General features: G+C 42.3%; 1 long non-coding RNA gene across 1 annotated transcript; it reads right to left on the bottom strand.

The window, feature by feature from the left end:
• Positions 1 to 22198: 22198 nt before the first annotated feature.
• On the bottom strand, positions 22199 to 35227 carry LOC108529249 (uncharacterized). Its single transcript, XR_001885450.1, has 3 exons — positions 34717 to 35227; positions 28234 to 29835; positions 22199 to 23067 (listed from the first exon to the last, which is right to left on the bottom strand). It is a non-coding gene; the product is annotated as an uncharacterized LOC108529249 (long non-coding RNA).
• Between the last annotated feature and the right edge of the window lie 25703 nt (positions 35228 to 60930).

Raw genomic sequence — 60930 nt, 5'->3', positions numbered from 1 at the left:
AAGCCCCCCTCAAAAAAAAAAAAAAAAAGAGAGAGGACAGCAGCATTGAAGGCACCAAAGAGGTATTAGCATGTGTCACATTCTGGACACTAAGGCAGTTTGATGTGGATAGATTTTTATATCTACGGAAGATGAGGGGAAAGATGAGACGACAGAGGCAGGCAGGGCCCAGATGGAGCCAGTCCTTCCATGATGGACTGAGAAGTCTACATGTATCTGTAGATGATAGGGCCATTAAATGATGGTGAGCAGAGAAGCAACACCGACAACTCTGCCTTGAGGAAAGTACATCCCTGGTGCCATTGTAGTATCTGAATGGGAATGAGGCAAAACCAGGGGGTGGAATGGATATATAGTTACTATGATACTCCAGGTGAGACAGCAAAGCTTGAAGGTGACAGATCACCAAGAGTCCTTCTGATGCCTCAAATACAACAGGCAGACATGAACGAGTGGCCTGATGCCAGAGCCTGCTTTCCTTCTTCATGGGATGGTGCTGTGGTCCTCAGAACTGACAGGTGAGGTGGGCAGGTAAGGAACACCTGGCAACATGGAAAGAGAATGATCTTATCTGGGCTGCAAATGACCCTTAAGAAAACCATGGAATCGGGTCTGCATTCATGGCACCTGCCACATAGTTCCACTGTTGTCAGCCCTGGTGTGACCGGAGGCCTCCGCAGTCCTCCCCTAGAGATGGACACTTTTGTGGCTCAGGCACCTGGCTCCACATCCTGCAACAGCACCAGCCAGGGCAAAAGCCCCCAGGGCCACCTTCACAAAGGCAATATTTTGAGCACTGGCCAATTTAAATATATAATTCAACTAAAAAAGTGACAACAAAATGTAGTAAAATTTTCTTTCAATGTGATTTTCCCAAGGTTTAGAACATCCTTACTTATCAACCCTACCACCTAAGTCAGGAAGTAAAACAACATAAACATCGTTGTTTTCCTGACTGCTTAAATAATGAGCAGTGGGATTTTCCCCCATCAGAATATTCTGCCTCTCCTATTCAACACTCAGAGCTTTAGTTCACTGATGTGACATAAATTAAGGCAGGTTTCATCAGTCAGTAAGTTCACAAATATTTATGGCATGCCTCCTGAGTCAAGATGCTTTCAGTGGCAGAAAATGAAGACCCAATTAAAAGTGGCTCAAACAATTATGGAAATGTATTATCTCACATAAGAAGTTTGCAGATGGAGTGGTTCCAAAATCGGTTCAGCAGCAGTTGCTCAGTGATGTTGTCAAGGCCCCAGAGTCTCACTCGCTCCTACTCTGCCATCATTGTGGTGTTAACTTGTGCTTTTGAGCTGGCTCTCCTCATGATGCCAAGGTGGCTGCCACAGATACAGCTATCACATTGCTCTTTTCTAGGAGCAAAGACAAGTAAGTGTTACAAAAGCACAGAATATGCCCGCTCTTAAACTAATCACTGGCAACAAGAATGGAAAAACTCAGGATTAATTTAGATGGATTTCAATACACACGCTGGGCACGGGGGGGCCCAGCTATGTGAAGTACGTGGTTAAAAGATGCCAGACAAAATCAGGGTTGTGCTGGCAAAGAAACAAGAGCAGCGGCTGATAGGCAACCAATATTGTCTACCAGCCACTATTCTGAGAACCAAGGACATGTCAGAACACAAGCCCCACAAGGTTCTCCTTTCAAGGAGCTTACCTTCTAGGACAGGCATGGGAATGTGCGTGGATAATGTAGGAGAGCAGAACTTGTAAGGCAATTGGACTGGAAAAGCAAAGCAACATGACCTACACATCTTTCTGTGGGTGGGTTTTAGTATCACCAGGTGTATATTTAAGTACATTAAGTGGGAGTAGAATTGACTTGGCAATTGTGGGAGGTTAACACTTTAGATGTGGGAATGAAATAGAAAGGATGTGAACCAATCAATTCCTATGGAATTTCTGAATTTTTACTGCATGCAAAGCGTTGTGCAGGACTTGGAAAAGCTATCAAATAGAGGCCTTGGCCCTGGGAGCAGCAGTATAGCTGGGTGATGATGCATGTGTGATAGACATGAAGTACAATGGGCCTTCAGAAGAGGATGAGAGGAGAGGTGACTAGGTTGTCCTGGAATGAATCTTGCCGACTTTATATTTTGAAAATAATTTAAAAGGAAAGAATATAAAGGTAGTATTTTTTAATTTTTTAAAATTGTTTAAATCTGAGGAGTAGCTAAGAAAGAAGACAACAAAATTACAACTGGAGGAACTAAGAATAAAAGAGCAACATTAAAATAATCCCAAGCTCCCCAAATAAATATGCCTTAGAAAATAATAATGGTAATAATCCCAACGCATTTATAGTCAATCGATTTTTTTTTTTTTCCACGAGACGGAGTTTCACTCTTGTTGCCCGAACTGGAGTGAGCGCAATGGTGCGATCTCAGCTCACCGCAACTTCTGCCTCCTGATTCAAGCGATTCTCCTGCCTCAGTTTCCCCGAGTAGCTGGGATTACAGGTGCATACCACCATGCCTGGCTGATTTTTTTGTACTTTTAGTAGAGACTGGGTTTCACCACGTTAGCCAGGCTGGTCTCAAACTCCTGACCTCAAGTGATCTACCCGCCTCGGCCTCCCAAAGTGCTGGGATTACAGGCACAGCCACCATGCCTGGCCAGTCAATTGATTTTTTGACAAAGATTCCAAGAACACACAAACAGAAGAATGAAATTTGACCCTCAACTTACACCATATGCAGAAATCAACTCACAATAGATTAAACACTTAAATGTAAGACCTGAAACTGTCAAACTCCTTGATGAAAACATCTAGTTCTATGACACTAACCTGAAAAATGATGTTTTAAATGTGGTATCAAAAGCAGAGGCTACAAAAGCAAAAAGAGACAAATGGGTTACAAGAAACTAAAAGCTTCTGCACAGGAAAGAAAACAATCAACAGGGTAAAAAGACAGCTTATGGGATGGAAAAATATATTTGCAAATCATACGTCTGACAATGGGTTAATATCCAAAATATTAAATGTATAAGCAACTTAATAGCAAGACAACAACCCAATTGAAAAATGGGCAAAGAACCTAAATAGACATTTCTCAAAAGAAGACATGCAGGTGGCCAATAGGTATATGAAAAAATGTTCAACATCACTAATCATCAGGCAAATGCAAAATAAAACCACAATGAGATATCACTCACGCTTGTTAGAATGGCTATTATCAAAAGACAAAAGATAAGGGTTGGTCAGGATGTGCAGAAGAGGGAACACTTGTGTGCCATTGGTGGAAAGGTAAACGATTGTAGACATTTTGGAAAAACAGCTTAGAGAATACTCAAAAAATTAAAAATAGAACTACTATATGAAATCAGCCTAAGTGTCCATCAACAGATAAATGAATAAGGAAAATGTGAGATAGATGAAAGATAGAATAGCTAGATAATAAATAGATAGATAGATAGACAGATAGATACATACATATAATGGAATACTATTCAGCCTTTAAAAGGAAGAAAATTCTGTCATTTACAATAACATACATGAACCTTGAGAACACTGTGCTAAGTGAAGTAAGACAGGCACAGAAAGACAACAGTGCTTTGATTTTACTTATATGTGGAATTCAAAATAGTCAAGTCCCATAGGAACAGAGGATAAAAGGGTGGTTACCAGAGGCTAGGGAGTTGGGGGTAAAGAGATGTTGGTCAAAAGAAACAAAATTTCTGTTAGTGGGAATAAGCCAAGAGATCTATTGTATATCACCGTGACTATAATTAATAGCAATATATTGTATACTCGGAAATTGCAAAGAGAGTAAATTTTAAGTGTTCCCACTACAATGAAAACACAAGTATGTGAGGTAATGCATATGCTGAATACCTTGATTTAGCCTTTCCACAAGGTATGCATATATTATATCAAAACATCATGTCATACACCATAAATATATACAATTTCTATCTAAAAACTAAATAAAATAGTCCCAATGCATATTATTAATGAATGCAGCTAGGAAAATTAACTGTATAAAAATGTTTTGTGGGCCATATGCAGTGGCTCACGCCTGTAATGTCCGCATTTTGGGAGGCCGAGTCAGGTGGATCACCTGAGGTCAGGAGTTTGAGACCAACCGGGCCAACATGGTGAAAACCTGCCTCTACTAAAAATACAAAAATTAGCCGGGCGTGGTGGTGCACTCCTGTAGTCCCAGCTACTTGGGAGGCTAAGGTAAGAGAATCGCTTGAATCTGTGAGGTGGAGGTTGCAGTGAGCTGAGATCATGCCGTTGCACTCCAGCCTGAAAATGTTTTATGTATATCAAGCAACATTCATTTGAGAGGTAACTACTGGATAAGCAATACTGATGTAATACTATTAATAATAGCTTACATTGCATACCACTTACCATGTAGCAGGGGCTATTCTAAGGACTTTACATATTAGCCCATATAATCATTACTTCAATCCCAAGAATGGGGGTGCTTTTATCCTTATTTAATGGTGAGGAAAATTCAGGATTAGAAAGATTAAGTAATTAGCTCAAGGTCACACAAGTAACCCAGGCAGTTGGGCTCTGAGGTCTCCAGTTTTAACCACCATATTAGACAGAATGAAAACAAGGCACAAAACAGCATGATTATTAAAGGAGGTAGAAAGCTCACCCGGCGGTTTCCTTCTCAAGATGGAGAGAGGTCGAAGTGAATTTGGAATACGATTCTTGTATCTCTGGCCATCTATGTAAAAGCTGTTTTGGAAATGAGGTGCTCACAGAGGTGCTCCACTGCTGTCAGGGACTCGGGGAGGAAAATCCCTCTGAGTTATCCCACAGATTTAGCTAGACTAAGAAGAGAAACAGCCCACTCAAGGCAGTCGCCACTGGGAGTTTCTGAATAAGGGTAAAAAGAACACCCACTTCTTAATAGAACATCAAGCCTGAAAGGATGTTACCTCCAACTCCCTCCTACAGAGAATCACAGAATGAAAAGCTAAATGATAACAGGGCCCTGCAGTGTAGACAGCTTCAAGAGCAACGTAACTCAGACAGCGGGATGGGGCGGAGGCTGCGCAGTGGCTGACAACAGAGGCTCATCCACCCCTCTCGTTGGGCTCACTCTCTGCTGGGTTGCCACAGGCCTATTTCTTTGGCAACACTGTTGCCTATTTCCTGCTGTGATCATCTTGTCCTACATATCATGAAATGACTCCACTGAGCTCTTTCATAGAGGCTCTGCAGATATTCTGTGAATGGGAATTGGGACACATTGGCCATCACACAGATGCTAAAAACACAAAAAAGAATGGATGCTTTCTCCAGCTGCACATAGGTCCTTTATCCTAATCCACTTATAGATACCCTTGCATAGTGAAAAGAATCCTGGATTAGGCTTCAGTAGGCCTGGTGCACAAACTCTCAAGGTGATTTCAGACCAATTACATAAATTACATAGCCTTTTTATGCCTCAGTTTCATCAGCTGTAAAATGGCAGTAAAATGCCCTAACTCCTGCAAAGGGCCATAAAGGTATTATGAGAACCAAATGAAATAACATGCATGAAAGCCATTTGGAAGGGACAGATGACTGTACAAGGGCAAGGGGTTATTATTTCTCTACACCTGTTACTACAGTGCCGCTGTAAGAAAACCCACATGCCTGCACAGGGGCCCAGCTTTGCAAACTAAGGATTGGAACAGTGAATTAGTCAGCTCTGGTTGCCACATGAGGTACCACAGATCTCACAGACTGGGTGGCTGAAAGAACAGGAATTTAATTTCTCACAGTTCTGAGGCTCGAAGTACAAGGTCAAGGTGCTATTAAGATTGGTTTCTGGTGAGGCCTCTCATCCTGGTTGGCAAATAGCCACCTTCTCACGGTGTCCTCACATGGCCTTTCCTCTGTGCTCATGCATCCCTCGTGTCTCTGCCTCTTTTTTACTTTTTTTTTGAGACAAGATCCCACTCTGTCACCCAGGCTGAAGTTCAGTGCAGGCTCAGTCACAGCTCACTGCAGCCTCGACCACCTGGACTCAAGCAATCCTCCTGCCTCAGCCTCCTGAGTAGCTGGGACTGCAGTTGCATGCCACCACGCCCTGCTAATTATTTTTTATTTTTTGTAGAAATGGGATCTCACTATGCTGCCCAGGCTGATGTCGAACTCCTGGGCTCAGGTGATTCTCCTATCTTGCCCTCCCAAAGTGCTGGGATTGGAAATGTGAGCTACCAGACCCAGCCTCTGCCTCTTCTTATAAGAACAGCAGTCCCATGGAATTAGAGCCCCCTCCACATAACCCCATTTAACTTTAATTACCTTTTTAAAGGCTCTGTCTCTAAATACAGTCACATTGGGTGTCAGGGCTTCAGCAGATGAAGTTTAGGGGGACACAACTTGGTCCCTACATGACAAACACCCAGAGGGACGAGCCGTTCTGCTGCATCTTCTTTGCACAATCAGATGGTCTCTGCCCTATAGGGTCTTCTGTTGTCTATAACAAAGTGTCCTAGCCGAGTGCCAGGCTGAGATTTTGTTTTTAATTTTACTTTTTATTTTTATTTGTCTTAGAGACAGGGTCTCAATCTTGTCCCAGATTGGAGTACAATGGCACCCTCATAGCTCACTGCAGCCTCAAATTCCTGGGCTCAAGAAATCCTCCCAGTCAGCCTCCCACGTAGCTGGGACTACTAATGTGCGCCATCAAGGCCTGGCTAAATTTTTTATTTTTCATAGAGACAGAGTCTCACTGTGTTGCCCAAGATAATCCTGAACTCCTGGGCTCAAGCAATCCTCCTGCCTCAGCCTCCCAAAGTGCTGGGATTACAGGCATGAGCCACCATGCTGGGCTGGGATTCTATTTTGACTGTTTCTGGAACTATAGAACTGACTGTCACTTCAGGTATCCATTTACATAAATCAACATGCAGGAGGGTGCTGTGCTTTAAAAAAATTTTTTTTTAAATTTCTGTAGGTTTTGGGGGAACAGGTGGTATTTGGTTACATGAGTAGGTTCTTTAGTGGTGATCTGTGAGATTTTGGTGCACCCATCACCCAAGCAGTATACACTCAACCCAATTTGTAGTCTTTTATCCCTCATCCCTTTCCCACCATTTCCACCTGAGTCCTCAAAGTCCACTGAGGCCTTTGCGTCCTCATAGCTTAACTCCCACTTATGAGTGAGAACATACAATGTTTGGTTTTCCATTCCTGAGTTACTTCACATAGAATAATAGTTTCCAATTCCATTCAGGTTGCTGCAAATACTATTAATTCATTCCTTTTTATGACTGAATAGTATTCCATCATATATATATGTGTATATGTGTGTGTATATATATATATGTATATATGTGTGTGTATATATACACACACTGTCATATACTGTATCATATATCATATGATATATGATATATATATATGGAGAGAGAGAGAGATGGAAAGAGAGGGCTTTTCTGGTTATCGTTGTTTCTTATTTGATTTGTACAGAACTGAGAACATGGTAGGATGTTATCTGCCCCAGGATAAACTTCATGTTTGGCTTGGAGCCTTGTGCAGGGAATGGTTAAAGGAGCAAGCTACAGGTGGGCTTAGAGCCCGTTACTCCTGGTACTTCCTGGATCAGAAGTGTGGGCACCCTTAAAGATCAGCATCTCCAGCATGGGAAACTTTTAAGCATGAAGGCTTCTTCCAGTGGGTTCATGACCACAGGATACAAACAAAGAAGAGATGAACAGAGTAGGTATAGAGAAGTAACTGTTTGGATAGGTGAATGCCCCAGATTTCAAGAGATAAATGGGAGAGGAGGAGGAGGGACAGAGATCGTCTTTACAATGGCATGAGCAAGAATACTTAAATATCAATATTTCTATGACTTGTCCCCACAAGCTGGTGAGGCATGGGGCATTCGGGTTGTTAAATGCTCATAATGTTAGATCTTAGGAAACAGACAGAAGAGGGGAAGGAAAAGAAGCAGAGAGGAGAAATTTCTGAAGGTGACTGGGGCTTATCTCCCCGGTCTAGGTAAAGATGAATCTTGCCCATATTGACAGACAGATTTGCGGTGGACTTTACTGGCCCCGTATATCCTGGGACCAGACACCTTAATCAACCGGCACTAGGGAATCTGCCAGTTCAAGGATTGTAGCCCAATAAAGGATCCAGGATTTCAGGGCTCTCATCTCCCCTTAAACAAGGTCAACAGAGTCAGAACGCCTGTTCTGATCTTGGCCTTTTAAATCTGACCAGAGAAGTATATACTTTCTCTACCTGCTATACCAAGGGTGTACAGCACAAGCTGCCATGCCTATGGCCCAAATAGACACCACAGTGTAGAGATACCCTTGAACTTTGCTAATGCCTTAATGAGGGTAATGGTTTCCTTGGTTAACTCACCTGTTCATGCAAACACCACCTGAACAAAGCCCATAGGCTCAGCGCAGAGGCTGAGTGGCAATAGCTGAGTAATCTAGGTGTCTGCGACGGAGCCTCAGGAACACAACTGTCATAGGCTCAGCATCTCCCTGGGCATGGCTCTGTCACCAAAGGAGACAGCCGGAATGTGCAATGACTTAATTAGAATCCCGCACTCCAGCCAACAGGGGCAGGTGGGCGACACGTTTGGAAACTGGCCTCGGGAAATGCCAAGGAGAATAGCATCCATCTCCAGTCAGCTAGAAGATCTCAGGCAGGCAGGGAGGCTGGACCCTGAAGGAAGCTCATAATTTCAGAAGAAAAGAATCTTCATTAAGATCTCATGCTCACAATCTCTGAATGAGCTGAGTTTTATTTCAAGAACACATTTTCCCCCAGCCCTGAAATAAGTGTGAACCGAACTGTGAAAAACAGACCTTGACCATATTGTTGTCACTACCAATTCACAGCAACAGTCTTCAGTTGTGAATTATCACCCTCTATTTCTCTTTTGCATTGAAGGGTTTGGAGATTACAAAAAAAAAAAAAAAAAAAAAAAAAATTTTTCCCCCAAGATGACTCAAAAAATTTCCATTTAAAAAATCTTGATCATTCTCATCGCCGCCTGCGGATCTGCGGTGTGTCACATTCTCCCATCAGCAGTGCTCACTGGTACATGTCTAATGAGAGGAGGCCCTCCCCTGGGCTTCTGGAGAGGTCTCTACAACATAGCCGTGCCCTACATAATGAGAGAGAACTACCTGGGGAATTCCAGTCCTTAGCAAACCTCAAGTACAAACCAAGCTTGTTCTTTTCCATCATGTTCTAAGTCAATCTGAATGCATTACAAACCACAGAGTTGCAAATTGTATTTGATTATTTATAACCATAAAATAAATGGAATAATGTAGGTCTTGTGAATTTTTTTCAATGACGGATAAGGCAAGGAACAGAAAATTCCCCAGTGGGGCTAAATGATTAATGCATGATGAATTCATAACATCCTTGCATTTGACAATCTTTCTTGAAGGAGTTGAAACCAGTTTCCAAGGTACAATACGTACAGTTTTCCAAAACTTTTAAGTTTTTCTAGCCCTGAGCTCTCACATAAACCACAGTAGTTAGAGAAAGATATACATTTTGAAGAAGAAGACATATTTCTTTACTCTGCACAACTCATCTTCTCATAGCAAAGGTCACAAAATAGCATCCTCTCACCTGCTTCTAATTTGGTATAAAGGCAAAAAAAATAATATGCCTGGGTATTTACTTCGAAAATCATGCTATAAGAATATTTTGAGATGAAAGCGAGTCTTATGAGTTACTATCTGTCATTGGCTTCCCATGATTAAAGGTAGGGTACCTATGCAACTGGACAGACCACATCAAAGACTTCATTAGGCCTGCAGGTACAGTGTCATGTGGTGCTCTGAAGTTAATATACTTTCATTTGATTAAAGTCCAGACTCCTGCCAAAATAGCAATATGGAGACGGCAATGCTGTTCTCTGTTCCCTCCCCTTGGATAGCTCTCTTTTTTGTGAAGCTTCTGATAACTGGACAACAAACTCTTTGTGGTGGTGGTGGTGGTGTCATTGTTATGGCCAGCTTGTGTTAACTATATGCTCCCCACTGTGCCCAAACTTTCATACATTTTATCTCATTTACTCATCACATTGAGACTGTGAGATGGATTTTAATGAGAAAAAAGTAGGTGCATGTACCACTGAAAGGAAGGGACACAGCCAGGGGGTGGAGCATGGACTGTGGAGCCCAGGCTAGAAAGAAAGGCTAGGCTGCCTTTTTTTTCTTTTTTCTTTTCTTTTTTTTTTTTTTTTTAGACGGAGTCTTGCTCTTGTTGCCCAGCCTAGAGTGCGATGGCACAATCTCAGCTCACTGCAACCTCTGCCTCCCAGGTTCAGGAGATTATCCTGCCTCAGCCTCCTGAGTAGCTGGGATTACAGGCGCCCACCACCACACTTGGCTAATTTTTGTTATTTTAGTAGAGACGGGATTTCACCATGTTGCCAGGCTGGTCTTGAACTCCTGACCTCAGGTGATCCGCCTGCCTCAGTCTCCCAAAGTGCTGGGATTACTGGCATAAGCCACTGCGCCCAGCCTAAACTGTCTTTCTGTGCCAACTTCCTACTGTCCACTTCAGCAAGCGGGGAAGAAACCCAGATCAGATTTGCCAGTAAGGTCATTCAAGTCCATGGCCTCAAAGGCCCTCTCTTCAGCACAGAGATATGCAAAATATATGTTGATCTGAGAAATGGTAGTTGCTATAATTTAGAGCGAAATCTAAGGAGAAAAAAAATAGCTGGCTTGTTTCTTTCTGTTCCTAAACCTCAACATCCTGACAAAGCAGTCTAAAGGAGTTCAAGCCCTGCCCTACCCTGCTAAAGCATTCATAATCTTATCCTATTCCCCTAAGGGTTACGACAACCTAGATCTTACATTCTAGCAGAGGGGAAGGGGGAAACAGTACATACGAGAAGCCTCCTCCCCTACAGTGCAAGAACCCTTTTCAAGAACACCTGCACTTCCATGGGCGGACATGGAAGCTGTAAGTAATTGCCTATAAAGCAAACATTAAGGCTGTGAGCCCTGCCAACACTTCCCTCTCACATGTGCATATGGGTTACACATAGGATGCACAAAGCTATTCCATCGAGAGAAATCTGTTCCATCAGCCATACGCGCAGAGCCCTGCACATCTTCTCCCCTGAGCAGGGTAAATGACAGTAGTGACCCTCACCTCCAGACGAGAATGTGTTAGAAATCTAGGACCTCTATTATACCTAGAATTAGGAACAGAATACCCAATGGGCCTACACGAGCAGCTGTGCATTCTGAACTCAGACAGCAAATTGACATGAAGTTGCCGCTGAAACAAGTACTTTTGCCACAGTACTGTGAGTACAATACCCTTTCTAAGTAGCAGCAAAACTCTGTGGTTTCACAATCAGATCAGCACCATTCGTACCCCATCTGTATGCTCCTGTTTTATGGCATTCTCTGACATTATCCAAAGTAAACTGTCCACATTTTAATGTATTTTCATATGCTTTATTTTCCAGAGTTGGGACAAGAAGAAGTAACTTTTGCCTAATCCAAAATTCAGTTGGCAGGTATCCAAACACCCAAGTACTTTCCTCTGGCGACATTTTGTGTGGTAGGAAGACAGAAAGGTATACAAAAAGCAGCCAGGAGGCTGCAGGGATGCTGATGTCTCTGAAATTTAGACTTTTTTTCTCCTTTATTGCTAACTTTCAGAAGTAATTAGGGCACTCATTTCTAAGCTAATGCCTTCTAATGGTCACTTAATTCTGGACAAACTGCAGAGTAGAATGCTTTTGAAACTAGAATTAATTGTTTAAAAGACATTATTGGGATTAGTCTGGTAAATGTAGAAAGAAAAAAAGACCTTTTACTGAGACATTAAAAATAATGAAGTTCCCTCCAGTCCCAAACCTAATACATTTTGTGGGTTTCTTTTTTTCTTTTCTGTTTTTACTTTTTTCTTCCTGGAAGTAATGGGCCAGGGAATGAAGCAATACCAGAGACCTCTCCACCTGCTTATGGGCGTTCAGTGATGTTTCCTACCATCATGTCAGATCAGTCCTACTAAGAAAGAGAAGACACATAGCTAAGAGTGGCATGCTGCAATTATTTTCTCTTTTATTTCAAAACATCCATCTAATCACTGCTGTGCTGAGAGTTCTTGAGAAATGTGTACAATGTACAAAGGGCAGGAAATGACAGTCCCCTGAGGCTCACAGTCTGTTGAAGGACAAAGGCATATAAAGAGCAAGGAACTCCAAGGCATATGTTAGAATAGAAGCATGGCTAAGATTCTATAAGAGTCAATAAAGTGAGGGAATTTTGAATGGAAAAAAAAACTACGAAGGCTTAAAATCTTTAAGTGCATTTAGGCCCCCAGTAGTTCAGTAAAGAAAGGAAGGGACTATGCCAGGCACAGGGACAGCGAGAGCAACACCACAAACCTAGAAAAGTCAGCATGGAGCACAGGGTGTGGAATGAGAGAGGGGCAGCATCACGGAATACAAGATTAGACTGTGGCCGTGCCAAAGAAAGTTTCAAATGCTACATAAAGAGTTGGGACATGGGACATGGGACATGCAACATTGGTATATAGACAATGGTGAATGGTTTTGAGTAGGAAACTACCATGAATTGATGAGTTGAAGTTCGTGTGTTGAGTTTCTTTCTTTGCCCTGGGAGTGATAAAGCAGGTATAATTGAAGCGTGATGAGGAAAAGGGAGGAAGAACCACTGGGAGAAAAAGACAGAAAGGCAGAGCTAGGATCACCACTCACACACGTTTCTGCTTTGCCATCTTGGTTGGAGCAAGCCTGTTCATTCTCCTTTATCTCTTTTCTTGTGTCCTCTTTACTGTTAAGTGTTGACTTTCTCGTCTCTTTAACATCATTGCAATATTTAAACATCACTTCAAAATTGAGTCACCAGACCTGACTTCCAATGTGAGCTTTCATCCCAAACTTCTGCATGCCTGCTTGACATGTGAAGAGGGATATTCTGTTGATCCTCAAACTCGACAGCCAAATTGAATTGATCTTCAACTAGATCCCTGATTTTCTTCCATCTTCTCATCATTTAACACCACTTCAATCCCCCAAATCACCCAGAGTACAATTACAAAGTTATTTTAGACTGTGCCTTCTTTCAACTCATCAACATACAACATGTTGTCTAATCCTATTACAAAACCTCTTTTATTATCTATACATCTTCTGGCTCAATTCATCTCCTCTAGCATAGATTGATTTCAAGTCTACCTGCTTTATTTACCCCCTAGACTCTCAGAATAGTTTCTTACTTGGTTTCCTTCTCTCCAGTCTCTTCCCTCACTAATCTCTCTCTCGCTACACAGCCTGAAACACAGATCAGATGGTGTAAGGCTCTTCCTCACAAGCTTCGGATGTCTTCCCACAATGAAGTCAACCACCTGAGTGAGTAGCATCCAAGTCTTGAATGATTGGCCAAAGCCTCCAACCAATCTCTCCATGCTTTCTGTACCCCCATTCCCCAAACACATTGTTCAACTCAATGTCTTGCCTACACCTATGTCTTTCTCTCCAAGTCTGCCTATTGAAATTCTATGTGTTTTTCAAGCCCTAGCTCAGATATTGCCTCTTCCACAAAGCCTTTCTCTCTTCCCCGGTCCCAGATCAATCAATCACTACTTTCTCTTTGCATATACACAATTATCCAATAGTATTATTTCTGTCTGCTATTTACCATTTTATACGTGTTTTCTCTCCTCAATTATAAATTCTTTGAGTGCGGGAGACATGTCACATTCATCAATATATTCCGTGCTAACTGGCATAGCATTTTGCAAGTAATAGGCTCAAAAGAATAAATGCCAATTTGTTTATTTTTAAATTTGTTCCCAGGCCTTAAAATTTCTAGGATTGTAGGTTTCCTGATGGAGATTCAGATCACCTATCAAAAGGGAAAGTGTTTGCTAAGTAATTTAAGCCTTAAATTTCCAATAGTTAATCAAATATATATGAGGTCCTAACTATTCATTTCATTAATAGTTTATTTAGTTACTCACTAAAAATATTCACTAAACATTTACTTTGCTCCTAGTACTGTTCTAGATGCTACAGATCAGGTGATGAATAAGACTAGTATGGTTCAACTTCCTCTAGTTTGCATTCTAATGAGAAAATTGATTTTTTTAAGTAATACATTACAACAAGTTTATATAGAAATACAAGGTGGAGGCTGGGCATGGTGGCTCATGCCTGTAATCCCAGCACTTTGGGAAGCCGAGGCAGGTGGATCACCTGAGGTCAGGAGTTCGAGACCAGCCTGGCCAACATGGTGAAAACGCATCTCTACTAAAAATACAAAACTTTGCTGAGCATGGTGGTACACACCTGTAATCCTAGCTACTTGGGAGGCTGAGGCACGAGAATCACCTAAACCCAGGAGGCAGAGGTTGCAGTAAGCTGAGATCACACCATCTTACTCCACCCTGGGTGACAAGAGCCAAACTCCATCTCAAAAAAAAAAAAAAAAAAAAAAAAAAAAAAAAAAAAAAAAAAAAAAAAAGGTGGACAAGGAAGATATATCAGAGTAATAGGACAGAGAGTTACTTGGGTGGCCAGGGAAAGGCTCTATAAGGAGATGACATTTCAACTGATTCATAGGCTATTCCATCATTCTGTAAAGCCAGGTGCTTTTGGGTAATGCGGATATTGCGTGATAGAACTAGTGACTCCCTAGTGATGGGCAACATAGGTCACATGGTCACCTGCTGTTTGTGATCAAGCATTCAATCTGTACCAGATCCCAGGGATATCAGTCTTCTCCTCTTCCTCCTCCTCTTCTTCTTTCTCTTCCTCATCCCCTTCTTCTTCTTTGTCTCTAAGTGAGTTCCTGGGTCACAAGCAGTGGTGTACGGTAGGCTATGATGATGCGTCCCGTCCCTCTTCAAGATGGAAAGCCTGCCACCAGATTATTACTGTCTGCTCACATCCGCCCCAGGGATATAATGCCATATCACAATTTCAAGACTGCTCACTGCTGCTGATTAGGCTCTTGAGATGGCAGCATCCAGATAAACTTTACTGACTAAAAGTCCAAGTTGTTGAAGCTTTCCTCAGTCTCCATCTTTACCGTCATGCTTCCTTTGGTCAAGAGCTCATGAAGGACCCTGAAATATTTGGACAATGAGGTTAACTAATAACAACAATGATACTCTTCTCAACAACCTAACAACTGAGGCATATTTCTGTCATTTCCATGAGCATTTTGGTGAGCATTCATATCAGGAGCAAATATCTCACTCTGGACCCGTTCCAGTAAATCCATCTACACATTTCCCTTCAAATTTCATTGTCAACAGTCCTCTAATATTTTTCCTTCCACATCTCCAACTATAGAGCCACACCACGAACCACTGCACATGCCCTGAAATAGATTCTTATCTCAGGCTCTCTCTTCTTCCTGGCAGTGCAGTTACGAGATCTTCTACCCAAAGTTATTTGTACTGGAAAGATATTCTTTTTCCACTCCCCTCAGGACCACCTGTGATAAATGCAGCTGTAATAACACAGCAGTCCATTTCCAGGGGGATCAGCACACTCATACTAAGCAGAGCATCTGTAAACCAGGCTTTAAAATTGTTCCTCTGTAGCCATCTTTTCACAGGGACCTCCAGTGAGGTATTAAGGCAGATTAAAGAGGGGGTTGCAGTGAGACAGGAATAGCCATACTGCGAATGTGAGCTGTGTGCTTGTGGAACTGACTTGTGCTTTCACAACCTGCTTGGTCTCTGTCTCATAAACCATATTTTTATATGATGAAGACACGCTGGGCATATCAGATTTTATGGCAATGGCAATCCGACAATCCTTATTCATGTTGGGCAACATGAGTCACACGGTCTCCTACTGTTTGTGATCAGGCATTCAATCTATACCAGATCCCAGCATTCAAAAAACAAAACAAAACAAAACAAAACAACAACAACAACAAAAACAACTGTTTCTTAAAAGGAGCATGAGTCCTTCAGGCCATTATTAAGTAAAATAAGGATAAATATTTGTTAAAGAAGGTAAGATTTCCCTCCAAAATTCTCGTGATTTCCCTTTTGATGGTACCAGAATTTCATGCAGTATTCCCATTTTCCAAGACACTTAAAGCACCAGAATTCTGCTCAGCCAGAGGACTAAGTAATAAAATGGCTTGTGACCCAGATTCCATTGGCCAACCTCCTGCTCTAGTCCCTGCTCAAGCCTTTCAGTTCACCTTGTAAGTGGGTTAGACTGGAACACACAAATGTTTCATGTACAGTAGACCCGCACTTATTCATGGTTTTGCTTTCTGTGGTTTCAGTTACCCACAGTCAACTATGGTCAGAAAATATTAAATGAAAAATTCCAGAAATAAGTAATTCGTGAGTTGTAGATTGTGTGCCATTCTAAGAAGCATGATGACATCTTGGGCTGTCCTGCTCCACCCAACCCAGGACACGAATCCTCCCTTCTCTCAGCATCTCCATGCTGTCTACACTACCCACCCGTGAGTCACTTAGAAGCCGTCTCGATTATCATATCAATTGTCATGGTATCGCAGTGCTGTGTTCAAGTAATCCTTATTTTACTTCATAATGGCCCAAAGCACAATGCTGGAAATTCAGATATGCCAAAGAGAAGCTATAAAGTGCTTCCCTTAAGTGAAAAAATGAAAGTTCTTGACTTGAGGAGGAAAGAAAGAAAATCGCACGCTGAGGTTGCTAAGATCTATAGTAAGAACAAGTCTTCTAGCTGTGGAATTGTGAAAGAAGGAAATAGAAATTTGTACTAGTTTTGCTGTCACACCTCGAACTGCAAAAGTTACAGTCACAGTGCATAAAAAGTGCTTAGTTAAGATGGAAAAGGTGTAAAATTTGTGGGTGGAAGACATGAACAGAAAGGCGTTCCACCTGATGGCAATCTGGTTCGGTACTATCCAGGGCTTCAGGGATCCACTGAGGGTCTTGGAATATATTTTTTATGGACAAGGGGAGACTGCTAAAATACCTCCAAAATCTGGAGAGACCACCTCTTAGTGGTATGGAATGCAAAGGTATCCTGTTTTGTCAGGTGCAATCCCCATAATGTTACTAAGGTAGTTGTGCCCTATACTTTCATGGAATTTATGGTAGAGCCTCTGGCTTGTACGTGTCTTCTTGATGCATCTAGATCTGCTACTTTCACTGCAGCAAAACACTGCAAACTTACTGAACCAGCATGATGCTGTGTGGGGTGGAGAGAAGATCAATGTCACTGGCTCATATTGTGGCCCACAGTTAGAGGTAAAGTAATAACTTCTGACAAATCTGTAATCCTTTCCAGGTGAAAACAAATGAATTCTAGTGTTCTTTGTTTAATGAGACTAAGAAAAAGTATTTTTTTACTTCATACTGTATACCAGGTGCCAGGGATGCACTAATTTGCTTTAGTAAGGAAATCACATCTGAAACAGCAACTAAAATGAAAGTCACTATTTGATTAATCAAACAGTAATATATTACGCTCCAAGACCCATCAACAAGTCGCAGTGGAACATGAAACTAGAATGTTATAAAAATCACTATGCCTGTGCATTTTCAAGTCTCTAATTATGCAAGGTCGCTTTTGTAGTATTATTTTGGTAAAGTAAAGAGGTAAAGAGGGAAATATCCAGAGACATTCACTTGGTCTTGGTCTTGCCTTCACAGATCTGGGAGCTGGTGTGCATGGATTCTGTCCATTGTCAATGTTACCTATGTTTAGACTGGGGAAAACACAATGGGATAGGTCTAAGATTCCACTGGGTATAACAAGGCAGACTTGGGTCAAAACTCAATTTACACTCTCACCTGACTTACTGCTTTTTATCATCTTTTGATAGCTTCTTATTTTCCTTCAGCATCTCTAATTGTCAGAGTATGGAATCTATCAGGGTTTTGGTTGGTGTTCATCCCCCCCTTTTCTTTTCTTTTCTTTTTTTTTTTTTTGACACAGATCTCATTCTGTCGCCCAGGCTGGAGTGCAGGGGTGCAATCTTGGCTTACTGCAACCTCTGCCTCCTGGGCTCAAGCAATTCTCATGCCTCAGCCTCCTAAGTAGCTGGGACTATAGGCGCATGCCACCACACCTGGCTAATTTTTGTATTTTTAGTAGAGACAGGGTTTCACCATGTTGGCCAGCCTGGTCTCAAACTCCTGACCTCAGGTGATCTGCCCACCTCAGCCTCCCAAAGTGCTGGGATTACAGGCATGAGCCACCGTGCCTGGCTCCCTCTTCTCTTTTCTATGTATACTTTCTTGTTAGGTTATCTTACCCAATCCATGACTCTCAGTAACATATATATATACACACACACACACATATACAAAACATATATAAATGTATATATCTCACATATACACACATGTATGTGTGTATGTGTATATACCTACATACCTACATGCACATACACACCTGAACTTCTCCTTGAGGTCATATATTCTCCTAGCTACTAATTATCTCCATTTGGATGTTAATAAGCATCTTAAACTAATAAAAGAGAGCAGTTCATTTTTGTTCTCCACTCAGCAAACCTGTTCTTTCCCAAGCAAGACTTCTACCATCTGCCTAGTATCTCAGACTAGAAATCTTGATTTTATCCTTTATTCCACTCCTGTGTTCACATTTAATTCATCCATAAGTTCTATAAATTCTACTACAAAGTGTACCCCAAATTTGATTACATTCCACAATCACCACTCCTGTGACACTTGCCTATACCACCATCATCTCTTCTTTGACTAGCATCATAGGCTCATAAACAGTTTTCAGTTTTCACCAATTTTTGCATTATTCTACCCAGAATCAAAGGTAATTTTTCTAAACATAAATCAAATCATGTCACTCTTGTGCATAAAATTCTCAAATGGTTTTTACTTCAACCAGAATGAAATCCAAACTCTTTATTGTAGCCTATAAGATCCTCCTGGCTCCTGTATGATTCCGATATCAATTATTTCTGTTTCCACCATCTTCAATATACTGCAACCTACACTAGCCTCATCTTTCTCCCTGAAGGCTAAGACGCATTTGTTTCATCTCAGGGTCCTGTTTTCTTTGTTTGGAACTCTCTTCCATGACTGTCTTTTCTTCATAATTTGGGCCACTGGATTCAGGACTCAACAGCTGCCTTTAAGTCACTCTTCACTATGTTCCTTCTTTTGTCCGTTTTAGAGCATCTATTTGTCCTGAAAATAGTTTGTTTGTTTATTTATTAACTCTCTACCCTACTATAAGCTTCACAAGTACTCCATCTTGCTCACCAGTATATTTTCTGCATTTAGAACAACGCCTATCAGACAGTAGTTGGTCAATAAATATTCATCAGCTGAATTATTGACCCTCTACAATTCTTCCTTTTGCTTGGTGGACTGCAGTATTACCTGAAGCACCAGAAGTTAATGTTAGCTCAACCCAAGGTCTAATGACCAGTAGAATAGTTGGGTATTTCCATTGCTTCAGTGGATGGTTGCTCTAATTTAAAGTCTTGTATTTCCTTGAGGAAAGTGAGAAGGATGTTTTATTGTCCCTACTTGTGATTGTATTGCAGGGTCTTCAAGGATTCTGCCTTTTCCCTTTACTTAAAGGTTTCCAGAACAAGCACAATTCTGGGAATAGGATGAGGAGCTTTTACATCTCTCAATGTGGTTCAACAGGCCTCTTTCCATGAATCCTGAAGTTCTGTTTTCTTTTCTTTTTTTTTTTCTTTTTTTTTTTGAGGTGGAGTCTCACTCTGTTGCCCAGACTGGAGTGCAGTGGCCAGATCTTAGCTCACTGCAAGCTCCACCTCCCGGGTTTACGCCATTCTCCTGCCTCAGCCTCCCGAGTAGCTGGGACTACAGGCGCCCGCCACCATGCCCGGCTAATTTTTTGTATTTTTTAGTAGAGACGGGGTTTCACCGTGTTAGCCAGGACGGTCTCAATCTCCTGACCTCGTGATTCGCCCGTCTTGGCCTCCCAAAGTGCTGGGATTACAGGCTTGAGCCACCGCGCCCGGCCAAAGTTCTGTTTTCTACTTAACAGAAAGAGAATTTCTAATACAAAAGAGGACTTAAAGGAATCTCTGTCTTTCTCCTCTCCCACCTCAGTCTTAAGATCCATCCTCAATTAACGATGTTGCACATCCCAGGCAGGACCTATAGCCTATCATGCTCACCCTCCCCTCTTCGCCTCTGACCATTATCCATTGCTGGTTGGTCTCTTCCACTCTAGAATCCTTCTGCCACACTGAAATGAGGGATCATATTTTCACTTCAGGGCTTACAGAAGAGGGGCACTAGTATGTTTTTCAAAGATGATAGTACCATTTCAACAGCGTGTTGCTCAAGTCCTTAATGAATGAAGACCTTCTAGATACTCACAGAGGAGAAGAAAAGAATAAGACAAATTACAAGAATAAATTTACTCCAGCATTTCTAACTCTGAAGAATTGAACTCCCCACTTTTTATTTTACCAATGTATATCCCTCTCAACTTCATTTAACATAGTCCCCTGTGGAATCTAATTGAGAAAGCAATTAAGTCACCACCAATGCTTAAATTAAGCTCACTACAGAAAGCACAGTCTTACCTCTCACTAAGCTCATACAGTGGTGAGTGCTCACCCAAGTAGAAAGGGAGATTCAGATTCTAGGCAGGTACAAAATGACAAATATAAACTATGCAATTTTTGGATTTTATGTGAATTGCAATGAAAAGCTAATGGTATATTTTAAACAGCGGTGAGGGAGAAAATATATACTATGTGGAAGATGGATTATTGAGGGAAAAGGGTAAAAACAGGAAGCTAGTTGTGGGGGAAATGGCAGCTGTTGAGGTGAGAAAGGATGGTGGCTTGTCTAGGTGAGAAAGGATGGTGGCTTGGTCTAAGAAGATAGCCAATAAGGTAGTGGAAAGAGGTAAGACTATTAATGTATTTTGGTCATAGAGCTGCCTAGACTTGTTCCTTGAAGAGAGGTAGGTAATAAAGAGAGAAAGATCAAGAATGATGCCTCAATTTTTGGCATAGTGCCAGGAATCAAGGCGGCAAACACTTGTGCATTATGGGAAGTGAAAAGAGCATTCCAACTTTGCCTTGAAGCTTCCAATCACCTCGTATCATGTCTCTCAACAGACACATGTACACAGCTAACAAAGCATGGTCAATTCCAAGTAGTGACTGAGGTCATCACAGATACAAGAGAAGAGTTATGGCTACGATCTGTTAGAGTGGGAAAAGGCTTCACAGAAGAGCTGGAACCAGGAGCGGAAAGAGCAGGACTTCAACTAGGAAGGAAGGCGAGTATGTATCCAGCCTCAGGGAGGAGGCGACCTACACAGGGACAGTGCACTCAGCTGTGTACTGCACAACTCCACAGGGTGCCATTCCCATGAGCTGTGTGTGAGTTCAGGCCTGGAAAAAGCCAGGCACAGTGTTGGGATGGTAAATAAACCAGAGTCGTCAAATCAAAAACAGAGTTAAAGAAGATTGGCAGCATTAGAAAGATCAATAATTCCGGAATACAACCATTACAGCATTCATTTTTAGGCATATTTGAATGATCCTTACCCCACAGAATCCAACAAGCATGGGAAAGAGCAGGCGTTCTATGTTTCCCAACTGCCCTGTTAACTAATTATCAAATATTAGCTCATCCAAGCTCCAGTGGCAGAGGAGCCATAACATTTTTTATGAGAAGCTTTTCTTTCATCCGTTAAGGTGAGACAGATGAATCCTCTAGTTCTTGTTCCAAGAAAGCACTTTAACTGCTGAGACTAGACTTGGTTTCATCAATAAATGAGCTGTTAAAATTGATTTCTCCTCATTGACAGGCACTTCATTCACAAATATACTCTGCCACATGGAGACCATCTTAGCCCACAATCTGGATTGTTCCAAACGGAGCTCTTTCATTGCAAGCATGCCTTTCAGAACGCTTATTGGTGTTGTCACTGTGTAAAATCCTATTTTTCCACATATTCACAGTACCTCCAACTTGAATGTCAGTCAGGATTTCAGGGCTTTTTCATCTTCAGAAACAATACTTTTGTATATAGAAAGCATTTTATTCCTGCCACGCCCCCCCAGTGAGCTATTTGGAGAGGATAAATACTACTTAAGGAAAGCTGGCTTGCAATTGCCTTCTCTGAGTCTCACAGTAAAATTATTCCACGTGGTACATGGTCAAGGGAACATTTACTATATCACTGCCATTTTCAGAGAAATTAAAACAACAACAACAACAACAAAACTCAACCAGAATACTGTTGGTCATATTTTTGGAAATCAGGAAATTGTACAAAAACATTGCTTTAGAAAAATATGTTGTGTGGTGAATTATATCTTCCTTGTTTGACAGACAAGCTATAACAAAAAATTAACAAGCTAGCATGGGGCTGGGAGACCTCTAGAGTGGGAGATGCCTTGTGGACAGTGCTCCTATGTCTCCATTTTTTCCTATTTATTTTGTTTCATTCAGAGATTCAGAGAGGGAATATGTAACAATGCACAAATTCAGTGGCGAGCACATTTAAAAAGATATCTGGGATCAATGCATTTTGAAATAAATATATTTGTGAATAGTGTTCTGAAACTCCCTGACAAGAATGACTTAAATTACTCAGTCAAGATCGTTAAAGCTTTTCCATGAGGGCAGGACCCCAGACTCTGCAAACTCTCTCCTGCCATAGCAAACAGTTCGAGCTGATGGTTCCCCTGACAGTCAGAGGTGGTCACTCCCTTTGCTCTACTTCCACACGTAGAAAGCGTTCCCTATTTGTCTGTGGCAAGTTCCATATGTTTCTTGTGGCATCTGCTAGCATTTCCACTTAAAATAAAAAAGATTGTTTTAATTTCCAGCCATATCTGTTCCCATTTGGGGATGTAAGCCATTTTGCAATGCTTTGTCCTTGAAGATTGTGATTTGTTTTGGTTCTCTGTGCAATATCTTGTGTTTTTCTTTAATGCCTTTTTTGAAGAAATATTTGAAAACAATCAGGGGAGGAGGAGCAGCTGCAGCTCAAACACTGCGGTAGATGTTAGACAATGCAAGGCGCTTTTATTCTTCACCTTTTGCTTTCTGTCAACCTTTGCAATAAGGAAGGAAGGGCAGCTTTTGTTCCTTAGACAATCAGAAGAAAAGAAAAAATGGATTATTCCTTGCAGATTATGGGTGGTCAGCAATTATGTAGAAATGGGACAAACATTCAGACGGGCCAAACTATTCTATCAGCGCAGCTGCACAATGACAACCATGTGCTCTGGCCTGAGGGGTTAACTATTACATTGAAACTGATTAGCATAGTTTATCTTCCTGGAAAACAACTCCATTTAGACTGATCAAGACCAGCATTAGGTGAATACCAATAGGTTAAGATTTTGCTTTACATCCCTCCAACTGCTTTTAGAACAATATCCTGGTTAAAACAATTAACGATTCAATCAGACCTAAATTCACATAGTAACTTTATGCAAGTGTCTTAATAGAATGAGTTCTAGGTGGCTGTAAGGAATCAGAAAAAGTTACAAGGCAGGAAACTGTCCATGGAAGGTTTCCATCTCCCTGCTGCACCATGGTAGAGACACAGAGTCCTTGGTACATTAGACTAATGGTTCTCAATGGATGCGGGAAATTAACAGTTATCTAGACAGCTTTTTCAGATAACTACCAGGCCCTTGTACTTGCTGTCTTCAATGCCAATATGTCTTTTTGTATGATGAAGCTAATATGTATGTGTGTGTCCAGACCAGCTTTATTTTTTTCTCCAGAATTACAGAATACATGGGTGGGCCCCCCCAAGAAGCAGCTTCTTTTCTCATCGATTGATTAACTGACTCATCCATTCATTCCATGATATACCTTCAGACATTGTTTTAGGTTTTGGGATATAGTGGTAAGCAAGATAGACAAAGGCACTAAATAAATGACATGTATGTAGGTTTATCTTGAACCTAAGCTAGGACATCAAGAAGAATGGCAACAATCTCTAAAATAATCAGTGTCATATGGAAATGGTAAAATGATGATCATGTTTGTCATTAATAATAACACCTTATGCTTGGGTAGCAATTTAATGTTTATAAGATTTCAATTGTTTTGAACTATGATCATGGTGTAGGCCGCCTGCCTACATTATGTGCGCGAGCATATAATGACTCACATGGCTAGTTCTTATATGTGTTTATGTGTGATATTCCTGTGGAAATTACCAATCTCATGAAGGCAGGTACTGTGCCCTTCATTTTTTCATCTCTCCTAGTGATGTTCTCAGTTCAAAGCAGGTACTAAAATACTGCCCCTGGATATTGTTTGGATATTTGTTCCCTCCAAATCACATGTTGAAATTTGACCCCTAGTGTTGGAAGTGGGGCCTGGTGGGAGGTGTTTGTGTCATGGGGGTGGGTCACTCATGAATGGCTTGTTGCCATCTCTGCTTTATGAGTTCCCATAAGAATGTTAAAAGGGCCTGGCACCTCCTCCTTTTCTTTTCTCCTCTCTTGCTGTGTGACACCTGCTCCCCCTTCACCTTCCACCATGATTAGAATATCCCTGAGGCCCTCACCAGTAGCAGATGCTGGCACCATGCTTCTTGTACAGCCTGCAGAACTGTGAGCCAAACAAACCTCTTTTCTTTATAAGTTACCCAGCCTGAGATACTCTTTTACAGCAAGCTTATCTCACCCACAGCCACAGGCGGCCCAGAATGGCTTTGAATATGGCCCAACACAAATTTGTAAATTTTCTTAAAACATTATGAGACTTTTTTGTGATTTTGTTTTAAGCTCATCAGCTGTCATTAATTTTAGTGTATTTTATGTATGGCCAAAGACAATTGTTCTTCCAGTGTAGCCCAGGGAAACCAAAAGATTGAATACCCCTGTTTTATATCAACACAAAACAGACTAAGACAGTCCCCATTTATATAGGCCTTGATAGTTTTCAAATACTTTTACAGACTATTTTATTTTATATCTTGTTTGTGGATTTTAATTTTTTTCTTCTTTTTTATTTTGTCTTTTCACTTTTTTGTTTATGAATTTTAAAGATGAGAAATGAGAAGCCCAAAGAAGATACATTATTTATTTACTTAAGATCACATAATTAGCTAGGAACAAAGCCCTATCTCTTTTTTATTTTGTTTATTTATTTTTGGTCTAATGTTTATTTTCATTGTTGTACATGTATATCAGATTTTTCAGGCATATGATATGTCAGATATATATAAAATATCTACTTATATACTGTGAGGAATAAACTCATTTTGGGGAATTAGGCATGAAAACAGAGAAAATGAGTTGGCTTGATGCATATATCAAGCTGCTTCTCATTGGGCAACCAAGATGGTTGACAATTACGGGAGAAGTGGCAGAGATCTGACTGCACAAGAGCTGCAAACACAATGCACTCAGGGCATCCTTAGAATAAGTCATAGGCACATGGAATTTAAATGACGAGCAAGTTCTACCATCAAAGAATGCATTTCAGGGTGTGGCAGCAAATGGTGCTGTGGAAAATAACAGAGCCCAGGTGAAGAAGCTACCCCAACCTGCAATCCAGCCATGCTCCTTATGCCTTCTCTGGCTTTTCCAAAAATGAAATGTCAATACCACTCTAGGGTTTTCATCTTAATTCATGCTAGAAGCCCTCAAGGCTTGTCATAGAATATGTCAGTGTATCTGCAGAACATGTAGTCTGGGTCTGATCATCAAGCAAGAGGTGTAAAAACAGTTTAAGCTTCTACCAACTCAAGAACTCGCGATGGAAGATAGAACACAAACTGATTATGTTTCTACCATTTCTGAACAACCCAAAGTTCCAACTAGACTCAGCCTTATTTGTTGGCAAATGCACACATAGGAAATTACTCTGGGATTCATGTCTTGCTTTTCTACAATTTGACAGCAAGCATCAAACAGCAGCAACATCAGCCATGGGACATAACTTTTAAGCCAATTTCAGCTATGCCCTATAAAGTTTTCTTTTTCTTTCAAATCCACAAGGTCACAAAGACCTTTTCAACTTCAATCGCATAGCTTAAATGTACAAATTAAAATTCCATTTCCTACATCCCTTCCATTCATAAGAAGCAATGAACGTAGAGTATCTAATATACTCTATGATCCTGGCAAGGGTATTACTCTTCATATGCCTCAATGGGCTATGCCAAAATATCTCTTTCATTTATTAAAGCCATTTGTGATTGCCACTGACTTTGAGCTGAATGGCATCCCAAGGCCAAATTTGTTTATTCATCCACTTGTTTTTAAAAATGAAAATCACTAGAGGAACCATTGATTGATTAACCTGTAGCAGTTCCTTACATTAAGCATCTTTGTCTGTGTGTTGAAATAAACTATACAGTAAGCCTCTGTAGAATACACAAAGCTGTGCCAACAGTCACAGGGACATGATTCTATGGTTTCAGCCTTCTGTTCAGATACCCAGGGTTTGACTGCCTATGGCCATGCAGCCTCAGAAATCATTCGATACTATCAAGCTGGGCTGCCTTGGAAGGAATAGGAACCCACCTGCCCATCCTCCCTGAGCTGCTTGTCTTTTTGCAGGCTAGGACACAGAGGAGGCATCTAGAGTGAGATGGAGGCCCAGGGAAGGAGATTCATGGTTTTACTGTGCTGGAGGCAAGAAAATGTATACTGATTTTTCTATTTTGCAGGTCCTTTCTCTCTCTCTCTGTCTCTCTCTCTCTCTCTCTCTCTCACACACACACACACACACACACACACATACACACATTTGGCAGGCCCTTTCAGTATTTGTGGTATATGTAGACTTTATATTACTAGGTCGTTTAATTTCATTCTTGTACTATGGCATTCTCAAATTTCATAATTAATCAGTCCAAGTAGTTTGAGAAACAATTATTCATATAGATGTATCTGTTATTATTTTTTTTTTTTTTTTTTTATTTTATTTTAGGACAGGGTCTCTCTTCACTGCCTGGGCTGGTGTGCCATGGCACAATCTCGGCTCACTACAACCTCTGCCTCCCAAGTTCAAGTGATTTTCGTGCCTCAGCCTCCAACGTAGCTGGGACTACAGGAACGTGCCACTACTCACAACTAATTTTTGTATTTTTAGTAGAGACAGGGTTTCACCATGTTGGCCAGGCTGGTCTCCAACTCCTGACCTCAGGTGATCCATCCACCTCAGCCTCCCAAAGTGCTGGGATTACAGATGTGAGCCACTGCACCTGGCCCCTTTTACATATATTACCGTACTTATTTCCCATAACAACTGTGTAAAACATGTATTATTATTATTCTACTTTGCTGATGAAGAAACCAAGTCTCAGAAAGTAACTTGGCCAAAGTCATAAAGCTAGTAAGTATAAAGCTGAAAAGACTGAAACCCAAGTCTAGCTTACTCCAGTCTCTTTCTACTCTAACAAATTTCATTCAAATGCGATAGAATTCCTGAGTCATAGAAAACATTTATATACATAGTACAAGAGCAACATCACACCTCTAAGACAGCACCTGCAAGCACAATGTAAAACATCAATAAAGTGGAGACGTGTGTGGTCTTCCAATGTTGTCTTGGATAGTTAGAGGGAAAAAAAATCATGTCATTTTATATTTCCTTAAGCTCCAAATGTCAGGAGATAATAAAAAACACTGTATTTGAGAGATGTGGTCACTCAGAGTCCTCTACTTTACAGTGAGTCCCCAAAAACTTGCCTAAAGTGAAGGCCACTTGATAAGCAGAAATTGCCCAGCTTCTGAGAACCTTCAAAATGGGTCTAATGATAACTTTTGAAAGTATTTTAAATCAAAAATCCTTAAAATATTATTCATATAGGTTGGGTGCATGGGCTCACAATTGTAATCCTAGCACTTTGGGAAGCCAAGGCAGAAGCATTGCTTAAGGCCAGGAGATCAAGATCTGCCTGGGCAACATGTGAGACCCTGTCTCCACAAAAAAAAAAAAAAAAAAAAAAAAATTGTTTAAAATTAACTGGGCATGGTGACATGTGCCTGTGGTCATAGCTACTTGGAAGGCAGGGGCAGGAGGATTGTTTGAGCTCGGGAGTTGAGGTTGCAGTGAGTGAGCTATGAATGTGCCACTATATTCCAGCCTGGGTGATAGAGTGAGACCTTGTCTCTAAAAATGAAAATTAAAAAATATTCAATATATAGGAAATCTACTAGATTTTATGTCTTAAGAAAAGTGATCACGTCTAATTTACCTTTAAATTTTCAGTGTATCTTGGTGTATAGTGGGTGTTTATTAAGTTGAGAGAAGGAATATTAGCCAAGAGAAACTTACCTTTGGAAAATTAATGTGGTATCAGCTGGCTTGACTGGTTCAGCCTCTACTGGAGGCCCACCAGCTAGGTAAATTGAGCACAAAATCACATAGCCCCACTCCACCATGGAAGAGGTTAACATTGTATCCTGGAAAGAGACATGTTTTTTTAAATGCACACTACATACCAAATACTCAGATTTCAAAAAAGTGTAACTGAGTTCATTATACTTGAGGTATCTTCTTGACTCACAATGATTCCTCCTTCTCAGGGAAATGATCAGGAAATGCCGAGATCTTTTCTTTGGAGAAAGCAGGTATGTCCCTATAATACACCCTGTCCCCTTGGCTGGAAATAATTCATGTAAGATTGAGCAATTGGGCAACCAAAACTAAACTGGGTCTATCAGATTCTTCTCTGCAGGAAATCAGAATTTTCAATCAAGTTTCTCATGGGGTAGGGGCTCTTGCAGTTGAATAATATTAGTAGCTATGCTCTAGAAAGATTTATGTTGTCTCATTGCTGAAGTCACTGGAGCTGCCCTTTTTCTTCCCTCTGAAATTCTGTTTGTTCAATTCTTTTTGGATCTTATGATATATCCCACTGTCCTTCCAATAAATTTCAATTCTTGCTTGAGTTACTCAGAGTGAGTTTCCATTACTTGCAACCAAACAAAACTTAAATGATTCAGAAGTACAGATGAATGGCTCTAGGAATTGATGTAGCAAGAACTAAGCAAGTTGAATCGAGAAAGAAGACAAATGTGCAAAGCTGAGCACAGGAAAGAAGAAACATTTTTAAAGTACGACAGAGTAGGAAAAGCATCCCAAAGTGGAGGAGTGACCCAAGTAAAATGTAGAAAATTGGGACTCAGTGGGTCCATCAAGAATGGGGAGCAAAGCTCCCTGGCTGGAGAAACATAGGATCCATGCCAACACTCAGGAGAAGTTTCAATGATGGAGGAGGCTGGCCAGATGTTCGGGTTAAATTTAAGGGTGTCGTTTCAGAGTTTTGGGGTTTCTTTTTTGGCCTGGGGCTTTATGAAGTAACATTCCATTTCTATAGGTGGAGACCACAGTAACTTTGCGCTGCAGTTTCACATCTCAGAACATGGCTGATTTTGCTATATGAAAGGGTATTTCATGTAGAAAGTCTTGAGTAGAACTTTAAGTTCAACAGACTTTTAGGGATGAGTGTTCCCGGTGGTTGTCACTGGGCACCTGAACCCCACCTGCAGCACAGTATGACCCGGTGCTCTGACAAGGTCTTCCATGACATAGCTCCGGATCTCCAGATCCTCTCTGGTGGCTGGGATGAGCCGAGGATTGGGTGGGGCTGTCATGGTCAAACTCAACACCTTCCTCAACAGGAGAAGAAGACTTAAGCCACACACAAGCAAAATTCTGAGAAATGACTCAATTTTTAGTTTTCTTCTGAAAGATGCAGACCAAGCATTTTGTTTGCCCTGGGTGACAGATGGGTCCAGCCCATCTTGGTGTCAGGATGAGGGTGTGACATCATGGTTACAGGAACCCTGACTATTAGCTCATCAGGGATCTCATTTCTTCACATCATCATCCATCCACTGCTGCAGCTTCTGGGTTCAGTTCTAGTGCCATCAGCTGGGAAGGCAGTGACAGGATTTTATTAACTGTACTGTTAAACTTAGTGGAAGCAAAGTTGGAAATATTTCACATAAGAAAGTCTTAGTTCCAAGACCCAATTTTCACGAACCAAATTAGTAAATATCACAAGCCCCACAAATTAGAATCCAGCATAGTTTTTATGCCATTTCCAATCACATCTTTTATTCCATAAAGTCTTCCAATGCATCCTTTGAATCCTCCCAGTAAACTTTCTTAAACTAAGGGGCTTGAGGTCAGAAGGTAATTTCAATTGTGGTGGCTGCATTTGGCCAGCTGGATTTTATGAAATTAAAAGTTGGGATTTTATGAAATTAAAAGTTGAGACTGATATAAAATATTGCACTCCACGTTAAAAGCACTTAAATAAAAGGATAATGCATATTTTTAAGGTGATAAACAACCATTTATTCCAGTGGGTTTCTAGGAATGTAACTTTCACCAAAGACTAAAATTTTGTTTTATAAATTTAAGGGCTAAATAAAACATATACTCCAAACTCCAGTCCAGTCTCCATTCTGGCCTGAAAGGATTTAACTAACACCTTTTTAATTGCATAACTTTATATTTTTTCTTTTTGTTAGAGGCAGAAGTGGAGCACAGAAGCAGCCCCGGAAAGTCTACTCTCCTGATATTTACAAAATTTCTGACAGTCTCCCAAGAGGGCATCAGGTAAGTTCTATGAAATGTCCAGTGTACTGTGGGATACTTATCCTCACCCAAAACTTACTTTTTTAAAAAGGTTTATCTATTCCTAGTCTCAAGTTTCACAATGGATTTTTCCAATGACTGCAGAAATGTAGCAATAATCTTTGCCTAAACCTCTGAAGAAAATATTAAGCATCTAAAGCAGAATCATGAATAATAACAGCTCTTACACAACCGGTACATCTTAATAACACATCTTCCTTGCCGCCAGCTTTCCAAAACCATTCGTATTTGGAGTTTGTCTTTTGATATTACTGCTTTGAGAACCAAAATTTCTCTGAGCTCCCCTTGTAAGATTAATTAAAATATACATATCATCAAAGCACAGATAGGACTAGAGTTTCTTTAATATAAATGCTTGTCATGGCAACATTTTCTATAATGTAACTGTGACACCTTGCTTTATTTCTTTAAATATTAAGCAAACAAATAAGGGAAGCAAGCAGACTCGTACTGAAGAAAAGAAATGGTACCAGCTCCATTTTTTATGGCTAAGATATTAAGTGACCGCTCTGTGGTGATCTAAAAATGGCACTAAATAGAAAAGACAATGGCCAGGCACAGTAGCTCATGCCTGTAATCCAACACTGTGGGAGGCCATGATGGACGGATCGCTTGAGCCCAGGAGTTCAAGACCAGCCTGGGCAAATGGTGAAACCGCATCTCTACTAAAAATACAAAAAATTAGCCAGGCATGGTAGTGCACACCTGTAGTTCCAGCTACTGGAGAGGTTGAGGTGAGAGGATGGCTTGAGCCCAGGAGGCTGCAGTGAGCTGAGTTCGTACCACTGCACTCCAACTGGGGTGACAGAGTGAGACTCTGTCTTTAAAAAAAGAACAAAAAAAAAAAAAGACATGACAAGACTGGCATTAGTAAACCAGGCACACCAGTAATAATCAATACAGAAAGAGGTACTTTCTGAAGACCATGATTGCCAAATCATTGCGGGCAAGACAAAGTTAATACTTTGAATAGCTTACCTGGGGAGTAGAAACTGACATGGGCAACGTTAATTATTAAATACATGACATATAATAAGTTATTTCTGAAGATGAAGTTATTTCTTTAGATTAGGATAGTTGGAAAAGGCTTAGACAAGGAAAGAATGAGATATTCAAATTTAAACATTATATGGAAAGTCAAAGAGAAATAGAGAAGTCATTCAAGAAAAATGCAAGACCCATTTATCAGAGAGTGAATAAATAAACCATATAGATTCAACTGTTTACTTAACAATTTTGTATATATATATTTTCTTTTATTTTATAATTTTTATTTAAGACAAGTCTCACTTTGTCACCCAGGCTGGAGTGCAGTGGCGCAACCATAGCTCACTGTAGCCTTGACCTTCCAGGCTCAAGCAGCTCTCCCACCACAGCCTCCTGAATAACTGAAACTACAGGTACATGCCACCTCACCCAGCTAATTTTGAAAAAATTTTTGTAGAGACAAGGTCTCACTATGTTGCCCAAGCTGGTCTTGAATTCCTGGGCTCAAACGACCCTCCTGCCTTGGGCTCCCAAAGTGCTGGGATTACAGGCATGAGCCGTCACACTCAGCCTTCAACAATTATATAAATGTCAGTTTCCTTCCAGTAGTGAGCTAAGTGTGCAAAAATGAGGGCAGTCCTAGACCTCAAGTAGCTTTCAATCCAATGGCAGGAAACACGCACACACAGAAAAAAAACAATACAACAGAAAACAGAGGCACAGCTAGGGCATTAGAGAAGCACAGAGGAGTAGAAGAGTAAGTAATGTTATTTTAGGCAGAGGGGGCCACATTGAAAAGGTATAGAGGTGTTAGAAAGCATGGTCCAGTCATGAACTCAAAGTAATGCCATCTTCCTGGTGCGCAGGGCAGATCGAGAGAAATGAGACAACTTCAATCACAAAGGCCTTGTACATCATGCTCAGGATATCAGACTTCACCCAATAGGCTATGACAAAACACAAACAGATTTCGGAAAAGAAAGCGTTTGGTCATACTTCATGTTATACAGATGGCACTGGCAGCAGAATGAAGGCCTCAGGGTGGTTGGTCATTCTAAAGGTAAAGAAACTAGCCAGGAGACCTGAAGAGCAGCCAGGTCTCTACAAGGGTGTTGACAGTGGGGTTGGAGAAGAAAGGACAGACTCAAGATATATTTAATTGGAATAAAAAATGGCCAGACTTTGATGACTCACCTGAGAATATCTGTTGGAGGTTAGGGAAAGGTAGCATTCTAATATGACTGCGAAGTCTGTGGCTTGCATGATACACTAAACCAAATGTGGGAGTAAAGTATGGTGAACAACCAGTTTGAGGAGAAAAATCATGAGTTCAGGCTTGGAAACCCTGGGACAGGAGTGCCTGAGACACCCGAGTGGAGAAGTCTGGTGGAGTTGGAGCATGTAACCGGAATTCAGAGGGGCCTTCTCAGATGGAGATGTAGATTACAGAAATGGGCTCTGGGGCATTACATAGAATTGTTATTATGGTTGAGATCATCCAGGAAATTGAAAGAAAGGATTGCTGAAGACAGGTCTTATCAATATTAATCCTGGAACAGAGGATGCATTACATGAGAAACAAACTAAAAAGAAGCATTAGAGAAGTAGAAAGAAAACCAAGAGAGAACAATATCATGAAATACAGGAGAAGAAAGTTTCTGAAATGACAGGATGGTCAACAGCCTAAAACCCTTTGGAGAAGCCAGGGTCTAAACGTGTGACATCTCAGAAAGCACCTGGTCTCACTCCTCCAATGCATGTATTAGGAAACGAAGACCAAGAGACGTGAAGGCACCTGCCCACAATCACACTGTCAATCAAGAGGGAGCTGACTAGTAGTCAGATGCCCTGACGCCCTGCTGTGCAGCTTCGGCTTTATCCAGCTGCACTTTTGGTTTGATTGAACCCAGACTTCACAGAGGGAAGTAGTGGGAGATAAGCCTTAAAAAGGTAGGTTAGGGCCAGGCAGCAAAATTGCTAAACTAGGGGGCTTAAATGTTATTCTGAGGAATGGGGTACTCACTAAAGAACTTTGAGCAGGAAAGTTATTCTAATCACAGAGACATTTGGGGAAATTTTAGGTGGGAGTTTTCAGGGGTATTGTTAATATTTTGCTAAGATAAGTCACAAATTAAGCAATTGTGAGAACCCCTCCCCCAAATAATTGTGAATTGTAGTGAATAAAACTCCTTAATTATATTATAAATTAATAAACAATAAATAAGAAAAAAACTAAATTAAAAATGAAGTCATCTATTGCTTAGGTGCATGAGACTATCTTAAAATGATCTAGAAATAAAAGGAAAAGTCCTGTGAGATTTGGAACCATCCTAGGTATCATGTCCAGCTCTGGGGAGGGGGTGGGGGTGGACCTGAGTACACTGCAGCCTCATGTATCCATGCTTTCATAACTCTATTAGGACCAATGATTAAGGCCATATGAGGATGTATTATTTTATGTGATTTATCCTTCTTCTTTTTCCCCTGTACATATGCATTTGTTAAAAAGGTGACTAAAAAATGATCCCTGTACTTTTGGAAGAATGCCTTGGGAGAGATGCCCATGCCAGGGACCAGCTTTCTCTAACTGAGTTGCCAATCCTATTGCCAAAGGCTTTCGAACCAGAGTGACTCTATCTTGACCAGGGTGCTAAATGAGGCTGAGACCTATTGAGGTGCATTCCGAGGAGGTTAGGCATTCTATGTCATGGGAAGAGACAGAAGGTCGGCACAAGATACAGGTCACGAAGACCTTGCTGTAAAACAGGTTGCAATAAAGAAGTTGGTCAAAATCCACCAAAAACAAGATGGCGATGAAAGTGACCTCGGGTCATCCTCATTGCTCATTATATGCTAATTATAATGTATTAGCTGCTAAAAGACACTCCCACCAGCACCATGACAGTTTACAAATGCCATAGCAACATCAGCAAGTTACCCTATATGGTCTGAAAACCGGAGGATCCCTCAGTTTCAAGGAAATCCCTACCCCTTCCTCAGAAATCTCATGAATGACCCACCCCTTGTTTAGCATATAATCAAGAAATAACCATAAAAATAGGCAACCAGTAGCCCTCAGGGCTGCTCTGTTTATGGAGTAGCCATTCTTTTGTTTCTTTACTTCTCTAACAAACTTGCTTTCACTTTATTCTATAGACTCACCCCAAATTTTTCTTGCACAAGGTCCAAGAACCCTTTCTTGGGGTCTGGATCAGGATCCCTTTCCGGTAACACTATGACCTGGCTGCACACGGTTCCCCTGAAGCCACAGGTTGAGCTATGGCAGGACCCAAAGACACAGGGGCTCCAGCAACTTCATCCTCTCTCTCTCCCCTCGGAGTTTCATGACTTTGAGGTTCTCAGACGCCTAGATAATGGTTTGCTTCATAGGTGGCAGTACACCGGTAGGTAGAAATTGACCTGACCCCACTGAAACCCCAAGGTCCCATGATCCCTGAAGTCTGATTCGGTGGTTCATTGCAAAGACTAACATCAAGCAAGGGAACACAGAAAAATGTCACAAACAGTGCTTGAAATTGATTTGAGGGTCAGAGCAACCTGAACTTCTGACCCTGACTTTTAACCTCCTCACTTCTTGCTCTCCATCTCTGCTGTTACGATGATAGTGCACACTCTGTGCAGAAAAGATGACTCCACTTTATATGTACCCAGGCAGAATACTACAGTGGGACTGTTGCTGGGCAACCACAGCTAGAACACTTTGTTTGGGGATCATTTTGAGAATGATTACACTTGCAGGATTGGGTTGGGTTGGTTGGGTTTTTTTTTTTTTTTTTTTTTTTCTTTCTTTCTTTCCTGTGGTACCTATTCCTGGATGTTGTAAATATTCATCTGAGTTTTGCATAGATGAGGAGAAGACATTATTTAAATGAGTTTGGGAGGGTAATTTGCTCGGGTGCATCACTACCCTCTTTTACGTTTTGCAGGCAGTCTGCTGCAGAAGGAGAGAAAGCGCTTTTGTGACCATTATTGACTTAGATGACAATGCTATGCTCACTTGTTTCAGTTACATAGAACAATGGGAGCAGAAAAAAGACAATTTAGCAAAGGCGTTTAGCAAATTATTAGTGGATGGGGAAGATACAAAAGCCCCAGCTAAGTCATCAGGCACATTGCCTTGTAACGTGGCTGCAGTTACTCTCCTGGTCCCCTCTAAACCCCATTCAGAGAGGAACGCTTCCTCTTCCTCTTGTTAAGTGACATCAGCACATTGAAATACAGCTCTTGGCTAAACTCCGGAGAGCTGACTTTGAAAGGTAATGGGAGAAAACATTTCCTTTCAAAGGGAATCTGGCAGCCTTTGAGCCTTTGAAACGCACCCATTTCAGATGAGTCTGAGTTGGACAGAAATTGCAAATACTTCAAAAATCATCGGTGTCAATATTTCCCCCACCCCTGGAATATTAATATGTACACACACCCACGCACTCCCCTGGAGATGTGTTTATTTCACAATTCACAAATGGTGATGAGACCTTTCTGAATTTTTTTCTTAAGGACTTGGGAAGCCAGCATGAAAATTGTGATTCTTCCAAATGCTTTCCCATATGCCTTAAATGCCCCATTAAAGTTAATTTTCTCAGTCCACACACATTCTCTGTGTCCTGGTGACCACCTCCCTGCCTCCCATAAGAGACGCTTTTCTTGAGGGTTGCTATGTCCTGTCTTGGTTATGACTTGGTCAGGAGCCTGGGCACCATATGGCATAATTCAGGGCCCCAGCCAAATACAGCAGTTGTTTACAGGGCACAGTCAGTGAGGGACTCGATCTCTTCATTCTCAGGGAAATGTCTACGGATAGTAAATTCGCCTCTGGGCCATGGACAGTTTGGGCCCCAAAGCTGTTGGGCTTTCAGTCCAAAGTGCATTTAGGAAGCTCCCCCATCTGAAGGATCTCCATCCTGGTGATACAGAAGTTCTGGGAAGAGAAGAGCGTGGTCCCTTTAAATGATACCAAAGTGGAAAGGGAAGTGCTGGGTAGAGGAGGGTGTGGTCTCTGGTTAGGGCTCCACCCCCAGGGACCTAGAGGAGGACAGGAACTCTCCTGTCTTCCTACCCAAATGTTGCATTTTCCAAGACCACCCTGGGCCTGTCATGCTCCCATCCTGGGCCTATAAAAACCTGATACCCTAGTGAGAGGTGACAATGTGCTAGCAGCCCTCACTCTCAGCTCCTCCTCCGCCTCGGAATTCACTCTAGCAGGCTTGAGGAGCCCTTCAGCCCACCACGGCACAGTGGGAGCCCCTCTCTGGGCTGGTTGAGGCCAGAGCTGCCTCCCTCTGCTTTTGGGGAGGTGTGGAGGGAGAGGCGCCAGTGGCAACCAGGGGGCACTCACGGGCCAGTGCAAGTTGCAACAGGCACTGGCACAGACTAGGCGGGCCCACACACGGAGTAGCCGGCAGGCCAGCCGGCCCAGGGCAGTGAGGGGCTTAGCACCTGGGCCGGCAGCTACAGAGGTTGTGCCGGGTCCCCCAGCAGTGCCTGCCCGCCAGCACTGGCGCTGCACTCAAATTCTTGCCAAGTCTAGCTGCCTCCCCATGGGGCAGGGCTTGGAACCTGCAGCCCACTATGTCCGACGGCTCCCCACTGCAGGGTGGGCCTCCCGCCACTTGACCCAAGCCTTCGGGACAGGGCATCGCACCTGCCCCTCCGGTGGAAGCCTGGTCCATCATCTACCCAGGCTGAGCAGAGCAGTGCAGGCATGGCTGGGGACTAGCAGGCAGCTCCGCCTGCAGCCCCGGTGCAGGATCCACTAGGTGAAGCCAGCTGGGCTCCTAAGCCAGATGGGGATTTGGAGAACTTCTATATCTAGCCAGAGGATTGTATGTGCACAATCAGCACTGTTTTTCTAGCTAATCTGGTGGGGACTTGGAGAACTTTTATGTCTAGCTAGAGTATCGTAAATACACCAATCAGCACTCTGTGTCTAGCTCAAGGTTTATAAATACACCAATCAGTACTCTGTGTCTAGCTCAAGGGTTGTAAACGCACCAATCAGCACTCTGTCAAAATGGACCAATCAGCTCTCTGTAAAATAGACCAATCAGCTCTCTGTAAAATGGACCAATCAGCAGGATGTGGGTGGGGTCAGATAAGGGAATAAAAGTGGGCTGCCCAAGCCAGCCAGCAGCAACCTGGGTCACCTTCCGCACTGTGGAAACTTTGTTCTTTTTCTCTTTGGGTCCACACTATCTTTATGAGCTGTAACACTCACCGGGAAGGTCTGCAGTTTCACTTCTGAAACCAAGGAGACCACAAACCCACTGGAAAGAACAAACAGCACCAGCCGGGCTGCTTTTAAGACCTGTAACACTCATCACGAAGGTCTGCAGCTTCACTTCTGATAGCTAGACCACGAACCCACCAGAAGGAAAAAGCTGCAGACACATCTGAACATCGGAACGACCGAACTGTGGACACACCATCTTTAAGAACTGTAACACTCACCATGAGGGTCCACGGCTTCATTCTTGAAGTCAGTGAGACCAACCCACCAATTCCGGACACACTAGCAGGCAAACACAAGCAGCTGGATGTCGTGAGGGACACATCAGCAGAAGAAGACACAAGTGGCTGGACTTGGAGGGATGGGCATGTTGGCAGAAGAGCATATGCACAGACACTGGCAGGCCAGTGACCAGCACAATTGAGAGGTGACAATGTGCCGGCACCTCTTGGTGCCTCCTCGGCCTCAGCGTTCTCTCTGTCTGCACTTGAGGAGCTCTTCACCCTGCCACTGCACTGTGGGAGCCCCCTGGGCTGGCTGAGGCGAGAGCTGACTCCCTCTACTTGCAGGGAGGTGTGGTGGGAGAGGCCTGGGTGGGAACTGGGGCTGAATGTGGTGCTTGGGGGCCGGTGCGAGTTCTGGGGGGAGCGTGGGCCCAGGCCCGGCCAGCCCCACACTCAGAGTGGCAGGCCAGTGCCGCAGGCCCTAGGCAGTGAGGGGCTTAGCATCTGGGTCAGCAGCTGCAGAGGGTGGGCTGGGTCCCCTAGCAGTGCCAGTCTGCCGGCACCTTGCTCAAATTCTCGCTAGGCTTCAGCCGCCTCCCGGCAGGGCCAGCATTCTGGACCTGCAGCCTGGTATGCTCAAGCCCTCACCGCTGTTGGGCTCCCAGGCAGCCGGAGCCTCCCAGATGGGCGCCATCCTTGCTTTGCAACACCCAGTCACATCCACTGCCCAAGGGTTGAGGAGTGTCAGCGCTGGGCGTGGGACTAACGAGCAGCTCCTCCCACGGCCCCAGCATGGGATCCACTAGGCAAAGCCAGCTAGGCCCCTGAGTGGAGTGAGAACTTGCAGAACTTATATGTCTAGCTGGAGTATTGTAAAGGCACCAATCAGCACCCTGTGTCTAGCTCAAGATTTGTAAACACATAAATCAGTGCTCTATGTCTAGCTAATCTAGTGGGGACTTGCAGAACTTTTGTGTCTAGCTAAAGGATTGTAAATGCAACAGTCAGCACTCTGTGTCTAGCTCAAGGTTTGCAAACGCACCAGTCAGCACCCTGTGTCTAGCTCAAGGTTTGTAAATGCACCAATTAGTGCTCTGTATCTAGCTAATTTGGTGGGGACTTGGAGAACTTTTATGTCCAGCTAAAGGATTGTAAATGCACCCATCAGCACTCTGTCTAGCTCAAGGTTTGTAAATGCACCAATCAGCACCCTGTCACAAAGGAACAATCGGCTCTCTGTAGAATGGACTAATCAGCTCTCTGTAAAATGGACCAATCAGCTCTCTGTGAAATGGACCAATCATCAGGATGTGGGTGGGGTCAGATAAGGGAATAAAAGCAGGCTGCCCAAGCCAGCAGCGGCAACGCTCTGGTAACCTTCCGTGCTGTGGGAACTTTATTCTTTCACTCTTTGCAGTAAATCTTGCCGCTGCTCACTCTTTGGGTCCGCACCACCTTGAGCTGTAACACTCACCACGAAGGTCTGCAGCTTCACTCCTAAAGCCAGTGAGACCATGAACCCACCAGAAGGAAGAAACTCCATACACATCTGCACAGCTGAAGGAATAAACTCCGGACATACCATCTTTAAGAACTGAAACACTGACCGCGAGGGTCTGCGGCTTCATTCTTGAAGTCAGTGAAACCAAGAACCCACAAATTCCATACACACGATGCAGAGTTTGGCCTGAGTGGTTGGAGGAGAGTTAGGCTGTGGAGCAGCCCAACTCAAAGGAAAAAGCCATCTCCCTTCTGGCTTTCCCATCTGCAGAGAGCCACTTCCACTCAATAAAACCTTGCACTAATTCTCCAAGCCCAGGTGTGATCTGATTCTTCTGGTATACAAAGGCAAGAACTTGCAATACAGAAAGCCCTCTGTCTTTGCGACAAGGGAGAGGGTGTAATTGAGCTGGTTAACACAAGCCTGTAAATGGAAAACTAAAAGTGCAAAATTAAAAGAGCACTCTGTATGTAACACACGCCTACTGGGGCTTCAGGAGCTGTAAATATTCTCCCCAGAAGCTGTCATGGGGTCGGAGCCCCACAACCTGCCCACCTTATATACTCCCCTAGAGGTTTGAGCAGCTGGGCATGGAAGAAGTGAGCTACTCCCCCTGTTGCACACCCTGTGCGGGGGACAAGGGGACTTTTCCTGCTTCACTGGTCTTTCAAGATCCCCTGGTGAATGGTATAAGGCTCTCTGGCACATGAGGCAGCGTGTGGCACAGGATTCAGTAAAACTCTTCCCAGCTCCTGGTTTTACTCAGGAATATGAGTTAGATGTGCAGTTGCATTCTGCAGGGAAGACCACTTAATTATCCAGCTGGATAATTGGGATAGACCAGTAGAGAGAAGGAGGAGCAAAGACTTACTGGAGAAGGAATTCAGAAGGGAACTTAGTATCTTTCATCTTTGGAACTGGGACAAGCAACAGTTCACTCAAAAGTTTCAGTCTGAATACACCCTTCAAGATGGAAAGGAAGGCCCAAACCTTCCATATTTCCATCAAACACCCTTCTGTTTATCGAGAACCAGTTGTGTGCAAGGCACTCTTATGCTACTGGAAAGGGGTCCAGATCCAGACCCCATGAGAGGGTTCCTCACCCAAGAAAGAATTCAAGGAGAGTCCACAGAGTGAACTGAAAGCAAGTTTATTAAGTAAATGAATAAAGAATGTCTACTCCATAGGCAGAGCAGCAGTGTGGGCTACTCGACCAATTATACTTTCAGTTTTTTTTTTATTGTATGCTAAACAAGGGTGGATTATTCGCGTATTTTCTGAGAAGAGGTGGGCAATTCCCGGAAAAGGGTTCCTCCACTTTTCAAACCATATAGCTTAACTTCTTGATGTTGCCATGGCATTTGTAAACTGTCATGGTGCTGGGAGGAGTCTCTCTTAGCATTTTACTGTATTACAATTAGTGTACACTGAGTAGTGAGGATGACCAGAGGTCACTTTCATGGCAATCTCAGTTTTGGTGGGTTTTGGCCGGCTTCTTTACCACAGTTGTTCTATCAGCAAGGTCTTTGTGACCTCTGCCTTGTGCCAACTTCCTATCTCATCCTGTGACTTAGAATGCCTAACCTCCTGGGACTACAGCCCAGTAGGTCTCACCCTTATTTTACCCAGCCCCTATTCAAGATGGGCTCGCTCTGGTTCAAACACCTCTGACACTAACAGGGCTTGCATAGCCATAAAAAGGGTAAAATGGGCCAGGCGCAGTGGTTCACACCTGTAATCCCAGCACTTTGGGAGGCCGAGGTGGGTGGATCACCTGTGGTCAGGAGTTCGAGACCAGCCTGGCCAACATGGCGAAAGCCCATCTCTACTAAGAATATAAAAATTAACTGGGTGCGGTGTCACATGCCTGTGATCCCAGCTACTCAGGAGGCTGAGGCAGGAGAATCGCTTGAACCTGGGAGGTGAAGGTTGCAGTGAGCCACGACTGCACCATTGCTCTCCAACCTCCCCAACCTGGGTGACAAGAGCGAAACTCCGTCTCAAAATAAAATAAAATAAAAGGTGGGGGGCTGGTAAAATGCAGGCTCTTTCCTCAAGATTGCATTTTGCAGGGATTCTCTTGGGTTAGAGAAAGAAAGTTGGCCTCAGGTGATTGTACCTGCACTCAGCCAAATACTGCAACTGTAACACCCCAGCCTCCATGATGAGAAAAGTCACTTCAACTCAGAGATCATCTGACTTCACTGAAAATACCCAGCCTCATTGGTGTTTGCTTTTTTTTTGAAAAATGCCCTATGTCTTTTGATTCAAGGTTTACATCCAGGAACAAACCCTTTCTTTTGCTATATCTCTAGGCAAGGAACATATGTCAGAAATGCCATAGCCATATTTAGACTCGGTCTGCTGTTCAGCTTCATTGAGCCCACCGCCAAGTTACCTTTTACATGGCAATTACTCATGAAATCTGAACACTCCTGCAAATTAGTGTTAGGTTGCTTTCATTTCCCAATTAACTGCCCACCTGCTATTATAAGATTCAGGTTAGTCATCGTCAGCCTTTTCCCACTTCAGCCTTTAGGAAGGGGGAAAAAAAGTACCCAACATCTTTATGCAGAGAATAATTAAGGTGTGAAATGGCCTACCAAAGGCAACAATGAAACAATGCAACTGTGAGGATATTCAAAGAAGAGCTAGACAAGGAAGAAAAAAATTCCATGATACCAACATTAGACAGACAGGTGGATGGGTTTGGATAGACCATATGGCCCCCTTCTGTCTTGAAATGTACTGTAAGATTATATCTTGCGAAGTCCCATTAAGAACCAAGTTGATTTCTAAACAGTAAATGATGGCAAAGAAAGTGCTGATGACACCTCAGCTATGTCCATTATTCTAATGGCAAGTTTGTATTTCTGGGGAGATGTTTTCAAGACCAAACTAACACACTCGTCACACAGTAAATGAGATGGCAGAGGGCAAGGTGGAAATACAGGAGAGAAGAGTTTATTCTCGTTCTCTTTTCTCAAGGGAAATAGATATGTACTTTCCAAATTCATAGCAGAGAAAAATGCTGATTCCCCACTGCAGCCTGTGGAAACAGCCAGGAGGATGTGAATCTAATGTATTGAGCTGAACAGCAGACGTGAGATGCACCCGATCATGAAAAACAGTCTTATTTCTGCAAAACATTAAAGAATATTTTTCTCCCCCTCAGGAAGACAGAGCATATGATTCCCGTTCTCACATTGTGACAGAAACGCTGCATGCACTATATGTGGAGGATTGCCACTTGAAATTTCAAGACACAAGGCGTGGTGGGGACCTCTGAACATGCTTCTTCAAGCCCGGTTTAATTGACACCCTGGTTGACAAGATAACGCAGTTTTGACAGCAATTCTGCACTAAAAGAGTTTCTCTCTGAATTTTCAAAGAGGAATTTTTGCTTTTAGCTTGAGAGACAAAAAATTCACAGCCTTTTGGGCTCATACTCTGTGACACCATTCCAGCCTGGGAATAACAGTAGGATCACTCTGCCATGACAAAATGCTATTGCTATGTCCTGGCTCTCCTCTGACCCCTATTACTGTAGAATGGCCAGTCCCCTCAGATTCTCATGTTCCTTTCTGGAACGTGAGAGAGCTCTGTAAGTTACTGCGTGGCATCTGCCACTGTCTTTTTCTCTGGTTTTTGGTCAAGATGCCATCGGTGGCTGTGGACATGAAGGCTACAGTGATACCTGCCAGTGGGACTGCTCCTTCCACCAATGTCTAAAGGTGCTACTGCAACCACGATGCTTCTGAGAAGGTCTCAAAGATTGCAGTGGTCAGTGGAAATGCAGCTAAAGGAAGGCCCTCACAATGTGCTACTCAGTGATGTAGCAAAGGTACCACAAGGGCACCTTTTCTGGAGCAGTTTCATATCCCAGTGATAAAGGGAGAAAGTGCCCAGTGTCCACACCAGTGTCTGAGCTATCACATAGGCCATGGCCACAGTTCCTGGCATGTGATATAGTGGTGTTAGGAAAACAGCTCTTTCCTTTGTCACTCAGATCTTTACTATAGCTTCTTCCTTGGACTGCTGTTTGAGCCCTTGGGAATTTGGGTGAATGAAATTAGAGTGGCAGATATTATGGTGGCCTTGGAAATGTGCCCCCATGAGCTTCAAGGCATGCTTTACTGAGGCTGAGACCTAGCCTCTGCCTATCATATAAACAGACACCTACCGGGGTCACTTCAGGAACTCTTGGGATGTTGGGATGTGATCACCTCCAAGGCCAATCGAGACCTTATGTCACAGCTTTAAGAATTGAACAGAAGTCAGGTGCAGTGGCTCACACCTGCAATCCCAGCACTTTGGGAGGCCGAGGCAGGAGGATCACTTGAGCCCATGAGTTTAAGAAATTAAGAAAAAGAATAGTACTTTCATATTCCCTTGAGTTTTAGTTTTATATAAGCCTATATTAAACATCCAATGAGAAAGATAAGTAGGTGTTTTTAGATGATCACACACAAGGAAAAGCAGAATTCGTGAATCTATAAAGTGGGATCATTTCACTCTTTCATCTTGTTGTGGATGAGACTATGGGAGAGAGTAGGGAGATAACTCTTTCCTCCTGCGCTTGGGAAAATCACTTTCTCTTCATTTGAGAGAAAAGAAAGTAAAATAACACTAAAAATAGAAAAAAACAGAAGGATAATCATATAGTTTTTTCAATCTTTTGACTACTCTGGCCCTAAAACTAATTTGGACTATAGCTACAAGACATCATGAGAACCTGTTGACCAGCACAATTTAGGTCATTTGACCAATCACTTTAGCTATATAAGGCCAAGCAATTGGTTTGACCCAATTTTTCCCCTATTAAAATGGCTGATTCATAGATTTGCTTGGTTGATTGGCATATGATAAACACACACTAACAGTAGACTCCAGAAGGAGGTCATCACTAGTCTCAGTTTTAAAATGCCCTTTTGCTTTTTTAATGCATCAAATAACAATAAAAATAATTTTGTAGGTACTGTTATATGTTTTCTGTTTATTTAATCATGCATTCCATATGGCTTAAGAAGTAGAAATGATGTTTATAACTTTCCAATGAAAATGGTATTCTTTTAAGCTTATAAAACTGTAATGACTTAAAATCTGGGTGAAATACAATGCTCTTAAACGATCTTTCGTTAAGAAAATGCAAACATTAGGGACTTTGTTCTATTTTAGAGCTTAGAGTTAAACTGAAGCTACACGAGATGATTGCAATCAGTATTTGTTAGAATACCAACATAAGGAAGTTATCTTTCAGACCCTGAAAACCAAAAGAGGTGCTTTCAAAAGACTTATCTTTCAGACCCTAAAACCCACTTTTCAAAAAATCAAAACCTAAAGTATTACACGGCAGGATACGTCTCAAGGCTAGAATCTGCCAATTTCAGAAGGAATAAGCACCTCTACTGAAGTATTGATAGACTTTTCAACAATTTCCTTGTATCACTTTACAAAACAAAAGCTATCAACCAATACAACCCCAGAAAGAATATCAATGTATTGCTTTCTTAGCTTCTTGTGAATTCTAGGCCATTAAAGATATAATTAGAACACTTTCATGCAAAGAAAGCCCAAACTGATGCAGCTTCCATCCATGTGGCCTGTTACCTCGGAACCTATAATTACTCTGTTTAGCTCTGTGTATTAAATAACAATCACCTGTTATTTGGGGGCCATACTCTTTGGTGTATGTATAAAGAAGCACCTGGGTTAAACAATACCTAGTTTTACAGAGTGGCAGCTCATCCTACACTAGAAAAAGATGACAGATCAGTACGTTGCCATCAGTAATGTTGTCCCAGGATGGAAGAGGTCCAGTGATTGTAAAAACAGAAAACTCACACATTTTATAAACTGCCTCAAGAGATCACAATAATTTAAATTCTCTTGACATGTTAGCTCGTGGTCTAAAATATAAGCTCTTAGAAAACAGGGAGAGTTGCGAATAGCACAACTCTAAAAATAAGAGTATGGCAAGTCCCAAAAGATTGGGAATTTCTAGAATAAATCATTCATTAAAAAGTAATAGCTTGGCTAGGTGCAGTGGCTCACACCTGTAATCCTAGCACTTTGGGAGGCCGAGGTGGGAGGATCACCTGAAGTCAGGAGTTTGAGGTCAGCCTGGCCAACATGGCAAAACTCCATCTCTACTAAAAATACAAAAATTAACCTGGCGTGGTGCCACACACCTGTGATCCCAGCTACTCAAGAGGCTGAGGCAGGAGAATCACTTGAACCCGGGAGGTGGAGGTTGCCATGAGTTGAGATTGAACTACTCCACTCCAGCCTGGGCCACAGAGTGAGACTCCATCCCCCAAAAATCAAAACGAAACAAAAAAAGTAATAGCTTGATTTGGGAGGCCTGTACCAAGCAGTGGATTCTCAAATTTTCCATCATTGACTATTTCCCCTGAGATTTGGGGTACAGTGGGGTAGGAAACCTAGTTCTACTGTCTCAGCCTGGTGTCTGATGAAGTACAAAGCTTGTGGGGACGGATTTCAGATAAAGAGATCCCTCTGTATGCATCCAAAAAAAGCAAAGAAGGTGGAGAAGAAAGAAACTGTACGGGAATGCAAGCATTTACGTCCATCCACGCCCCTTAAAAACATTCAAAGTGCCAACCAAAGTGTTCATTCGTGCTAAAAACTGTGATCAACACTTGAGATGAAAAGCCTTCAAATGTGCATTACATCCACGGGCTGGCACGTATCCATTATTGGTTGAATCTTTCATTTCTCAGCTACTCTCTGATGCCTAAGTGTGAAAAAAGTCAGTATGCCTGAATTGAATTTTTAGATCGCTTTACGTCAATGCACATTTGTTTGTTTTCAAAATCAACAACAAATGCAACACTAAATACTTTTGGCTGCTCAGTTGTGCAGCCTTGTGCTGTAACAGAATTCGCCCCCTTGTGCTCAGGCAGCTTCGAAATGAAGCCAGTGGTACACGTAGAATCATAATTCAATGAAGCAAATAAAATGATGAACTATCCCTGCCCTCCATTTTCCCTGTAGGAAGAAGCACCAATGTTTGTGCGTGCTTCTGTGTGTTTAAATGTGTGTGCGTGTGTGTGCACATGTAGACAAGCATTTCCACATAGCTCAGAAATAGGTAACAAGACAATCATAAAGAAGGCTGGATACAAAAGCAGTGTACACCTTTTGTCCAGAGTGGCCAGATCAAATTGTAATCCAAAGTTTAGTCATGATTTTGAGGTGAGATTACAGTGTGTACTGTCCACCAACTGGAGAAAGCTCTAATCCCTCTGAAAAGCAGCATGTGAATTGATTGGATTAAATGTCAGAAATTTTGCTTCCAATAAGTTCCACAAATCGCATGGATATAGCCTGGAGTGGGAAAAAAAAAGAAGAAAAAACTGGAAATACGCAAAAGCGAAAAAAATCCATAACTTAATACATGTAAAATCCTTCATGACTTCTAAAAAGAATTTCTGCCTAACCAGTGAAAGAAGAAGCAGCTGTTCTTATGGAATGAGTGAGAGTTACTCTTCCTCTTCTTATCCCTGACCACGCAACCCACCAGGGACTTCCTCTTCCTGCTCTGTTGCCCTGAGAAGGATGTCAGCTTGAAAAGCTTCAGCAAATTGACTTAGAGTTTTATAGCCTCCATTCTCTTACTAACTTATTCGTTCATTCAACTCTATTTTAGCTCTCTCTTTCTTTTTTAATTAATTAATTAAATTTTTTTGTAGAGACAGGATTTCCCTGTGTTACCCAAACTGGTCTCAAACTCCTGACCTCAAACAATCCTCCCACCTCAGCCTCCCAAAGTGCTGGGATTACAGGCATAAGCTACCATGCCCAGCAGTTCTTTCTTTCTATATAGATGCCTCATAAGTGCCATTTGCCCTACAAGTATGTGTAAGGGAAAAGACTTAAGAAACTTTATAGCATTTCCTTGAATCAAGTCAAGGAACATGACTGTCTATGAATAGTGGAAGATGGCAAAAATCGAAAAACTAAAAGCAGAAATGGAAATGTATCCCAATTTCCTCCAGCTTCATTATGGCCAGAAAAATCTGACCCATAAGATTGAAGCCCTAATGTTGGACCACGGACTCCATCAGAGTACACAATGGTAGAACTGTGAGTGTATACTTAATGTGTTTCCTATGGGCTGGATGCCAGAAATTCCACTCTTGGCCAGGAGCGGTGGCTCACGCCTGTAATCCCAGCACTTTGGGAGGCCGAGGCGGGCAGATCACCTGAGGTCGGGAGTTCGAGACCAGCTTGACCAACATGGAGAAACCCTGTCTCTACTAAAAATACAAAAATTACCCAAGTGTGGTGGCGTGCTCCTGTAATCCCAGCTACTCGGAAGGCTGACGCAGGAGAATCACTTGAATCCAGGAGGTGGAGATTGCAGTGAGCCGAGGTCATGCCACTGCACTCCAGCCTGGGACAGAGCAAGACTCCATCTCAAAAAAAAAAGAAAAAGAAAATAAAAAAGAAAAAAGTTCCACTCTTAGATAATCCAACCAGATAGGCTGCTTCTGACTACACACTGCTTCTGAGGCACTAGACTTTGCTGCATTTGTGTTACCTACACAATGGGTACGTTCAGTTGTTTGGTGGGTATCAGCCCAATGACCACAACCAAGGAGGATTTAGCCAGGGGATTTTATTACTTGAAACAAGTAAGGAGAATCCCAGGGATAATTCCCAAAGCAGTGCCTCCCTGAGCTGGGGGCTGGGTCAGGTTTTATGAGTATGGGGTAATGAAGTGTGATCTGATTGGATGTTGCAGTGAGGTGATGCCAAGTGGCATGATCTGACTGGATTTTGCTGTGAGGTGACACCAGGGCTCCATCTGATTGGATCCTGGATCCTACCATGATGTGTCTGCTTCTTAATTCAGTTCCCCATGCTCTATCTGAGCACTTGGGTTCCCCCTGTGGTTGCACACTTGATTCATCTGGGCATGCTCAGGTTACGTGACTTGAGGGTCCATGGTAACTGAAAAACAGCTCACAACTTTGTTACATAAAAGTTGAACCAGACAGGTTTCATGCAGCTACCCTCATATCCCAATTTCTCTTAAATATTGACCACAGCATTTAAGTTCTATGGGAAAAGACCACACCACACAGGTGTCATGATAGATCATCTGCCCCTGTCTATTTTATTATTACACTTAACTTCAATTTATATTATAAGTTTTTCAGCTGACCAGCTAAGGTTCTTCACCTGGGGAGCAAATGCCTCATTACTCAGAGGTCATTGTGGTCTGAGAAAACCTGATTGCCTTTTTTTCTGAGCTTATTTTCTCTGTGATTCCCAGTGTTGGACCCTGAAGATACAGAAACTTGTGAGTTACAAGTACCTGAGGTGTGTGAACGGGACAGCAGAGCACCTGCTGTAGATGGGTTCAGGATGTGGAAGGCAGTAAAGTTGTTGCTTGGGTGGTGTGTTAGTTTCTGAAGGCTGCTGTAACAGATTACTATGAACTGGGTGGCTTTATGTTAAGAGAAATTTATTGTATCACAATTCTGGAGTCTCAAAGTCCAAAATCAAAGTGTCAGCAGGACTGATTCCTTCTGGAGCCTATGCAGGAGAATCTGTCCCTTCTATCATCCCTTGGCTCATAGCTGCTTCACTCCAAACACTGTCTCTATAGCCATATGACAACTTCCCTCTGAGCAAGTGTCTTGGTGTCTCTTCTAGTTTCTTACAAGGACACCAGCCATGTTGGATTAAAGGCCACCCGATGCCAGCATGACCTCATTTTAACTAACTGCATCTGCAAAAACCAATTTCCCAATAAGGTCACTTACATGGGTATGGGGATTAGGACTTGAACATATATTTTTGAAGGATGTAGTTCTATCCACAAGAGGTGGCGAGTCAGACTGTCATAAAAGGATCTCCACATACCAAAATTAGGTACAGGCAGACCTCATTTTATTGCACTTCACCTTATTGCACTTTGCAGATATTGCATTTTCCACAAGTGGAAGGTTTATGGCAATTCCACATCAAGCAAGTCTGTAGGCACCATTTTTCCAACAGCATATGTTCACTTTGTATCTCTGTGTCACATTTTGGTAATTTTTGCAACTCTTCAAATGCTTTTGTTATTAATACATCTGTTAGGGTAGTCTGTGATCAGTGATCTTTGATGTTACTATTGTAATTGTTTGGGGGCAGCACAAATCATGCCCATATAAGACAGAACACTTAATAAATGTTGTGTGTGTTCTGAATGCTCCACCAGTTGGCCATTTTCCAGTCTCTCTCCCTCTCCTAGGGTCTTCCTATTCCACAAGACACAAAAATGCAGAAATTAGGCCAATTAATAACCTTGCAATAACTTCTAAGTATTCAGGTAAAAGGAAGAGTTGCATGTCTATCACTTTAAATCAAAAACTAGAAATGATTAAGCTTAGTGAGGAAGGCACATCAAAAGTTGAGATAGGATGAAAGCTAGGCCTCTTGATCCAGTTAGCCAAGTTGTGAGTGTCAAGGAAAAGTTATTGAAGGAAATAAAAAGCACTACTCCAGTGAACAGATAAGTGATAAAACAGCCTTACTACCAACATGGAGAAAGTTTGAGTGGTCTAGGTAGGAGATCAAACCAGCCATAACATTCCCTTAAGCCAATTCCTAATCCACAGCAAGGCTCTGCCTCATGCCATTCTATAAAGGCTGAGACAAATGAGGAAGGTGCAGAAGAAAAGTTGGAAGCTAGCAGAGGTTTGTGCATGAGGTTTAAGAAAAGAAACCATCTCCACAACATGAAAGTGCAAGGTGAAGCAGCAAATCCTGGTGGAGAAGCTGCAGCAAGTTATCCAGAAGATCTAGCTAAGATCATGGATGAAGATAGCTTCACTAAACAACAGAATTTCAGTGTAGATGAACAGCCTTCTGTGGGAGAATATGCCACCTAAGATTTTCATACCTAGAGAAAAGAAGTCACTGCCTAGCATCAAAGCTTCAAAGGAAAGGCTGACTCTCTTAGGGGCTAATGCAGCTGGTGACTTTCAGTTAAAGCCAATGTTTATTGACTGTTCTGAAAATCCTAGAGCCCTTAAAAATTCTTCTGAATGTATTCAACCTGAGCTCTATACATGGAACCACAAAGCCTAGGTGACAGCACATCTGTTTACAGCATAGCTTACTGAATATTTTAAGCCCACTGTTGAGACCTGCTGCTTAGACAAAAAAAGATTCCTTTGAAAATACTACCATTCATTGACAATGCACCTGATGGTTACCCAAGAGCTCTGATGGAGATGTACAAGAAGATTAATGTTGTTTTCATGCCTGTTAACATCCATTCTGCAGCCCATGAATCAAGAAGAAATTTCGACTTTCAAGTCTTACTATTTAAGGAATATATTTTGTAAGGCTATAGTTTACATTGAAAACCTTCAGGAAACAATTCACCTTTCTCGATGCCATTAAGAACATTCATGATTCATAGGAGGAGGTCAAAATAGCCATATTAACAGAAGTTCGGAAGAAGTTCATTCCAGCCCTCATGGATGACATTTTGGGGTCCAAGACGTCAGTGGAGGGAAGAACTGCAGATGTAGTGGAAATGGCAAGGGAACTAGAATTAGAAATGGAGCCTGAAGATGTGACTGAATTGCTGCAATCTTATGATAAAACTTGAACAGTTGAGGAGTTGCTTCTTAAGGATGAGCAAAGAAATTGCTTTCTGAAGATATGGAACCTGCTTCTGGTGAAGGTGCTGTGAACATTGTTGAAATGACAACAAAAGATTTAGAATATTCCATAAACTTAGTTGATAACACAGTGGCAGGGTTTGAGAGGATTAATTTCAATTGTGAAAGGAGTTCTACTGTGGGTAAAATGCTATCAAATAGCATTGCATGCTACAGAGAAATCTCTCATGAAAGGAAGAGTCAATCCGTGCAACAAACTACATTGCTGTCTTATTCTAAAAAACGACCACTGCCACCCCAGTCTTCAGCAACCACCACCCTGATCAGTCAGCAGCCATCAATACTGAGGCAAGACCCTCTACCAACAAAAGACGACAATTTATTCATTGAAGGCTCAGATAATCATTAACGTTTTTAGCAATATTTTTACTTATTTATTTAGTACTATTAATTTATTTATTTTTTGAGATGAAGTCCCACTCTGTGGCCCAGGCTGGAGTGCTGTGATACAATCTTGGCTCAGTGCAACCCCCACCTCCCGGGTTCAAGCAATCCTCATGCCTCTGCCTCTGGAGTAGCTGGGATTATGTGCATGCTACTCTGCCTGGCTAAGTTTTGTATTTTTAGTAGAGATGAGGTTTCTCCATATTGGCCAGGCTGGTCTCGAACTCCTGGCCTCAAACAATCTGCCTGCCTTGGCCTCCCAAAGTGCTGGGATTATAGGCATGAGTTGCCATGCCTGGCTGCAATATTTTTAAATTAAGGTGTTTACATAGGTTTTTAGACATAATGCCATTGCACACTTAAAAAACTACAGTGTCATGTGAATATAACTTACATGCCCTGGAAAACAAAGACAATTGTGTTACTAACTTTATTGTGATAACTGTTTTATTGTGGTGGTCTAGAACCAAACCTGCAATATATTGGAAGTATGCCTGTATGATTTTAATATTATTTGATATTCAACGCAAGGGAGCTGGTAAAAGATGTGTGTGAGATAGAAAGAGAGAAGCAGGGGAACCTAGAGGGAGGCCCTTAGACAGGTATAGCGTGTGTGCTGGGGAACAGTGGCCACAGCTAGGATACAGAATCTGATTCAGCCACAACTCCACTCCTGTTTGCCGCTCTGCAGACAAGAATTCTGTACAGAACAAACATCAGTGGTGTGGGCCTCATAGCCTGCTCATCGCACTTCCAAGACGTGCAAAGTTTGGACATTCTCAACCCTCCTCTCAGACATATAGTTTCACAGTCTGAGACACATTGAACTTACAATCAGCTACATTTCTATAATGCACCACCTTAAAAGACACAGAAAAATAATAGAAATATTTTCAACTGATGAGGCAGGAACTTGATCCAACAAGTAATTCTAGAGTCTTAAAAAAAAAATGGACAGGAGGAGTCCCCAGAGTTCAGAGGACCGTGTCTTGGGAAGAGGTGGGTGTGTGACTTCTCCAGGCCATCTTGGGCCATAGAAGGGCCTGGGGAGAGAGAGGGCCTATCCCACTGGGGGATCTTGTCGTCTGGATCTGAAAGAGCAGTTACACCGGCAGACCTCAGCCTGGAGGGGACCTTGGCTTTTGCAGTAGGAAAGAGAGAATGGTATCCAGCCAGGGCCTTGGGAGGGTGGAGCTTCCACTGAAAATGAATGGACTTGCAGCTGGCGGCGAGGCCGGCGCACTGGATGCAGAGCTCTAGCAAGGCTGAAGCAGAAAAACTGGGAGAGTGGGCATTTTCTTCTCAAGGCCTCCTGTCTCCTCTGCTCTTCGCTGGGGCAGCATTTTATTCAGCATATGCTTCTCATCAATTTGCATGGATGGAAACCACCTAAGAAAGACATTTTTAAAAGTCAGGAAATTACCCAAGACGGGAAAGCTTCTAGAACTTGGTACTGGCTATCATTGTAGCATCCTGCTGGGGTCCGATTCAAGGGGTAGGGGGTGAGACTAACATCATTATTTGATAGAAGGAACCAAACAGGGCCAAGTGGCGAAATTTAAAACTGGGGCATGCTCTCTTCCTTGCAAATAATTTCCAGTAGATTGATTCTGCTCTCGCCTGGCCTCTCCCCACCACCAGAGATGGGATTCTCTGTTTCTATTTGTCTCTCATCATAAAGCTCATCTATTTGAATTTAAATTGTGTTAAATTTGACTCAGGTAATAGAATTCTGCAGGCCGCTGACTTGTGAGAAAAGTAAGACAGCTGTTTTCATGCGCTAAAAAGAACTTGGATCAACAGTTAACATAATCTACTGTGAACACTTTATCCCACTGTGGGTAGATAAGTGTGTTTGGCTGGAGTTGTTAAATCTCTGAGTTTGCAGATATGTATTGATATGCAACAACCCACAGGGAACTAATTGTCCACAGAATAGCTTAACAGCTCAAGTTTGGTGTGGACATTTTTTCCCTGGGTCAATCACTTTTATAAGGAAAAATGAATCTTAATTTTTTCCCCCTAAGCCAGCAGGGACCACTCCTATGTTCTGTCGAGAAGATGTGGACAGACCCTGTCCGTAAGTGCTCACGTTAACCGAGCAGGGAGCTGATGTGCTTGTTCACCAGCGAGTACCACCACGATCCGGGGCAGCCAGATCCAGAGCCAAGAACTTTCTCCCTGCCAAGGGAGCCAGGTAAGCAGGCAGAATGTCAAACAGGCCTGTCAGAAGGAAACGCCTTCTGACAAGAGTAGGAAACGCTGGACGTGTTCTTCAAATTTTCAAAATGCCCAACGGGAGGGCAGAAACAGGAAAAATAAGCATAAGCTCAAGCCAAGATGAGAAGGATTTCAGCCTGATTCAGTCTGTAATCAAGGACACAACAAACATTGGAACCACATGCCCTTCAAGCAACATTCCTGACAGCATCTATTGAGTGCTTGCTGTGTGACTCGCTCTAGAGAGCTTTACTTTTCCCTTTTTAGATTGAATAAGTAATCAATAAATTCATAAGCAATAATAACTATTACTTTAATAGAGTAATAACTGAACTAATATAAAAAGTAATAAGACTGACTGGGCACAGTGGCTCATGCCTCTAGTCCCAGTACTTTGGGAGGCCAAGGCGGGTGGATCGCTTTGCCCAGGAGTTTGCCACCAGCCTGGGCAACATAGTGAGACCCTAGCTCTACAAAAATAAAATGCAAAAATTAACCAGGTGCGGTGGCCTGCACCTGTGGCCCCAGCTACTTGGGAGGCTGAGGTGAGAGGATCACTTGAGCCCAGGCGTTCAAGGCTACAATGAGATATGATGGCACCATTGCACTCCAGCCTGGGTGACAGAATGAGAACTTGTCTCAGAAAAAAACAAAAAGTAAATTAAAAGTAACAAATAGAATATATAAAAAATAGATAAATGCCAGTTATCTTCATTTTAAACATTACAAATAAAGTTGAAGTACCTCAGACCACACTCTCCCACCACACCTAATTTTCCTTTCAAAAAGTGCACAACACACTAATCAATTTGCCCTATGTTTTTCCAGATCTTTTTCTTACATCCACACATGCACACACTTCCCCCATGAGTACATATATCTGGTGGATAGCATTCTATTTATATATGGTAGATGCTATCACACTATACATAATATTCTATACTTATTCTTTCATTCCAAAAATATTCATCTTGGTGATCTTTCTGTATCAGTGTATACTGATCTACTTTTTATAAATTATTCCATAATATGGCTCAAAATAATTTATTCAACTATTCCCTTTTTGTTGATTCTTAGACTGTTTTAAATTTTTCCTATTACAGACAATGCTGAAAGTAGCAACTAATACCTACAGTGCCTTAGAGAATCCATTTCTTCCCATGCTTGCCAACACCTGACATTATCATGGGGATCTTCAAGAACAAGGGAGACAGCCTCATCTGTCCTGGGTGATTTGATCATTTACTTACTGAAAGGCAAAAGAGAAAAGATCTCTCATGGTCCATAGCAATTCAATGATAATGGGTAAGAGGATTCTATGGGAGGTTTTACAGAAAGATTACCTGAAATGGAGTTTTTTATTTTATTTTATTTTATTTTATTTTATTTTATTTTATTTTATTTTAAGATGGCATTTCACTCTTGTTACCAGGCTGGGTTTATAGGGTGTGTGCTTGGGAACAGTGGCTGATCTCAGCTCACTGCAACCTCCACTTCCTGGGTTCAAGCAATTCTCCTGCCTCAGACTCCTGTGTAGCTGGGATTATAGGCATGACACCACGCCCAGCAAATTTTTCTATTTTTACTAGAGACAGGGTTTCACCATGTTGGCCAGGCTAGTCTTGAACTCCTGATGACCTCAGGTGATCCACCTGTCTCGGCCTCCCAGGGTGGGATTACAGGCATGAGCCACCACGCCCAGCCTGAAATGTACTTATTTTTAAAAATTATGTTCTTGCTTTAATTTTGACACCCATATTCACTGGAGGGAGCAGAATTGGCTGCAGGGGTGAGTGACTTGGTTCACTTGTAGGTTAATCAAAATTAGTCGATGCAGGCCTCTTTCCAGGTTATTTTTTCCTAGTACAAATCTGAGTGTGATGAAAAAGATTTGTTGTTTAAGGCCATTTCCCATGAATTCACAGTCACGGAGTGGGCTGGGCCAAGTGCTGAACTCTAGGCTAGAGATAAAGGAGACACCGGGGGTCCCTTCAGGGAGTCCACAGTCAGAATCCATTCCCTTCCAAGATAAACCACCGAGGAATGCACTGTGCATAGTGTCTAACTTGCTGCGGTGAAACAGTGCCTTCCATTGCAAGCTTTGAGTGCAACTGTAATTATCAAATGCCTGCATTTCTCGTTACCATGGACATAATGAATCACTTCACCCCCAAATGCATCTTTCTCCCAGTCAGCAGCTCTCTGGACCCTGTCCACCCAGATCCCGCATCAGATGCCATTTCAGAGCTGCTGTTTGGGAACAGACTGACAGCTGCTGGAGCAGGGACTCCCGCCAGCCCAGAGAATGAGAATAATATAATAATTGAAAACAGAGAGGCTACATTGACTTGTGACCCAGAGGAAACAGATGGATGCACAAAGTGACCAATGACCCTGGGTCACTGCCCTCCTTTAAACTTTAAACTAGCCTCAAGTAAGATAACCATTTTTTTTTTCAACTTTGAAAATCAAAAGAAAACCAACTCCCCTCGTTCTGGGGATAAATCACAGGCACCAACTTTATAAATGAGCAGATTACCTAAATTGCTACTTGGGTATGCCCCAATTAAATTCACAGGTGGTCAAATCTGGATGTGCTGGAAACAGAGCAATTTACCTATAGATGTTCACATTTGGCCAAAAATAGAATACAGCGTCTTCTCCAGACGCACTTTCCACATTCGTTCTTATTTTCCTAGAGATGAATTGCTTTATCCAGTAGACATTTGTTATCCTTCTCCCAGTCCTCCCCCTCATCCCGTTAAGAAGGACATTTGAGGGGTGAGTAGTTCACTGGGATATTCAGGGGCAGCTGGTGAACTGAATAAGAGAGACACAGTTGTCTGCATAAAGTTGACATCTCCAGCCAGCATCTCAATAGCTGCCATTGTTTCCTCTGCCCACTAGGAGCTCATTGTGGATGGATGGGCCTTCCTCCAGGGTCCATAATGAACTCTGGGCAGGTGGAGGTAAAATAAGCCCTGGATGGAACCTATTGCTGCCAAACTCACAGAGCCTTGTATCTGCCAATTGGGACGATACCCATCATAAATTGGAATTGTCCGTTATGGCAGTCTACCCTCGCCAAAGGAGACTGGCTATAAATCAGCAGCTCCTGGCATGGATGACTTTGAAAAACTGACCTAGGATCCAAATGTGGATTGTGAAAATGCTCATAATCTTTAATCTAGGCATTCTCCTACTAGACATTGTCCTAAGAAAGCAAGCTACTTAACCATCTATACAAAAACACACACAAACCTAAAGATAAATAAATATAAGATTGTCCATTAGGGTTATTTGTTTATGCTAAATAAATTCTAAGTGGCATACCAATGGAATACTGTTAATATTAACCTTTGGATATCCAAAAGATAGTAATTCATTCAGTCCTCAAAAATGATATTTTGAGGCATAGTTAATATTATGGAAAATGCTTAAGATAAAAAATGTTGAATGGTAAAAGGTAGTTGTATAATTGTATATTTAATATATTTATGTAATTACTTTGTGTAGATGAATATGTATTCCTATGACACTCCCCCAAAAACTGGGGTAATAGAATTGTGAATGCTTCTCTTAAAATATTTTTCTTGGCCGGGTGCAGTGGCTCACACCTGTAATCCCAGCAGTTTGGGAAGCCGAGGTGGGTAGATCACTTAAGGTCAGGAGTTCGAGAGCAGCCTGGCCAACATGGTGAAACCCCGCCTCTACTAAAAATGCAAACATTAGCCGGGTGTGTTGGCAGGCACTTGAAGTCCCAGCTGCTCAAGAGGCTGAAGCAGGAGAACTGCTTGAACCTGGGAGGCAGAGGTTGCAGTGAGCCGAGATCGCACCATTGGACTCCAGCCTGGGCAACAAGCAAGACTCTGTCTCAAAAAAAAAAAAAAAAAAAGAAATTATTTATGTTCTGTATTTTCCATTTTCCCAATGAACATATGTGACAATTAAAAAATAAATGTGGCCAGTCACGGTGGCTCATGCCTGTAATCACAGCACTATGGGAGACGAGGTGGGCAGATCATGAGGTCAGGAGATCGAGACCATCCTGGCTAACACAGTGAACCCCTGTCTCTACTGAAAATACAAAAAAATTAGCAGGGCGTGGTGGCAGGCGCCTGTAGTCTCAGCTACTCAGGAGGCTGTGGACCTGGGGGACGGAGCCAGAGATTGCGCCACTGCACTCCAGCCTGGGCTACAGAGCAAGACTCCATCTCAATAAATAAATAAATAAATACATAAATAAAAATAAAATCGTTTTATGGACGATTTGGTGAGCAGGGGACTAGGAAATGGGTGCTGTTGATTGGTTGTGAATTAAATCACAGGGGTGTGGGGCTACAGGACCAGTTGAATCATGAGTCATGAGCCTGGGTAGGGTCAGTCTGAGAAATATCTCCAAAAACCCATCTTCAGTTTTACAATGGCAATGTTATCTATAGGTGCACCTGGGGAAATCACAAACCTTGTGACTCCCGGCTATAGGACTTCTGAGCAGTAAGGGATTATAGAAACTATGTTACATTTTAGCACAGTTCATGCCCTTCCCATAATCCTATTCTCATGCTCTCTTCTTAGACTCAAAAAGGTGGTTTTCAATCCCTAAACAAGGAGAGCGTTAATTTTAGGGAGAGACTATTATCATCTTTGCCTTCAAGTTAAACTGTAAACTAAACTTCTCCCAAAGTTAGTTTGGCCTATACCCAGGAATGATCAAGGACAACTTGGAGGTCAGAAGCAAGATGGCATCAGTTATGTCAGATTTCTCTTACTATCGTAATCTGGCAAAGGTGGTTTCATGTGTGCACTGAGGGAGTACCAGTCCCAAGCAGTGAAGTGAAACTGAAGGTGCTTGGGCTTCCACACCGGACAGCCCTGGTTTAAGTCTCTTGGGACCTTGGACCAATTAAGCAATTTGAACCTCTGTTTCCTCATCTGTAAAATGGGAAGATTAAGTAGGATCCTGTCACTAAAGGCCCCAGCCCAGGGTCTGACACATAAGTGATCAAAAAGGCCAGTGTCATGACAGACATGACAGTTATGTTCAAATTTGCAATAACAAAAGGAATAAAGGGTGATTTTCTCTATTTCACTTTCATGATGGAAAGTGATTTCCAAACCTGAGGCAAGTACTTTGAAAATGAAGAGAAAATAAATACTTCTGTGTCTGCAAATAATCCTTTCTTGCTACAAGAAAGCTGTATCTATCTATAAAATAAAAAGGGTGCATATCCTTTACTTTTTAAGGGAATGGCTCAAATGCCACCAATACTCAAAACAAAAATGCAAAATTAAAACAACAGGATCACATTTGCTCAGTATCTGACACTCCTATCTAACCTTAGGTTTTTGAGCACTTTGAACCACAACCATTGGTTTTCTATTACCATATTTTTTTTAAATCTCACAGGATGTGGACTGTCTTCTGAAGACCCACAGCTTTCTTTGTGCATGAGTTATGACAATTGTCACATTCTGCCTTGACTTGAGGATAATGTATCTTTGTATTTCTGCTTCTGACCCCTCATGCTGGCCACTTTTTTTTTAAGTTTTAATTGTTGAGATGAGGTCTTGCTCTGTGGCCCAGGCTGGAGTGCAGTGGTGCAATCATGGCTCACTGCAGCCTCAAACTCCAGGGCTAAAGTGATCCTCCTGCCTCAGCCTCTTGAGTAGCTGGGACTACAGGTGTGTGCCACCATGACTGGCTATTTCTTTTTTTATTTGTATCTTATAGAGATGGGGGTATCATTCTGTTACCCAGGCTGGAATGCAGTGGTATGATCATGACTCACTGCAGCCTCAACCTCCTGGGCTCAAGTGATCCTTTCACTTCAGCCTCCCAAGTAGTTGGGACTACAGGTCCACACCACCATGCCTTTTGGCTAATTTTTTTTTTTTTTTTTTAATTTTTGTAGAAACAAAGTCTTGCTATGTTACCGAGGCTGGTCTTAAACTCCTGGGCTCAAGTGATCCCCACGTGGCCTCAGCCACCTTTCTGAGTAACATCCTCATCCACATCACCCCACCAGAGTCGGATTGCCTTTGTCCCTGGTCTATGACTTTAACCAGGTTTCGGTCCTAAAATCTTCCTTACCTGGGAGGGGTTTGATGCTCATTGAGAAGGAAAGGGAAGACAAAAGAAGTGTGAAGAGTGGATATCTGAGATGTAACATCTTTTCCAGTTATAAGTTTTATAAACCTAAAAATAAAACACATTTAAGCTTTCTGATTGTTAGAGCTTTAAAAGATGACTTTGTTACTGACTGCCCTGAATTTCATTTACACCAGGTGATACCAGAACCTTCTGTTTCTTTCCATTCCTTCCTTTACTCAGAACCTTTATGTAAAGGAAAAATCAAACTGTTTTTTCTCTCTGCTTTCACATTCAACATATAACACTTCTGCAACCAGATACGTGGTTTTGGTTTTGGTTTTGTTTTTTCAAATACACCAAGAAATTCTCCAGCAGTCACCAACTGGGTGTCCTATAATTCAATTCAATTCTGTTACTGGGTCTGACACTACCTGGAACTACTGTCAGACCTGCAGATTGAGGGCTCAGCCACACAAGGCTGCCCCCACTTCAGACACCAATGGCGAATCATGGGTTGCAGCTTGTGCTTTTGATTAACTGGCTATAAATCAGGGTCTCATGATTCCACCCCTTTGGATTGGATAATTTGCTAGTGAGACGGAGCAGGGACCCCTCTTAGGGCTTCCAGGAGAAGTCTTGAGTCTCTATAAGGGAATTTCCAGGCACTTAGGCCCAGTGGTTAACACCTGCAATCTCAGCACTTTGGGAGGCCGAAGTGAGAGGATCACTTGAACCCAGGAGTTTACAATCAGCCTGACCAACACGGTGAAACCCCATCTCTACAAAAAATACAAAAATTAACCAGGCATGGTGGCATGTGCTTGTAATCCTAGCTACCACTACTCAGGAGGGTGAGCAGGGAGGATCACTTGAGCCCAGGAGTTGGAGGCTGCAGTGAGCTATGATTGCACCACTGCACTCTAGCCTGGCCAATGGAAAAAGACCCTGTGTCAAAAAAAAAAAAAAAAAAAAAAAAAAAAAAAAAGAGAACCCCG

This window comes from Rhinopithecus bieti, unplaced genomic scaffold, assembly GCF_001698545.2.
Source record: "Rhinopithecus bieti isolate Rb0 unplaced genomic scaffold, ASM169854v2 scaffold_763, whole genome shotgun sequence".
Lineage (NCBI taxonomy): Eukaryota > Metazoa > Chordata > Mammalia > Primates > Cercopithecidae > Rhinopithecus > Rhinopithecus bieti.
This window is presented reverse-complemented; position numbering and strand designations above follow the sequence as displayed.